Source organism: Papaver somniferum, chromosome 1 (assembly GCF_003573695.1).
Source record: "Papaver somniferum cultivar HN1 chromosome 1, ASM357369v1, whole genome shotgun sequence".
NCBI classification, from domain to species: domain Eukaryota; kingdom Viridiplantae; phylum Streptophyta; class Magnoliopsida; order Ranunculales; family Papaveraceae; genus Papaver; species Papaver somniferum.
In genome coordinates, this window is record NC_039358.1 from 52,402,818 (window position 1) to 52,474,906 (window position 72,089).

General features: G+C 35.6%; 4 protein-coding genes and 1 long non-coding RNA gene across 5 annotated transcripts; 1 reads left to right on the forward strand and 4 right to left on the reverse strand.

Moving 5' to 3' along the window:
• Window positions 1-12,182: 12,182 nt before the first annotated feature.
• On the reverse strand, window positions 12,183-14,001 carry LOC113309938. The gene is made up of 3 exons (XM_026558484.1): window positions 13,847-14,001; window positions 12,685-12,934; window positions 12,183-12,563 (listed from the first exon to the last, which is right to left on the reverse strand). The coding sequence occupies exons 1-3, from the start codon at window positions 13,999-14,001 to the stop codon at window positions 12,183-12,185; spliced, it is 786 nt and encodes a 261-aa protein (XP_026414269.1).
• An 8,798-nt stretch (window positions 14,002-22,799) lies between these two features.
• LOC113328964 (transcription factor RAX3-like) lies at window positions 22,800-24,724 on the reverse strand. The gene is made up of 3 exons (XM_026575964.1): window positions 24,437-24,724; window positions 24,120-24,249; window positions 22,800-24,030 (listed from the first exon to the last, which is right to left on the reverse strand). Exons 1-3 carry the CDS (start codon window positions 24,570-24,572, stop codon window positions 23,004-23,006), a joined length of 1,293 nt encoding a protein of 430 aa, XP_026431749.1. The 5' UTR covers window positions 24,573-24,724; the 3' UTR covers window positions 22,800-23,003.
• A 2,675-nt stretch (window positions 24,725-27,399) lies between these two features.
• Window positions 27,400-32,028, reverse strand: LOC113286720 (branched-chain-amino-acid aminotransferase 2, chloroplastic-like). The gene is made up of 10 exons (XM_026535321.1): window positions 31,338-32,028; window positions 30,954-31,030; window positions 29,424-29,610; window positions 29,155-29,331; window positions 28,797-28,928; window positions 28,609-28,707; window positions 28,381-28,497; window positions 28,017-28,112; window positions 27,794-27,906; window positions 27,400-27,711 (listed from the first exon to the last, which is right to left on the reverse strand). The coding sequence occupies exons 1-10, from the start codon at window positions 31,392-31,394 to the stop codon at window positions 27,597-27,599; spliced, it is 1,170 nt and encodes a 389-aa protein (XP_026391106.1). The 5' UTR covers window positions 31,395-32,028; the 3' UTR covers window positions 27,400-27,596.
• Window positions 32,029-32,582: 554 nt separating this feature from the next.
• On the reverse strand, window positions 32,583-35,328 carry LOC113310013. The gene is made up of 2 exons (XM_026558576.1): window positions 34,822-35,328; window positions 32,583-34,709 (listed from the first exon to the last, which is right to left on the reverse strand). Exons 1-2 carry the CDS (start codon window positions 35,326-35,328, stop codon window positions 32,583-32,585), a joined length of 2,634 nt encoding a protein of 877 aa, XP_026414361.1.
• A 19,204-nt stretch (window positions 35,329-54,532) lies between these two features.
• LOC113328980 lies at window positions 54,533-56,505 on the forward strand. Its single transcript, XR_003349675.1, has 2 exons — window positions 54,533-55,337; window positions 55,854-56,505. It is a non-coding gene; the product is annotated as an uncharacterized LOC113328980 (long non-coding RNA).
• The last annotated feature ends 15,584 nt before the right edge of the window (window positions 56,506-72,089 follow it).

Consider the following 72,089-nt stretch of genomic DNA (forward strand, 5'->3'; position numbering starts at 1 on the left):
ACCTAGTCCAGATTTGAACACCACACTGTATTAAGCCGTTACAGACTCTATCCTACTACAAGTTAACTTTAGACTGGAATGTAGTTGAGCCCTAACCAATCTCACACTGATTAAGGTACAGTCGCGTTCCTTACGTCTCTGATCCCAGCATGGTTCTACTCACTTGAATCCCTTAGCTGAACTCATCCACAACTAAGAGTTGTTAAGACCCAAAGTCGAAGACTTCATAAACAAATCTGTCTCCCACATAAAAGTCTATTCTGATAGATAAGTTTGTCTCCCACAGAAATACCTATGAAGTTTTTGTTCCGTCTTTTGATAAATCAAGGTGAACAGGAAACAATTGATAATCCGGTCTTATATTCCCGAAAAACAACCTAGAAATATGAATCACCTCAATAACTTAACTATATGGTAGTAGAACAAGTTATTGTGGAATCACAAAGAATGAGATAAAGGGATTTGTGGTTACTTTTTATATCTTACCTATCGGAGATAAATCTCGAGCAAATCTTAGATAAGATAGTACTCAATACGATAGAACAAGTAAGATCAGAACACACAACTACAGAGAAAAAAGTTGGGTCTGGCTTCAGAATCCCTGAAGTCTTTAAGTCGTTAACATATAATGGTTTTAGGAAAAACCTAGGTTAAAGAAGAATCGACTCTAGTCACAACTAGTATCACACATGAGGTGCAGGGATTAGGTTTCCCAGTTGTTAGAGTTCTCCCTTTATAACATTCAAATCAAGGTTTGATAACTTTGATACAAAGCAATCAATATTCACCGTTAGATAAAAAACATATTTAAGATTCAAACTAAGTTTGCACCGTTAGGTGGTCTACAAAAAAATGAAATACACCTTCATTTACATATGGTTAACCGTACCTAAACGTGTATATTGAGTTGGCTCAATAACTGTAAACCAAAGTTAGCCATATGAACTCTTTTGTATTAACCATGTTCATCTTAACACTTCTAGATCAATTGATAATCAAATGAATCTAATTGTGTTACTTATAGAGTTGTTCAATTGTTTATATTCTCATAAAAGTATACAAGACAAAATTAAAGCAAAATCAGATTGATTTAAAAGAATCAGTTCATGAACATTTTAGCCACGGTTTGCAAAGATTGCATTCCTTAATTTATAAATGTATTTGTTCATGAGTGTGAAATCATACTTAATTAAACGATTTTAGAACTTAACCTCATAAGTTTGCAAATGGTTACGCAAACTTAAGTCCCGGACTTGATCCTTTCCGACAGTTCGCAAACGGGTACGCATATTTTCGTTCCGGACTTGATCTTTTCCGAAAGTTCGTAAACGGGTACGCATAGTGTCGTTCCGGACTAATTCAGGTGAAACAGTTTGCAAACGGGTACGCAAACTTAGTTCCCGGACTTTTATAGTTAAAACCGTTCGCATACGTGTATGCATACTTGGTTCCCAGACCTGAATCATTCTTACAAAAGTTTGCATACTGGTATGCATAATGTTTTATATCCATACAATGGTTAATTGTTCAAAAATCCCATTTCAATGATTGAAACATTCTTAGAAGACGACAATAGTTGTCTCACACAAACTATTAGCTTATAATTAAGCTATTTCCCAGTGATCGAATGATCAATACGAAACATTCTGAGTCTACATCAAACGACTGTCTCACACAAATTATGTAAGATGTTACAAGGCGATTTTCACATGATCATCTTTTGACTTTCGTCAAGAATAATGATGAACGTAGTTAAAGCAAAAAACTTTCAAACACATATTTCGAGAAATATATAAGCGAGTTAAACTCAGCTCGAAATATCGAATATGTATAATGTAAAAGTCTATATAGCTATACAACTTAGTCTCAATAGGAGATAGAATATAGTAGACTTCTGAGTGATGGATGAGTTCAAGTATCCACATACCTTTTGTTGATGAAGTTCCTCCAAGATCCCCTTAGTAGATCTTCGTCTTCAGTCGATGAATATCGTGAAGTCTAAAGCTCAACTACACATTCTATCATAATCCGAGACATAACTGTAAGTAGACTAGAAATCAAGACTTATAGTTTTTACGAACAAGCTTGGGATATCATCGCTTGCGGGTTTGACCGAGCAGTGCTCTGACACATTCTTTATACCATTCCAATGACGTTGCTTCGGCGTTGAGCTATATTTAGCTAACAAGTTCAGGAAGGATGAAATATTTAGTCGAGTGCATTATGATAAGTAAAAATGTGTATATTGTACTTAGATATCGTAATTTCATCTCCCAATACATCTTTGTCATCTTTCTTTAGACGACATGATCAATTACTTACATTTGAACCTCAACTAATCATAAGAATGCTAGTAGGATACATGTCCTTGTTAAATTTCCTGACAACTTTGGACATATGCAAACTTGTGAAATAATATACCACAAGCTCAGCAGGGTCGTCTCTGGCATTTCGACGACCTTGTGCCAAAGAGCACAGAAAGCCCTTTTATGCAAAAATAATTTTTTTCACACATATATTTATATGTTTTCCAAATAAAATCTACCATATAATATTAAAATGAAGTAATTTATGTCGCGCAACTTAAGAGAAACATTAGTAAGTCAGAAATTGAAGAACGAATACACACAAATTTTAACAACTATTTAAGAAGGAAAATTTGACGACTAAGCTACGTCGATAAATAGATTGAAACAGATAGACACCAACCAATTAATCTTTCATTTTAGAACTTTTAATGTTGTTTTTCCTGCTCTAGATAGTTCTGGACATACCTGCATTAAAGCAAGAAAAAAGCTCAGTCGACAAGGAAACTAAAACAAAAAAAGATGCTCCAATCGATAATTGTAGGTTAGTGAAGTCCAATGTTGTCGGATAGAGTATTTAAATTACTTAGCATCCAAAACTTTGAGTTCCTAATGAAAGCGTCAGGTATATATTGTACTACGAGAGCCTGTGGTTACTGACAGTGACACATATATAATGAAATTAAGAAATATTTATAAAGGAATTCCATTAATTTACAGTAGCTATGGAATTCTATTAAGGCAGGAGCGTTAACTTTGGAGTATAACTATTAAGAAAGAGAAAATTAGGCGCAGACCCAAAAAAAAAATATTATTATTGTCAAGTCCATGATTAATTTTAGGTTCCGTGACATCCAAAATTATATAAAATTTTGAAAATCGTCTGCATAACGGGTTATGCATCCTAATTTTTCAAGGGTATAATTGGCAAGAAAAGTAGAATATAACATATCTAAAAAACCATGCATTGGAATTTTACAAATTTTATATTGTTGGAAAGCTTTTTAAGAGAGTTACACAACGAGTACAAATAACTATATCAAATTTTTGTTTTTCACGAAAAAAATCGGAGGTGATCATCATTTTAGGCGAAATTTTTGAAAACTTGATACATAACCATTATGCAACCACCAAAAAAGATGCATAACACATTATGCAGACACAACAAAAAGATGCATAACACGTTATGCGACCATATTTTTGTTCATGCATCTATTATTTTGGTTATGCAACCACTAAAACGATATATACGCCTAAAAAATAACATCACAAAAACAAAACAAGCATAACGAATTATGCAATAATTTTCTCGACGACATAACAATTTATGCATCCATGATTTTGGTTAATTTCAGTGTTTACAGAAAAAGTTGATGCATAATGCTTTATGCATCCATTTTCACGACTGCATAACATGTTATGCAGATATTATTGTAGGTGCATGACAAGTTATGCAGTCTTTCTTTTGTTGTTGGTTTCAATACTAACAAAAAAGTTGTTGCATAACGTGTTATGCAACCATTTTCTGTACTGCATAACAAGTTATGCAATAACTTTTGTAGATGCATAACAGGTTATGCAACCATTTTCATAGCTGCATAACAAATTATTCAACCATTATGACCAACATTAATATATACGTAGCTTCCCAACCAACAACACCAACTCCTCGAACTCAATTTATCCAACCATTATCCTCTATCCGTAGCTTCCTAATCCACTACCACCAAAGAAAATGCAGTAATCATGCTACATTATCATTGAATAAAATTAATATCCATCAAATGTCATCAGTAAAATCATGGGATCCCACACCAACACTTAAGCCTTCAATTTTGCACTGGCTTTGCCCCTACTATAAAGGATTCCGCTCCTGTTTCCATTAATTTGGTTCTTCTTAGCCTATAGATACATAAGCATGCCATTTTAGTGAAATTGTATAACAAAAGAGGGTATAGGTTAGATAATTGATGACACTCAAACCATTTCTGGAATCCATCCTACTAAATTAACATGTCCTATGTCCACAGAAAACGAAGCACAAATACTCAAGTAAGCTGTTAACTCAGCTCAACAACCTATTAGCAACAGATGAAGTTCATAATCATCAGGAGCTGGGTGAAGTTCATAAACCATAGACCCCTACTACAGTTAGTCATGCCATATTGAAACAATCTATTAGTGACATTTTCTTCCATAAAATCAAATCAGCAGTGAATAGCAAGGTCCGGGATTAAAGAAGACTGGTGAATATACACATCTTAACACTGTATTCCAAACACATTTACACAACCTGCTAATTAATATGACTGGACTGCTTCGCATAAAGGCCGCTATGTTGTTACGAGTTCCCAAACCGGAAACACTCAAAAAACGATGCAAGAATTACAAGAAAAAATGGCCACATAAACTAATTACTCGGTCATCAAAGTTCTATAACGTTTCCATATTGATTCTGTTAACTCATACCTTTGATTTGGTTTCTCTGGCTGAATCAATAGCAGACACAACAACTCCTCATTCTCCTTACATCATCCCCAAACTCGAGCAAGTCTTTTCCAAACACAGATCTGACTCCAACACTCATAATTGATCAAAAACTCTCACTTTCTTCTTTAATTTCTTGTGAATCGATGGAAGCAACCCTGATAACCAACAAATCTTCCTGCGACAATGCTATGTCCTTTTCTTCTTCACTAATTTCAAAACCTAACTCTGAATCATCACAACATCATCGTTTCTTCCTAATTGTACACATCACAGAACCCTTTGCATCCATCACAGACTACCAACATCAGTTCCCGACCTGTAATACTCAAATTCAAACTAAACCCATGTCACACAACCATATGAACTCTTAAATTTCTTCTTAATCTTCTCTGATTTCACTCGATAATCCATGATAGCGACTTCAATTTCCCAGATCTCCCTTAGCCTCAGTCAAAAGCGCCTCCATTTTTCACCTCTCTCGTTTCTTCACCTCCATTTCTGATCAAATAAAAACCTTCTTCCTTGAATTAAGGTCGACAGAGAGACAAGAAGAAAAACATTAGAAAATGAGAGAAAGAAGAAGAGAAAAATAAAATATTAGAAAATATGGGTTTGTGAAGAATTTAGGCGACGATAATGGGTGCGCGCGTGAAATTTCATGCCCGTGGGTTTCACAGTGACCAAAATATAAAAAATGGGTGTGGTAGTAGTTTTCACATCAAGAATAATCTTGGGATCGTCTGATCCATCATGTATAATATGTGACTTAGTCAACTAAAACATAACAGGCCACCAAAAAATCCCGCCCACAAAGAATTCCTGCCCTGTTCCGTAGCCCAAGAAGCTTACCTTCAGAACCGGGCCTGAAGCTTGGTGTTCGATCAACCTTTTCCCAGAGTTTCATCTCAAGTTCAAATTTCAAGCATCTTGGAAAATCTCTTATTTCATTAAGAGTACATACCATGTCCATACCATCGACATAGGTAGTTACAATTCCAAACCAATAACTTTTTTTCTCTGAATATGCAGCGTACAATACCTTACTTGTTTATCCTTTCCCAGTCAAATAGTCACTTAGACGGGCATACCAAATCCGTCTGATTGTTTCAATACATAAGTGAACTTTCCATAATTGCAAACGCACACCTTGGTTTAAAGTCATTTGATTTAGGAGACAAAAGGCTATCATACACTTTTGTGAATATGTTTATCTCTTAATACTTACAGAGGTAAGTAATAACTACATAAAATGCTACATTTGAAGTCCTTCTATAACTACCAAGCTAATTGAGTATCAGAACAGTATAATGTTCATTACAAGAGAGTAAACAATTTCAAGGATTTATGAGAACCTCGCACTACAAATCGAGTATTTATACTTTAATACTTCAATCTTCTCGACGCGCTTTGTGACAAATAATCATGTATGTCCCACAGGATTTACACTTGGTTGGTCAGTACCACCACACCAAATACCTATATATATTTGTCATATAGCAACAGTTCTATTCGCATTGTGCGGGCAAAATATGCTCTTTGTTGATATTAAACATTAAGGAGTACCCTTATTGAGGATTTTTTACCTTGAAGGTATATTTGCAGCTGGTATGTGTGATCTTGTCATTTTAGCAATGTCAGTGCACGTTCTAAAAATCGATAATTCTTTTTCACTTCACAATTATTTTTGTAGAGCACAAGAATCAATGAGGCATAGTGCGAATATATCACGACAATTCTTGTCATTCGCTTAGAAAATCCTTTTGCTTATTTCACCTTAACGAGGAAGACTGTCTCATCAAAGTGATGATCCGAAAACATAACGGCTCAGAGATCACCTGCCAAAATGCGGATAACTGTTGGGAATTCATATCCAACATAACTACTTAGTCGTTTTGGCGACCCACTATAGAACAATTTGGAGTCGTAATATATATTAGCACATACATAACATAACCAAAATGCATGAGAATACAAATGTTAGGCTTATATCCGGTTACCAACTGGTACCCATAAATGGTTGACTAATTGGTGGTTCTAAAATGAATAAGTGAAAATGCCTATAATATTGTATATCCCCAGAAAAATTTATAGGAAGGTTGTTACGCATAAACTATGCCTTAGACACTATCTATAATCTTTGATGGTAGCCTTTGCAAAACCATGTTATATAGGATGCTCTACACTGATCTAAAGATGCAATAATTATCAATTTATTTTAATGTAAACTCACTGGCATTAACAAAGGTGGAGAGCCCTTAAATTATGTAATATGTGGTAGTAGTTTTTCAAAAACACATCATTTCATGTGAACAATATGTCAACAATTCAAATCATCCACTATATCCATAAATCACTTGAATGGTCCAAATTCTAATATGGATATGTCCACGGATGTCATCTTGTTTCCTTTGAAAGAATGGGTTGTTTACCATTTGCATCTTAGACGGTCTCAATCATGTTTGCTAAAGAAAAACTTTGTAAAATGAATGACATGATTTATTACTTTAAAAGCAAAATGGGAGAGAAGGTGCTGCTTTAAGTACTTTAGAAAGCGTTTATTGTAGGAGATGCCGTCACTTTACATTCTTCCAGTCTTTGTAATTCCCAACATTTATTCACTAAAATAAAGGGATGTCCATTTGATTTCTTTCAAAACAGAACATCATTTCATAACTAAAGTGTTTTTATGGTTATGTAAAAACCTAAATGAGTCAATCACCAACATTACATTGTCGATGGTGATATGGATTCAATTATCCAGTTATTGTTATGTTTTGTAATATAGATTTACTTAATTACGGTTCACTAGGCTAATTGGCTCATTATTTTCGCTAAAATGTTATTCCTTTCACATTTATTTGAGGTAATTTGTGGTTGCATACCCATTCTCACAGTGAGTTTTCGTACGATAACCATTTGCACATATTTCATAGGAACTTAACAAAAATTGATTAACTCTTGGTTCTTACGGAGCTCATGTAACTTTTAATCTTTTACTACCAATTAGGCAACACAGATTGAGCATTTCTTCGCCCGACTATTACTTGTGATGATCCAATCATCGCATGGTACTATATAATATATATCCTTAAGAGCTTCACATAATCAGTGATGTGGCCTTATTACGCAACAAAATAATACTTATCTCATTTACTTTAGAGTGTTACAGTTCATGAAGATGATATACTTTTCATTACAATGCACGAATGAACCTTATGTCTCAAATTCTTTAGAGTGTATCTCAAGTGATTTACAATATATTTCAATCTCATGGAAATGATATATTTTTTTTCATTTCATAAGAGTAGACAACAGGTATAATTCTTCGGGAAAAAAAATCTTCATTTGAGATTAAAGTAATGTCTAATAAACTATCACTCAATCGATAGTTTAGGATCAACTCATACAAAATTCAGTTGAATAAAGATAACAAAAAAAGAAAAATGGGGTGAATATATTGATTTGGGAAAAATTCTAGTATCCGTTAAAGTTAACGACTAGGGGCATTACGTACTAAGCATATAATGAGTTTGTTTTCCTCTGAAACTCCATATATCTCTTATATTTGACTACTAATAGATGATATTCGCATTACAATGCTTGCGTGATTCTATGTAAATGACTACACTAAGGTTTCCAACTTTCTAGTACATCTCAGTCCCATGCGATAATATCGTTGCTACAAGAGCTAAAATTACATTTATTCCCCTATACTAGAAAATATTTATATCTTCCACTATAATTTATGTGTTTTCTTTCTCAAGTTCCAGTATACCAATGTGGGTATGGTTCAACATGTTAAACCTCTGTTCTTTGGGGTTCTTTCCATATTTAACATTCTCATAGTTAAATTAAGTTAAGTAATTTAATTACCTCAACATGTATATATGACATTTTTATTTAAGAGTATCTCACATGGCTCTCAACCAATACTTTAGATCGAATATCTTACTTCAAGTTATAGCGGTTCTTTAGTATAATTGGCGAAGTGGAAGATTTAATAATGGAACAACTTTTCTTACTCATGTCACCTTTTGAGAATTTCTCTCCACAAAAGCTGAGGTGCTAATTTGTAATATATATTTTTTGAAATTATCGACTCTCTTGTAGTCTAACAAATGGAATCCATCACATTGAACATTCAAGTTAGGTAAAAAATATCATGAATGTTTCAAATAACTTCATTCGGAGCATTACAAATCTGAAGTCAATTTGTCTTCTTATAAACGTAGAATCTATGCCTTCAAATTTGAATGGTGCATCGTCATAAGTACAAGGTTTCATGATGGAACCATATATAGTGGTTATATACACAAATGACTTTCACACCAGAGATCTTTTAATGGTGTTCAAGTACTTCTAAGTCCAAAAAAATCAAATTCGAGTCGATTTGATTTAGTCAAAGTTTGGTCAATGCTCGGTCCATTGGATTGACTAGGTCATGGCCAACAAAAATGCACATATATGGTTCATTATATATGGAGCATTCATGCCTAATAATAGTAAATGTGAAACTATTATCAGACCCAAAATATCCTGGCTAAATTGGGACATATGCCACTTATTTGGGGCCTCATACTAGATGATAAAATAGGGTCATTAGGAGAAAATTCATAGAAACCCCTTATCCAATATTTATATTAATGTCCAATATATCCTTATTAAATTAGTGCTAATTCGGATTATTAAATAATGTTTAATCAAGTTAATCCTGAAATTAACTTTCATTAATCGATAATCAAAACTTGTAAAAAAAAAATTAGTTTTTACTCGATCCAGAATCGGTTTATGTTAGTGCATTTGTAAACAGATTCTGGGTTGAGTTTTATGCTTAGGAATACGTAAACCCAGAATCGGAGTTTTATCAATACCCACATAAACCGATTCCAAAAATCAGACATTTTTAATGCACATGTAAACCGATTATGCCTTACTTTCAGAAACAAAATATTCATTACATAGTTTAGGAAATTAACCCACTACATATATATAGGAATAAGTATTGGAATTCTAGAATTTGACACATCAAATGCTCATCAATGAACCTCCGAGCACGTCGGTACAACGTCGTATATTCTTTGTGGTGAATGAACTTTCTTTCCCCATTACGAATTTTCCATAGCCCGTTGAAATATTCCAGCTGAAATTCAATGAATTCTTATATGTTAGTATGTGAACTAGTATGTGAAGTAGTGTAGTTGACATAGGTATAAAAATAATCGCATTACTCACTTTTTCCCTAAGAGGAGCTCGTGGATGATAGTGGTACACCATATTTCTAACTATTACGTACTCTCGCATTGCCCCTTTAATGTATTGGAATCGAAATGCCAAGTCTCTCCATTTGCGGTTGTTGGGATTCGCGGTACGCCCGTAAAAGAACTCTTTAACTCTCTTCCAAAATGTCGAATATATTTCATTCGGACGTTCACAGAACGTATTAGCAAAGGATTTAATGAGACACAAATCTTCAAACGGTTCCCATTCCATTTTCCAGGCTAAGTGTGTGATATGGGAGTGGCAGAAAGAGGTTGTCCTTATATAGATAACGACTCAATGCTATTTTTTTCAAATTCAAATCAAACAATCGGATTTTATGTATGTCCACATAAACCGATTGTGTCCTTACAAAATCATATAAATTGTGCCTCTCAACAATCGGGTTGTTCTAAAAGTTACAGAACTTTTCTTCTTAGCAATCGGGCTACATATTGGTTGATGAAAACCGATTCTTGGCTTCAAAAGTTACGGGAGTTTTCTTCACCACAATCGGGTTTTATAAAGGTCAATGTAAACCGATTCTGAAACTGAACCTCTGGGAAATTGTCAGAATCGGATTACATATAGTTATATGTAAACCGATTCTGACAGAAAAATGGTAGAATCCTCCTTTTTTTCCCACACACATTGAGTCATTCATAAACTAGAAACCAGATTAAGTCATTCATAGACTAGGAGTGTAACCAAACATAATTCGACAATAAGTTTAAGACAAGACATAAGTTTTGACTCCATAATTATCCATACTTAAAGACATAAACATGAATATAACCATTCATTCATGAACATCCCCACCACGACCACAACCACGTCCACCGCGTCCTCGTTTCCTAGGTTGGGCGCTGCTCGATGCACTTTCAGACATATTTTTGGTAGGGGATCTCTTTCTCTTATTCTTTGGATCATCTCCCTCCTCCTCCTCCTCCTCCTCATCCTCCTCATCATCATCCTCTTCTTGCTCCCCAAACTTTGCGCCAGCTTCTACATCTTCGAGACCGTTCAATTCATCAATTAGCTTTTCATTGGCCTTCACATTTTTCCCTTCCATGATTTCTAGCTTTTCCCGGGTTATCAAGTATTCGACTCGTCTTCTCTGTTTCAATTTCAAATAACAAACATTCAATATATAATGCAAAAATCATTAACAAAATCGTAATTGAGTAACAATACACACCAAGTATTGAAGAGCCGTATCTTTGTCTTATATCATGGGCCTCTCATCTACTCGTATCACTCGAGTATGCGAAACATCGAGGTACCACGGCATGTAACCCGAAATTGCCTCGTCATCTGTTCGAGATGGACCAACCAAAGGATATTTGTGAAACGCTCTGTTATCCTAATAATCACATGATGGGAAAGGCCGGTGAACAATGACAATATCACTGTCATGTGCTTTGGTTTTTGTCTCATTGAATTTGAAATCCTTGTGCGCCTTTGGGATTTTTTGTATGTAACTGCATTGTCTTGCGACTCTCGATGGGTTGTACATTACATATTCTCTTGGGTGAAACAAAGGCCCATGATATTCACCTTGCTATGGGCACCCAACCTTCTTTACTTTTCCTTTAGCCAAATCCTCCTTGTAAGGATCGAATACAACATCCTTTGTCGTCAAGTTGTCTAACTGGCGTCTCAAATTCAAATAATCCATTCTTTGTTTCTTCGACTTACTTATGTAGGTGTACTTGTTTCCATACTGCTGTCCGTCCCAATCCTTGTTCTCAAAATCCCTTTTAGCAAATATTGGGAAGTGCAAATATATCCACGCCTGCAGAAAAGCCATATTCCCTCCGATTTGGTTCATTTGAGCCCTAGAAGCCTTTCTCATCAACTGCGTCAAAGAGTGTGCAAGGATGGTAGTGCCCCAAGAGTAGTCATGTATCTTGTCAAATGGTTGCAACAGCTGGATAAAGTTGGCGTTAACACGGGCACCGGAAACGTCGGGGAAGATAACAGCTCCAAGGATATAGAGGACATACACATTGGCCGTGATGATGATACGTTGCGGCGTCACCGCTTTTCCCTCATGACGAAGCTTCTTTGTTCCCATAAAGTTGCTCCTCAGCCTCGAGAGATGGAATATCCTCTACTTTGCCTTGCCTACTAGCATCTCCTTCTTGGTATTATCCTCATCCCATTGGAATACTTCCTTGGTCCACGCATAAATCTTGTCCCAATCAAGCTCTTGCCGTAATCTTTGTGCTTCACGGCTTTACCTTCTATGCTTAGCTCGGTAATGAACTTCGCATCATTTGAAGTTATCGTCATTTTTCCAGACGGAAGATGTAAAGTATCCGTTTCCCCGTAGTATCTCTCAGCAAAGGCGGAACAAAGAGGTCTATCGTAAGTAAGGTGGCTCAAATTGTTGACCACAGAAAGCAACCCCGTAGAATTGACTAGATCAACCACTTCCGGAACTTCTCCCCTGCTTAATTCATCAGCTATAAGTGGCCACTGCCTCATCTTACTCACTGACATTCCAGGCTTCATAAGACGAACGACATGCTTGTGATCTTATAAAACCAAACAACCACGATGGACAATAATCAAAACACTACACGGATAATAATGTTTACATTACATGGCACAAGGTTTAGGTACTTACTATGGTATTGTAGACGACGCCGGCCCAACTGCCTTTGTAATCCCATAACACATTTCCTCCATCAGCTGGTATCCCTGAAGGTGGATCATCAGGGCCGCGAGCAAGCATCTTCAGATCGTCGGGCATGTGGTCACCTTTCTTCTTCTTTGGAACTTCTTTCTTCTGACCTTTTCCTTTAGGGTATCCTTCTTGTTCTTGAAAGAGTTCTCTTATCTCTTTGTCACCTTCCTCGTCACCTTCTTCTTCATCACTTTCACTCTCATCACTTTCTTCTTCAGCATCTTTCTTGCCACGGGCATCTTCATCACTTTCACTGTCATCACTTTCTTCTTCAACACCTTTCTTGCCACAGGAATCTTCATCAATTTCACTCTCATCACTTTCTTATTCAACACCTTTCTTGCCACGGGAAACTTCATCACTTTCACTCCCGTCACTTTCTTCTTCACCACCTTCCTTGCCACGTTATTGTTCAGTAGGTGTATCAGAATCAATTTCTTCATGTGTTTGTTGCTCCGCTCGAGGTGGTGGATCATTGATGTTGATCCCTTTGGATTTACTCCCTGTGCCCCTTCGGTGGGAAGCATTCAAATTTTGACCATCTTTTCAACGAGGTCCCAAAGGCTTAGGAGTAGCATGGTCATGTTTCTTCTTATATTTCTTTTCGGCTTGATTTTTTTGCCTATAGAATACGGATTTAAGCAACAACAAACAATGGAATATAACACATTTTTAAAGTCAGGATATATAATCGGTTTACTCGATATACATATGAAATCCGATTCCAAACATATAAAATTAACAATCGGATTTTTGCAAGTGCTAATGTGAACCGATTCATGAAATCGGTTTACTCGATATACATATAAAGTCCGTTTCTAAAATTATCAATCGATTTTTGTTAAGACATATGTAATCTGATTCCAACAAAATAAGATCCAGGAAGATTGGTTACAACAATCGGACTATTTATACACTAACGTTCCCCGATTCCTTTTATATGCAGAACAATCGCACTATAAGTTTATGAACATAATCCGTTTCTAATAAGAATAATCTGATTCTGTAAACACTGAAATTTTTGGATTTCAAAATTCTCGATTTCTAACCTAGAGCATGTTACTAAAACCTAGTTTAGAGGATTGGGTTGATAGAAAAGTACCTGATTCGACCCATTTCTTCCTCATGTGCGATACGAGAGGCTTCAGATTGTTCTTGCACTTCCCCCGTTCTATTTCGAATCGCTTCAACAAGCCCGGGATCGTCGTCACTAGAATGATTCATGTTAGTAGCATACTTAGTTCTTGGTTTCGACATTTTATGGAAGAAATAAAACGATTAATCGTTTTTGAATCGTCGATCATCGACGATTTTTGGTTTCAAAAAAATTGAAAAAGAGGGAGTGGAGGAGATGAATCGGTTTTTATGTTAGAAATAAAGACTGATTTTTGTTAGTTAGGTTTATTAAGGATTGATGGGGATAATTTAGTAATATTAATATTTTTTGAGGGTAATTTTGGTAGTTTACATAAATATTAGACACCCCTTATCATTGTGAATTGGATAGATGAAGTAATCTATAGGCCCCAAATAAGTGGCATAGGTCCCAATTTAGCCCGACAAAATATATTGTTAACCCTAACAATTAATTTTTTTGTTTTCAACTGTTGTGATCGATAAACAATTGTATCACAGTCCGAAGACTCCGAACATGATGGCATTTGTATAGTAAATTCATACTTAAGTTATTCTAAACATGTAAAAAATTTAAAGATAATCTTGGTTAGAAAGTACTGATTAAATTTCACCAAGACTTATTTTTTGCTGTCTCATACTCTCATGGGTATTTATACAAGGATAGGTAAGGGGAAATATTGCTCCCTCATTTCTTGGGCATCATGCATGTATGTATAGTAGCCATCAGCTTTACCACTCGGCAGTCGGAACATCATAGGTCAGTGACTCAGTGGGTTGCGACTTAGCATAATTAGCCGACTTCTACCATAATTTGCCGACTCTATTTTTTCTTTTTCTTTTTCTTTTTCTTTTTCTTTTTTAGACATATAATTTACGGACTTCCACCCTGTTGGAGAAATACTGGAATGATGTAATCTCTTTAAGCTACTTAAACACGGATTAACTTTTGTTGCACTACGAATTTGGATGTTGTATTTCCTGAAATCTTTTCTAATTGGAATCTTGACAGCTAAAACCTGGCCTTTCGTCGCCAAGAAGATCATCTTGTGTGAGAGCAAGAAATTCTGACAACTCATGGATTTATTTAAGAACCGGCGGCAAAATATATAATCCGTTTTCCCACTTGACTCCCATACAAAATTAGATAGCGTAAAGGGCTTAAGAACATACACTGTTTTGGGGAATACAATTTTATCGCATGTTCAATTATATGCCACAAATTCATCCCTTAATTCTTTGAATTTGAATAGCCAAATAAAAGTACTTTTACTTATTAGATTGACATCTTTTTCTTGGCAGCAGAATAGTGTCTATTAACAAACCATATCACTTTAGAAAAGACATATACATTTATATATTTTTAGTCACATTATCTTTGGTTTATTGGTTGCTCTTTCTCCATATAAGCCTTGAGAACACAAATTCCAACAAAAAATCAAAAGAGGCCCTTCACAAAGAAAACAAACCATGATTTTAAGATTTTTTTTTGCAGTGACTGTCATTATCAGGACTTTATATATATTAATCAACTCATAACTTTTGGATAAGTTAAATCTGGTTATTGCATTATAAAATTTAAAAGTAATCTTAAGACCTTCATCGTTAAGCTCTTGTCGTGTGTTGATAATCAAGGCGCCTCCCTCAATTACTGATTTAAGTTTTCTTCTGCTAGTGTCGTCATTGTTGAGTTGACAGAGTGTATGCGCCCACTGCCCCCATATAAAACTATCTTTATTTGAATGTATTTTTGGTTGTTTTCTTCATGGAGTTTTCTGTTCATGCTCTTCTCAATGTTCTTCATCACTATACAGATATTAGATGTATGCTAATTTTTCTGTTTAAGCTTTTCCATCAATACACCATCCCTCATGAATGATGTCATTTTAGAGGTGGCTGGCTAATTTTTACTTGGTGAAGAAGAATTATGTATGAACAAAGTCAAGAAGAAAAACAAGAATCACGTATGCATGCCGATGTAGATTAGCGCAGAGCTATTTTGATGACGCTAGGGATCTCGAAGGACATTCGTCTGCATCATAGATTTTGCGCGTATTTGGAAATGTGTTAGAAACTCTCTAACCAGCTAGAACTCGACATTATTTACCTAAGTAGGCCGGTAAAGTCAATTACAGTATTTCTTTAAAATCTAAAACGTCGGTAGTAATGAAAAAAACAATGTTTGTTGTTGGTAGAACCAAAACCGAGATACCTAACCAGAAGAAGAAGAAGACCTTTTATCGTCTCGATTTACTAAGGCTTCTTCTTCCATTCTTTCTGGAAACCATAATCTTAATTAGCAAACTGTTAAGGTCTTGATTAAATTAGGAGTTGGTTTTAAATTTTGGTAATGGATGATAGTAATAGTCTATCAAATAATTGAGTTTGACAATTAAAGTGTATTTGTCAACGAGCGGATAACCAAATATATATTCCATCTAACAAATCACGATTAACTACAAAACAAATCCCACCAAAGTGATACAAAGTCAGCACTTATTAAAGTGATCTGTGAATTTAGCTTATAAATTTGATGATTTGAAATGTACATAACCAAAGTTTTAACAACTATGTCTACTTGTGATGATAATGCAATATGATTAAATATCCTTCAAGCAGCTAATAAATATCCTTGATCGATAACTGGGACTTGCCCGCCATTTACTCGGTGTCGATGTGGTTGGTACTGGTGTGGCGCCCATTCGTAACCCGTGCATCCTTGAAATGGTTAATCTGCTGGGATAAATGCGAGTGACTAACTCAACCAATGTTAGTTACTTACTTACTTTAGCACTTGGTTTTGCAAAGTTTCCGACAAATTCTCCTGTTTGTGCCTCGTAAAAAGATTGAGTTTGTAGTTGTACCCACGTAAAAGATGCATTCGTACAATATCTCTAGTAGCATCAGTTAGCTAGTACTTACCCTCAAAAATGTAGCACAGAAACATTCAAACTTCTTGTATACTACTCTGTAACTTCCTACCCTTTTTTGATAAACTCAACCTGAGATGCCAAAATTGCTAGAGCCCTATAAGGTGACTCCAAAATGTAGAAACAAAATTTTCCTTATTTTACCAATTCAAAAATGGGGAGTGTTTCAAGGAATATTTCTGACTGTACTGGGATAGACCCATGTGTCCTATGTCACACCCTTCTTTCTTTCACCCCCATTGTACTATGAAATAGTTGAACATGGGTTAGTCCTCGGGTGATTTATGGGGGTTGAGTGTATTTTAAATTTTGGGGATTTTGAGAGAGTTTGAGAGAGTGTAGGGAGTTTGAGAGAGTTTGTGTTTTTGAGTTAGGGGAGTGTAGGGAGTTTGAGAGAGTTTATTAGAGGGAGTTTGAGAGAGTTCACTCCTAACTCAGTCTCTTTTAAGAAACAATAAACCCTCATTTGCAAATAAAAATGATCTTTAATCAAAAGAAAAAAAATAAATATTTCTGTATCAATAGTATGTTATTGTTGTGCAACGAGATATTTTTTTCCCCTTCATTTTAACGGTCTCCATACAATTCTAACTCCCTTTGTTCACGAGCATTTTTCCACATATCATCCGCTATACTCTTTCTCCATGCATTAGCTTCTTGACGTTGTTGTTCTTGAGTTTGTTGTGTCAAACTTCGTCGTCATTTACAAGCGTTGATGGATGGCTATCTTCCTCTTCCTCGACTGGAAACTCATCTGAACGACATTCTTTTCGCAAGATGTTGTGTAAGCCTGCACAAGTTGTCACTATCTCCGCTTGCACTTGATACGGAAATGGAGGTTGAGACTTAAAGATCAAGAAACGAGACTTCAAAACACCAAACAATCTTTCAACTACATTCCTCAAAGAAGCATGACGCATGTTAAATAATTCTTCAGCCTTTTTCGCATGATTACCCGTACCAGAAAATTCTTTCAAATGATAACATTGGCCACAAAATGGTGTTAAACAATATCGCCTGTTTGCAAACCCACCATCCCCCAAGTAATATTTACCTGAATAAAACACAAAAAGAAAACTTAATCAAGTAGAACCCAAATATAACTTAACCAAAAAATCAAAACTTCACATTAGATAAAAGTAAAATTACCTTGTGGTATTTTCAGTCCATCTCTTTTTGTCATTGCGTCGTTAAGTATTTTCGAATCATGAGCAGACCCTTCTCATCCACTGAGCACGTATATGAACTCCAAGTCGAAGTTGCAAACTGCTAACACATTTTGAGATGTAATTCCATGTCGATTCCGATAAACGGCTGCATCTCTTTTTTTTACCATTGCCGGGATATGTGTATCATCCATAGCTCAAATGCAATCCTTAAAGTAAGGATAAAATCGTGTACTCTCACGAATTTTAAATGGATTTGCACTTGTTGGCTTAGCCATCATCTTCGGAGCTATATCATTTAAAGCTCGCAACATCTTGTTGAAGTATTTACTAACTGTCCACCGAGAGCGACCAAATATGTCACGTATTGTGCAATATCGTGAACTTTGGCCAACAACGCGTAAAAATGTACTAAGCATTTCTTCAATGGGAACACATCTTGTATCACTTAATGCTGTAATTTCTCTAAAGATACAACATAGTTTTACAAAAATATCAGGGTACATCCTATAACTTCGACGAAAGTCTTCTGGGTCTTCGCGAAAAACTCTCCTTATATAGTTATACCCAAATAAAGTAACCGGGCGTCTCATTGGTATTTCAATGACTTTGTATGTATTATAATTGCTTAATTATATCCATCAACCATGAATGCACCGCTGAAAGTATATTCAAAAATATGGATAGTTCAAACTCATCATTGCTACTTACCTCTTCATCACCACTGCTTTCTTCTTCTGTATCGAAGGCTTGATCTTCACTATCAGTAGATAAATCCAAATCAGACATGTTCACCTAAAAGTATGATAAAAGTATTATTTTTTTTTATTAGAATCATCATTATCTCAAAAGCATAAAAGTATATATGTGTATAAAAATAAGCATATAGAATATAAAGTTCATAGATTCAATCATAATAACCATAAAGATGTCAATCCATAACAATTAGTAGCTGAATCCATAACCATAAAGTCTCAACTAGGGGAAAAATAACCATAAAGTCTCAACTAGGGGAAAAATAAAATAAATATTAATAGTTACGAAGCAAAACGACCCAATTTTGTAACTCTAAAATCCCATTACACCTAACAGAAACTTGTAAAGATGTCAGGTTTATGCTTTTAACTTTGAACCAATCCACAACTTTCTCTCTTCAGGAGTAAAACGTATGAATAAGTTCTTCTTGTGATTTTTGTCGAGCATTTCAATCACTTTCAGCTTATCTTCCAAAGAAATTTTAGTCATGCCATAAACAAGATCCCATACTTGGTTATCTTTCTTATCCTTATGAATTCTGCGCATTTCTTTTTCAATTTTGCGGTATTCTTTCTCTTTCGCAATAAGAGCATGCATTGAATCAATAGAAGAAGCAATCGATGAACTGTTGGCAATCAATTTCTCTAAATAATCAGACTGCTCAGTAGGATTAGTTGATGTAGAAGAGTCACCAATGTCACACCTTGGTCTTTTCCTTGGTGCCGTTTTTCTGACAGGAATTTTCTTTGTGTTCATATCTTGAGTTTCATCTTTATCTTGTTCATCATTTTCCTCTGAACCATATCCCACATATGATATGTTAAAAGCACTATCATATTGCTCTCGTTGAGTATAATCAACATCTAAGTAATCATCTTGTTCATCTTCCTCATCACAGGTTCTAGCACTTGTACCCTCATGGGTAAGATCAACTGTAACTTTTCCAGAAGCACATTTATTCCCAAAAACAATAAGCAAGTCACCATAGTCTTTACCATTATCTTACCTTAAGTTAGTTTTCTTTGGATGTCTCTGTTAACAAAAAAAAGGATAAAGCGTGAATTAGAACTATGCATAAAATAGAAGAAAAAAAATTCAAATTCAGATGTCGGTAAGTAACACACACATACCTCAAAGTAATTGTTCCACATCTCGTCGGTTCTAGTAATCATCTTGTTAGCATCATCCCAACCGAATCCAGAAGTACAAGACTTAAACAAATCCTGGTATTGACCAAATCGAGTCTTGAACCATCTATGTTTCCCTTTTATAGTTCTCATAAGATTTGTCACAACCATATGCTTGGTTAAGTTTTGGAAGTATCTCATCTTCCACTAGTCTCTTAGTAAAACATCCATTAGTGTCTTTCTTCTTCTCAAGTGCAGCTTCTACTAATAGTTCCAATAATTTCTCAGTCTCTCGTGTTGTCCATTGTTTGTAATTCGTATTCACATCCGTATCCGGTTATTCTTATTCTTCCTAACATTCTTTTTCTTCTTGTTGTTTTCAGCAGGTTGGCTGGATTTGTCCATTTTATGGTGCGACATGTTAGCTACATTAGTACTTAGACTAATACTAGAACTTAACAAAGAAAGAAAGGATATTCAGTAAAAATAAACAACATAAATCTCAAATTCCTACTAATCATTTTATAAAAATAAATAAACCATTTAGTTCACTCTTTCGAGAACAATGGATGGTTCTTCATTGGATCTAAAGATGAACCAGCTAAGATTACTGACAAAAATCTAAACACATCCAAAGCTACAAAAAGTCTGTCTTCTTCCTTCCGGTCACAATACAAAACGTTGGTGATTGGAGATACTATACCAGCTAGCTCGTCTTTTACATTTTACAAACATGGATGCAATGTTTGTGAACTCTTTTGGTAATTTAGATTACTAAATAAAAAAAATATCTTTCGGTAAAGCTATGATACATCTAGTAACGACTACTCATCAATACAGTAGGTATCGACATACAACAAAAAGTGTAAACGATTCACTCAATTTTAGTTTAAGGTTGCATTAGCCATCCATGTATACTAATTTTAAGTTTCAGAGAAACAAGAAAGTTTTAATTTAAAATTACATTAGCCATCCATGTACATTACTTCTAAGTTTTAGAGAAAAATGGAAAGACGTCTACAAAAAATGTAAAATGTGTATAGTATGTGAAGGGATGGAATGTGACTGTCAGCAAACGCCTAACTTGTTAGCATTAGTAAAAGATATGCCTTTAACACTCATTAGTAAAAGATAAATGTGTATAGTATGTGAAGGGATAAAATTTGGCTGTCAGCAAACGCCTAACTTGTTAGCATTAGTAAAAGATATGCCTTTAACACTCATTAGTAAAAGATATGTCATTATCTTGTTTCTCATTCATTTATTTGACCCGTAGATGCAGTGATTAATTTTGTTAATGTAGACATGGATACAATATGAATGTCAGTAACTAATATCTATTCATCCTATGTAGCTAATTCATGTATCTACTCTTCTTGCTTGAGCCTAGTTCTTCTTCTTCTTTCCCATTTCTCAAGTCAAAACCCACAGTTAAATTCCTTAATGTAAACAACTGACATTTAACATAAGCATGCGAATAATACTTGTCTTACATGCTGCGTCTACACAACTAGTAGATATTCATCTTACTAACTGAGATTAGTTCCTGTGAATTATCCTTAATTGATTAATAGGTAATTCATTCATCCCAGACAGACATTTGTATGGCTTACTCAGCTAATATCACCAATGATAAAGAAATTATGTTACAAGATAATATATATATTTTTTCTGAGATCAAAAGTACAGATTATTTTGCAAAAGTAAAGCATTCAGGTTGTGGTATCGTTGTGTTTCCCCCACTCAAGGTTGTAAGGCAAAGACCAGCATTCAGTATAGAGATGAATATCAAAACAAAAAAAAGAGTTAAACCCTAAACAGAGAAAATAAAAACGAAAGAAAACAATCAAAATAGGGTTTTTGCTTTTAAAACTGATATCAAAACAATCAAAATAGTAACAATCAAACAAAACAATGAGATTAGAGAAGAAAAAATAGATGAAAAAGCATACCTGAAGCTGAAGGGTTTCCTCCTTCTCCAATATTTTTCTCTGACCAAACTCCCTCCCAAATCTCTACTCTTATGAGAGATTTGTGCACAGGCAAAAATGCACTATCAACTCTCCAGAACTCCCCAAAACAATCAACTCCCTAGCATTCTAGGATTTTACCATTAACAGGGAGTTCAAGAGTTTTTTTCAAACTCCCCCACGACTAACAGGTGTTTTGTAGGGAGTTTGGGAGACTCTTCTAAAATCTCCCATGACTAACGGGGATTTTGAGATACTCCCTTGACTCCCTCACGACTAACGGGTAAAACCCAACTACACCTAACTCCCCACAAATCACTCGAGGACTAACCCCTGGAAAAGTCTCATTTCAAAATCAAAATCAAATCAGTATGATTATTATGATATTCTCCCATCAATCAACACAACTATGCACATGATCACCAAGTACAGGAGATAAATAGCTGCTGTGTTTCTTTTTTTCTTTATATAGGTAGCAGTAGCATTAAGATGATGCAAAGTTCAAACCATCACACCTACCACAGCGTACAGATAAGAAAACAAAGTTACATTGACGCTTCAACAAGAGCATTCCAATTTATAACAGATCATAATCGAAGTAACAGTTCTTGGGAAAAATTTTACGTGGTTCATGCTCAATCTGTACACGTTATAGATCTATGCTACACATATGCCAAGTAAAACCCTATATTTTTCTTTTGGACTTTCTTTTTGAGACAGCGTTAATCTAGATTACCAATGTCATTGACCAGTAAATTCAGAACAATTTAATCCAAGCCTTGAGAAGCTGCAATGTTACCACAGAATTTCACAAGATTTTCCACTGTTTGTTTAGAATATTTGCATATTGTATGGTCTTCACGTTGAAAGCTTATAGCCAGTCTGAGAGATTCATAAAAGATTAACCATATAATTAGTGCAAAACTTAACAGTACAACTGACTATGATGAAGACTATGATGAAGAATTAGAGTAAGAAAGAAAACAAACAAATCACTTGGTGAGTTTATTAATTAATAATTAGGGTTTCCTTGAAAATCCAAACCGATCATGCATCACCTTCACCAATGCAACACATTATAACAAACTCTCATGCATATACAAGCAGCACAAATATCTAACTAATATATCATGGATTCATATAATCCCAAATTACCAATATTGCTTAATTATTTCGTCAATTTAGCCCATATTCCTGTAAAACCCTTTGTTGTTGCGGTGGTGGTTGTTGTTGTGAACTTCCAAAGCCGGTAGTGGTGACTGTAGGGATAGTGTTAGCGTACATAAACGGTCTCATATGACGATCAACATGTACCCAGCTAGTACCATTTCCTCCTGATGATGATGCTTTAGTGATATCAATATGTGTTCCAGGAGTACTACTACTGCTTTCATTTTCCATGGCCATTGATGAAGATCCATAAAGTAACTCAGTTGATGAAGAACCTGCTTGATCATAATGATCAATAACTGATGATGATTCCATCTTAGCGTTTCTACATAACGCCGGCATCGAATGGTCGTCATCACCAAGATGTTCATGATCAATTGGAAAACAGCTGTTTAATCCATCATCACTTACTAACATCTCATGCATGTTCATCCCATCATCATCCACAATATCACAACTATTGTTCAGAAATAATTCATCAGCACACGACGAATCGTTATTAGTGTTGATAGAGGAATAATTCATGGATGAAGAAAACCAATCCATGGATGAATTATGTGGATCATGACCACCATAAACTTGCTGGGTAGAAGGAACATCTTGAGTAGGAGTATAAAAACTAATATTCTTAAGCTTGTTATTGTCAAGTCCCTGTTGAAGATGATGATCTTGAATGTCTGAAAATCTCCCCCCAAGTTTGATAAGTAATTTTCTAATTGAAGTGTGATCGTTAAGAGCTGAGTCTAATTGTGGTGCCGAAGTTGGCACTGGCTGCGGAAAGTAGAGATTCTGAGGATGATTTTGATGAGTAGTTCCGTTCATCTTATTGTTGTTATCAGCAGTGGTATTCATCATGAAATGAACATCGTTTCCAGCTTTCTTCATCATTTCTTGTTTAAGATGAGCATTAACTCTACGCGATTGATGTTCCTTTCTCTGTTTACCTAATAGCTTCTTCTTTAACCTAGTATTCCAGTAGTTCTTAATATCATTGTCAGTTCTTCCTGGTAGTTGTGCTGCTATTATAGACCACCTACATATATACAAGCCCCATCATATTAATTAATTGGTACTAATCGTATGTAAATCAAAAGTTCATAAAATATGTAAATTTATACATACCTGCTTCCAATACTTATATAAAGATTGCAAATGATATTATCTTCTTCTTCTGAGAATCCCCCATGTTTGATGTTCGGACGAAGATAATTCAACCAGCGAAGACGGCAACTCTTACCACATCTCTTTAGCCCTAAAACAGATAAACAAACAAACAGACAAACATGCAAAAAAGTGTTATTATCATCATCTTAAAAAAAAAAAAAAAAAGTATTTCATCCCTTGAAACTTGAAGATGTACGAGTACATACGCATGAAGATCGATATGAACAATATAAATTGTGTAGCAGGAAGCGGGGTTTATATGTATATGTACATACCAATCTTTTGCGGCAACGCGATCCAGTTGCCTCCGGTACCATTTTCATCAATATAGGATTTGAGTTTTGAATCTTCTTCAGGGGACCATGGACCTCTCTTAACGTTAGCTTTGTCACAACAAGGAGCTCTTCCCATGGCTGCTGTTAATGTGTAGGTAGGGTATGAAGTAGAGGAGCTTCTCCTAGCTGCTGTTAGAGATTGTGATATGAAAGGTTATCTAACTGATGTTGATGATCTCTCCTCCTTTGTATATAGGCTGCTATATAACTTCTCTCTTTCTAGATCTTTTTTGGTAATGGTGGTGTGTCTATTTGAGAGAAATAATAAGACAGAGTCAAAATATAAAAAGGCAAAAAGATGGAAATTGAGGGACATGGTTTCCTGGAACAGTGATGGCATTTAACTGGATGGGGCTCATTAATTAAAGATGACCTTTTTGAAGTTTTCTTCATCTTTCTTCTGCGAAAATGTATTTAAAAACTAAGAAGAAGGGAATTATTAGAAGTGACAGAACAGAAATCTTAGTGTTTTTCTTCTTGGTCTTTCCTACTCTAGAATCTCTGTCTCCTCATTGTTTTCTTAAATAATCTAAAGTTATGTTCATTGATTTTTCTCCTTCTCAACCTTATCTGTATTCAACAACGAGCCGTGCTAGCACGCGCACAAGTCACAATGAGCATGCATTTTTAGCATTTTTTATATTTTGTATCCATTATGTACATCTCTATAATAGTAAATCCGACTCCCATAATCGTCGACTAGATATGATGTCACTGTAGTACAGTGGTAAAGTCACTGGATGATGATATTAGTGACTTTGAGTTCGAAACTCTTGAGCGCCAATTTCTTTACTGATCAAAAAAATAAATAAATCTGACTGCTAGGGGATGATATTAGCTACACGTGTGTATTGATTGTGCACTCATGTGGATGATAGCGCTAGTCATCGACCGAACGGGCCTTTGTAGCTTATCTGCAGAGGGATGCGACTTGCGAGGCATTGATGTCCCAAAATCTCATCCCAGACCGTGCCATTGTGTTTGGTAATGCGTACAAATAAAGTAAACTTACGCTTTTAGCAGTGGAGCCATTTAAACCCACTTCATAATTTGTAGGCTTGTTGAATTCGTTGTTATGCCGCTAAATTGGCCACTAACAAGTTAATTACCTGTAATAATTAATAGGTGGCAGCAGCAGGACCATTGCAAAGAGCTAGCTAATGACATGCCTTTTATGTGCGAATGTTCCAAAGGAGCAGGTGAATATTATCTTCTCTTTGATCCTCTGTATATACGAGTTATACAAATTAACGATGATTGATCATAATATCCGAGAAACGCTGAACCTGTCCAAAAACTTGTTTTTAGTCTTCTTAGGTCCTAAGGGAAATCTTCACAGTTGAAAGTTACTCTTGGATATTTGGAGGAGGAGAAGAGAGGTAAAAACAGCAGGACCTTGTTTTTAGTCTTCTTTTTTGTATTGCTTTCATGGCAATCTAATCTGGCCAAAAAAGAAATTGCTTTCATTGAGAGTAAAACTCCAGACCTCCCACTTACTAAGTGGGTGCTCTAACCAACTGAGCTATGAAAGGTTGTTGAGATCATTTGACAAATTGCTTTTCAAGTCTTATTGATTTTGTCAATTCAGTTCAAAAGAAAAGTTCTCACAAGTTTTTGATAGAAAACCCAGCTGAACCTAATGTTCAAATATGATTTCTCTTTCAACCAGGCCGACCCTTACACTCAAAACAGTGTTTTCTTTAACCCTGTCAAATCACGTCCGATCGGATATTTTTCCCTTAGAAACCCAGCCGAACCAAATCGGAGTATGACATATATATGTTTACTGTACCCAAAAGCAAAGCAAAACAAAAGAATGAGACTGACAGAATATGAGGTTAAGGTACATACATTGTACATCACCCAAAGGCCCACTCTGCTTGCTTCATGCATGGATCATGATTTAAGGGCATCGATCACTAAAACGACTATGTCCACCGTCTCTTTTCTTGGTTTTCAAAAAAAAACAACAAAAATCTTGGTTTTCAAACTTAGCATATCTTGTTGTTGACCTGCTGAGCAAACAAATTGATCCTAAATAAAACCTGTTGGTAAACTAAACGACAGTTAATATCAAACGGTCAACCCCAGTCAATGTCCCAGGACCCAGCCAGCACCCCTTTTAGGACGGCATTTTACATTAGCGTACCTTAATGGAATTTGCATCCCTTTACATTAGCGTACCTTAATTTGTAACCCTTTAATAATCATCTATTTAGTTAATTCATGTTCTTATTACATATGACACGCCTTCTCCTTAAACTGGCGCTGTCTGTCGCTTCCACTACTTTGAAAGTAATCTCACGTCTCTCTCATTCTTAATGGGCGCATCTCTCAGAAAGACTACATTTCAAACTTACCCAAAAAGAAAACTTACAACTGACCCAGTCCGAGTCCTATATATAAACGTGATATGAGAATATTCTCAATTTAGTAGTAGAATTCTGTCGAAGTTCAGGAAAATTTCTTCAGATACAGAGTCAAGAATCAAGATCTTCTTAATTTGATTTCGACGACTTTAGATGTTGACTATTTAAACAGTTACAAAGGCTACATTCATATATTTCCAGAGCATTCATGACGTAATCCTTGATGAGCTAGAGATCCGCTTATAGATAAAATTTCACGTACGTATGTGTTTTCAACCCCCTCGAAATTCAGATGAATGTTGGTAAATGCAAGTTTTCTAGAGTTGTTGGATGGTTGGCTCTGATGATGAAGGTGACTTAGTTTAAAATCAACACTCTGCAGTTTTATGCTGTTTTGTACTCTACCGAAGGGAACTGTCAGTGCCACAGAATTTTTGACATAACGAACGACTAAATCTCATTCACAAGCTAAAAAGTAAAAACAGCTTTCCAAATGCAGTTTCAAGAATGTCTAGTATATTGTAGAACATAACATTGTAAACCAATATGCATGCATTGAAATATCACAGTATTAATATTCTTATTGTCTGTTTCACACTTGTATGTGAAGTATATGGCTGAACACCAAGGATGTGACCAAGAACAGAACAACCTATACAGCATTTAGGTGTCTAGTGTAATGACTAGCTACACCAAAATGCTGAGGCTAAAGGAAATGAAAAAACAAGAACTTAATCTAACTCAACAGTCCAACCCATTTTGTCTTCTATACGACCTGATTGAATGCCTGTAAGGATTGAGTGCAGTTTCACAGATGTAGTTCCGGCTCCTGTTTTGAATTCATATCTGAATGAAACAAGGAAAATGTAAATATATTTTTACAAGTTGACGAATACTTTTAGCAATTCAGAAAACTGCACAGTTGTACCTTTTACTTCGAAATGTGATACTACCAACAGGAGCAACAACAACTGCAGTTCCAGTGCAGAACACTTCATCAGCGTCAATCAACTCTTCTACTTCAATGGCGCGCTCTTCAACCTAATTAAGTTGAAAAAATCTGTTTAGAGACTTCTTCCTCCTTTACATATGAGAGGGAAAAAAAACAACAAGCAGAATACATCTATCAGACAACTGTTTGATTAGATTACCTGATAACCTTGAGCAATAGCAATGTCAATGATGCTTTTCCTGGTAATTCCAGGTAGAATAGTGCCTTTTGTAGGTGGAGTAGAAATCCTATTCCCCTGAAGGAAATTGCAAATAAAATCATTACCTCATGGCCAAACAACTTGTGTACTATCTGACATTAATAAGACCAAGGAAGCAGGATTTAATAACGAGTGGCAATCCACTTGGATGAAGATAAGAGACAATGCTAATCGATTTTCTGGGTGTCAATTTACATAAGCATCAGAATTTTTGGGATGTCATTGAGGAATTGCATTTATCATATTTGGATAGTAGTCATAGATAGTTGAGCTGAAATCTTGAAAATCAGATCAGTTGTTTTACCTTCACAATGAATATATTACATGAAGAGAGCTCCTCAATATATTTCTTCTGTACCGAATCAAGGTATATAACATCTGAGAATCCCATACTCTTTGCATGAGCTAGTGCTTTAAGTACCTATATGTAGATGACAAAAGTTATCAAACAATATCAGAAATGAAGCAGAGACAGTGAACTGGCTGGCAGCATGTAAGAATTTTGCAGAAGTTCAATCATGTAATTGCTTACAGGTGCATAATTAGTGATAGTTTTGACTCCTCCAGTTCCCCCAGGATTAGCTCTATGCATCGTTTCTTCAATAACCAAATTCAAGGGTGCCATTCCTTCCTAATACAGGAGCAAGAAAACAAGTTAAAAACCATAACCTCTTTTAAGATCAATATGAAAACCATAATTTATCGAACACAAAAACTTACCTTGAAGTAGTTACCCACTGGTGAAGCATAAGTGATGAATGTACATTCTCGTGCTGGCGATATTCCTAGAACAGGTCCAGTTCCTAGGAGAAGTGGTCTAATGTACAGAGACCCTTTCCCTGGTGGAGGAACCTGTATCCAATTTGAAAATCTCATTAAAACAACAAGGCATCAACATAAAACTTCTTTTTTCTAACTTGTCCGTGCCACCAAGTCGTATGTTTTTTTTATGCAAATATAAATCGGCCAGTTGAGTAAATAATAAATCAAATTGTCTGAAATCTCACTATGGCACAAGTCAGATTAGGTACTTTGTCAGGAACAGAAAAATACAAATGCAAGGGGAAGTAGTGATTACCCAACGTTTGTTGGCATGAACTGTTTGCTTGACAGCATCGATGAATTGGTCTACGGAGGGTGATGGCATACACATTCTCTCTGCACCCATTTGCAGACGCATTGCATTCTGTTCTGGACGGAATAGTAGGATGTTCCCATCTCTTTTCCTGTAAGCCTTCAATCCCTCAAATAGTCCCTGATATTTTGGATAGTGAACCACTGTAATTTATTTATTTCTGAAAAGGGTGAAAGCTAAAAAAATTAACATTATTGTAGTATTAACAGTACCTGGCCGTAATTCAAGACACCAGAACAAGGGCTCATTTCAATGTTTCCATAAGGGTTGAGTTCACCACGAGTGAAAATCTCCCCTTCTTTTGAGCATTTCATAATGTACATGTAATCAGTTTGCACCAGTCCAAATCCAAGTTCATCCCATTTTATATCAGCATATTCTTCTCCGTCATCATCGAACCTAGTCATTGTAAATTCAATTTCTCAAAAGATCAATTTTCAATTTGATATAGAAGTTATACTTTGGAATCTAAGATGCAAAACCCAATCCAAATAGACAGCAATAATGGTAGTAAAAAATAAGTCCGACAGATGAAAGAACAGCACAAATGCAACCAATAGTTAACCTATTGAGTCTCAACTCTCAAGTGGTAGAACATAATTCAGATCTCTCTAAAATGATTATGGTCAAACAGACCAACTAACTTTAGAACAAGGATAGTGCCCAGTACTGTGTGGTTAAATTCAATAGCTTACGGAATCTGCCACTTTATTCATTTCATGAAACACCTGCTCAAACTCTTATTCTTTTACTTTTAGTTTTTACATTTTCTACAGTTGGACAATCACTCAGTTACTAGTAAGAACAAAGATCAGAACACCTCTTTTTCAGTAGCGGAAACCGCCCCTAAACATAGGCAGACTGATAAAAGCACTCACACAGAAGGCAGACCTCCAACCATTCACGTAGTTCACGCTTCACAACAACCTAAAAATACAGCCAATATAAAAATTTACCTACACACTTTTTAGGTGTCTTCGGAGGCTTTACGTAGTGCTAGTACTAAATACAATCCACCACAAGACAAGATTTGTCTGGTTCTCTTCCTACTAAACCCCAATAATAAAGCTATTAGTCCTTTATAGACTCATGTAACTATCTTGAAAGCGAATCAACAACTGCAACTTGGGTTAGACTACAAATTTGGGAGAAACATGTATAATTCACAAGTGCACAACTGCACCAGCTATTACCATTAGCAAATTAAAACTGAAAAACACTTGTCACCATCCAGCCATATTGTAGTCTGACTGGCATTTTTTGATTTGCTTTCGGGGTAAATGCATTTACAGGAAATAATACTTTTTCCATTAAAGTTTAGTTCAAAAGAGTCTATCAAATTCAAAGGCGAACAGAGAACACATGGAAAACAAGAAGCAGTTGAGTCGATAACTCGACCGGCCCATAGTACTAATTGAATGGGACTGGTGCTGGCACTAGGACACGGACTAAGACAATCCTGAGTCATATTAGTAATTGGGAGTTGGGCCGGTGGGGAAGTAGAAATCCCCAAATAAATACAAATAGTATTAAAATGGGTTTCAAGACCTTTGACCTTGGTCAAACCTCAGATTAATGGCCAAAAACAAGTCCCAACGAAAATGTTCTATCCTGAATATAAATAAACAATTACCATAGATCAGGAATTATACAGAGCAACTGCACGAAAATGTTTTCACCCATTATTATCAAAGAGGAAGTGGTAAATTGATCATCTAAGGTAAAATTAACAGTGAAATTACCTGTAAGTAGGAGAAGATTCTGGCAGTGACTGTAATGTGGATGCAGTTTGAGATGTAAAATATGATTTATTTACCAACTGAAACAAAAAAAAAAATCAAACTTGATTAGTTGACAGTAAATTTTAATTTATTTATTTTATCTCAGTGGTTTGGTTTCATTTCCTGAAATAAGTCCTACTTGTCATAAAATGAAAAACCCATTTTAGAAATACAGAGTAAATGATCAACCTATAAATCTAAACCCTGATCTTGAAATGCTTAAAGAGGAAAGAAATTTTGTGAATTTAGGGTTTTAGATTAAATCTGATCAACAAATAAAATGGATGAATGATGGTTGCATGTCTATGCAAAACAGAGAAAACAAATTCTGAAAGAGAAACAAACCTGGGTAAAAGAAGAAAGCTGGATTCTGTTCTTGAGATTAATTCTTTGAAGCATCATTTTTAATCTTCACTTTTATTCTATGAGAAAAATAAATGGAAAATATTTAAGAAATTTAGAAACAGAGTCTCTGCACTGAAGAGAACTTTAAGAAATAAAATCTATATGAAAACAAAACTGGGTTTTGAGGAAGGAAATAAGAAGGGAGAGGAGATGATGATATTTATCAGAGTTCAGAGAGAATCAGAGATATACAGAGAGACAGAGTACGGAATGAGAAGCATATTTAAAATGGATTGGAGGGATGATTAATTAGTTTTCCAGAAAAGGGAAGAAATTTAAGAAAAAGAAAATCTAACATTAAATTCCTTGAATCACAGAGATGGATATACTAGTAATGAAGAGAGAGTGTTGGATATTGATGATGAAGGCTTTTGCCAGAGAAAAATAAAGAAAAGAAGAAAAATATGGGATATTGATGAAGGAGGCTAAAAGAGTGTGAGAGATATAGGAGTCGATCCATCCAGAGTTCATGTAAATCGAAACACGAAGACACACGTCAGAAGTGATAACGGTCGAGAGAAAAACAAGACGTGGGAGACTTCCATACATGCTGTGCAGCAGCCTCCATGGGCTTCTATGTATTTGTGCCTATCTTTGATCAGGTACCCTAGACTTCTTTCCTTGTTTTGTTTTGTTACTCTATGAGTGAGCGTGACTAGTGAATTGGCAACTTACCTTAAACACATTCTTGTTGGCAGACTTGGAGGCTCCCGGCACTGTGGATTGATGTTCCAAGACATATCTTTGTCATTTTTTTTAATGTATACAAGGAAAACCGGGCACTCATGGTATTGGTCTATTCTATTGGGAGTGACTGATAATTATGGGGCTGATTAATAGAGGAATTTCAGCAAAATTTGGCTTAGTTTCGTGGTGTTCCAACTTCTAAGTTAAAATTGTCTTGATTAATGGCGCGTTTTTAACAGAAAAATATTCACATTTAGAGATGGAGCCAGGATCTCCAAGATATTAATGAAATTTTTTTTAATAAAGTAAAATATGAAATTAAATAACATTAAACGTTTAATTTATTTTGAAAGTTTTTCTTTTTGTACATTTACTTTGTTCTTTAGGATCCATTCTTTTAGAAAATCTAAATGTATATGTCTACAGGGTATGGTTCGACTAACAAAATCAGATATTCATATTTATTTATTTTTTGATAATAAAAGAGGATTTTATAAATTAGATTAAACTAGGGCACTGCCCATTACATAAAGCTTGAAAGAAATTATCCTTGTCACCGTGTGACATATTTAAAGTAGTGAAGTTTGAAACTGTAGAGCTCTTAATACCTTTAGCATGAGTATCTATTATCCATATATTATCTCTACTAAGAAAACATGAAACACAATTCCTAAAACAGCCATACATGGCTTGCCAGACTCTCATAATTTTCTTTCCTCTCCGTCCTAAATTGATATTGAAATCCTTAAATGACTGAATCACAGAAACGCAGTCGCCAACAAATATGATATCAGAAATAGCTTTTACCATCAAAGCCCATCCAATTGCATCCTTGAGAGCAATACACTCTGCCTCCTCAGGTCCAGTAGTCAAACCAAACGATGCTCTTGCATGTTGACATTCCCCATTATCATCCATGAGGATCGAGGCAGTTCCATATCTACCTGTCAAGTGATCAAAAGATGCATCAATTAGTATAATTTTCTTGTTCTTTCTAAATAGACTCTGCAAATCAGTACGATTATCCACAACAGACATCTTGTCAATTGAAATGCCTTTTTTTTCAATGCAAGAAAGCTGGAAGGAAATATCTTTTACAAGCATAGTTTTATTCGGTCTAAGTTTCTTAAATATAACATCACATCTATGTTTCCAAACAGACCACATAACATATGTTGCTTTTCCTACCAAAATTTTATTATAATTATGAAAAAGATAATCAATCCATCCATGCATAGTAGTATAGTTAGATCCTGCAAATAAAGGAGTTAAACCAAGCCCAAACCATATAGCAGTAACAAAAGGACAGTTTATAAAAAGATGGATTGCATCTTCATTCTGACCGCAAGTGCACAAACAACAAGAGGGAGAAGCTTTCTTGGTATGTCTTGCTAGTCTACTATTAAAAGGCAAAGCATCAGAATAAAGTTTCCAAAGGAATAACTGTACTCGAGGTTGACATTTTAATTTCCAGATTTTTTTCCAAATTGGGTTATGATCACCTAAATCCTTAGTCAATACCCTGTATACAGATTTAACACTAGGTACACCATCCTTAGTATGTAACCATTTAAGCTCATCAACTTCTGCATTAGGCACAGGTAAAGTAAGAATCCTATGAACAATATATGGTGCAAAATAGGTATTTAGAATATCAACATTCCAATGCCCATTATCTGTAATTAAATCATTAATCTTCATAGGTGTTTCTTCTTCTATAACAGTTGGATGTATAGGGAATTCTGCATTTGGAATCCATCTTTCAGACCAAATGTCTAAGTTAGAATGCAAAGACAGATCCAAAATACAATTTTCTCTTAAAATTTCCATACCTGTTCTAATACTAGACCAGATCCAAGAAATGGTAGTTCTCCTAGATTTTAAAAGAGGGTTAGTGTTTTTAAAATATTTAGACTTTAACACCTTGACCCACAGAGCATTAGGATTAGAAATAACTCTCCAAGTAAGTCTAGTAAGCATAGAAACATTGAATTTTTTTGGATTTCTAAGTCCCAAACCCCCCTGGGACTTAGGAATACAAATAGATTTCCAATCTTTGGAATAAACCCGATTTTTTTGATCAGATTTGTTCCACCAGAAATCTCTTTGTAACCTGTCCATTTTAGCTAAAGTTTTGTCAGGAAATTCAGTGAAACTCATTTGAAAAGTTGGAAAAGCAGAAGTAACAGAACTGATTAAAATGGTACTTCCCGCTTGAGATAGAAGCTTTGATTTCCATCCTCTAAGTCTAGCATAGGTTTTTTCAAGTAGAGGATCAAAGTTCAAGGTTTTAGCTCTATGAAAAAACAATGGAGTACCTAAGTACCTGTCATCCTTAGAGATTCTTTTAACTTTCAACACATTTGCAATTAATTTACAATGCTTATGATGAAATTTGGGAGGGAAATATATACCAGACTTCTGAAAGTTTATGGCTTGACCACTAGAAGAACAGAAAATATTAAAAACTTCAAGCAAATGTCTTACCTGAGTGATGCTAGCCTTACCAAAAACAAAGAAATCATCTGCGAACAACAGATGAGTGATTGGTGGAGAAGAATGAGCTGCTTTAAGACCTTCAATCTTACCATCAGCTTCAAATTTAGCAAGGAGTCTAGAAAGACCCTTGATAAAAGAGGATAAATAGATATCGGGACAGTGGGTCCCCTTGTCTAATCCCTCTTGTTGGTTTTAAAACAGGCCCAGGAGAGCCATTGTTCAAAACAGAAAAACTCACAGTAGATATACATTCAAAAATTAAATCACAAAAAGAGTTATCAAAACCAAAACTTTTTAGCATGAAAACTACAACGTCCCACTCTAGTCTATCAAAATCTTTTGATAAGTCTAGCTTAAGAGCAAAAGAACCATGCTTAAGTCTTCTGGTTTTCATAGAATGTAGAAGCTCATGAGCTACTATTATGTTATCTGTAATTTTCCTTTTCGAAATGAAAGCAGATTGGTTTTGACTAATCAGCCTATCCAACATTGGTTTAAGCCTATTGGTTAAGATTTTTGATATGATTTTATAAGTGGCATTGCTTAAACTAATAAGCCTAAATTCTGTTGGATATGTTGGCTTAGGAACTTTTGGTATTAGAGATATATATGTATGATTTATGCCTGCAGGGAGTTTTTTAGATAAGAAAAAACCCTGAACAAGAGCAATAACATCATTACCAAGTTTGTTCCAATGTTGTTTAATGAAACCAGGGGGAAAACCATCAGGTCCTGGTGCCCCCATGGATTCATCTTGGCTACAGTATTGTATATTTCCTCAGTAGAAGGTAATGCTAACATAGATTCATTATCATTAACAGTAATGCATTGAGGAATTAAACCATTAAAAATTTCATGAATATTATGATTTTGAGAAGTGTACGTACCAGCAAAATGATTTTTGAGCAACTGATCTAATTGCTCCTTTTCAGAAATCCACAAACCATGAGAATCTATCAGGGTACTGATGGTGTTTTTCGTTTTTCTATGAGTAGCCAAGGAATGAAAAAAATTTGTGTTTCTGTCATGATCCTTCATCCACTTATCTCTAGAAAGTTGCTGCCAATATATGTGTTTGATTCTATACCAATCTTCAAGCTCACATTTCAAAATATTAATCCTTTCGATGACTCTATTGCTAGGAAATTTTGAATTTTCAATATCAATTTTCCTAGTAATTTCTTTTATTTTTTTAAAAAATATTACCAAAAACATTTTCTTTCCGGTCACAAAGGTTAACTCTAATCATATCAAGTTTATTGATCAGAGATTTCTCCCCTTGTTGTAGAATCATGTCAGCATTAGCACATGAGGCATTTATGACTTCAGTATAAGTGGCATGTTCATACCAGCACCTGAAATATCTGTAAGGTTTGTCACTCTTTATGCTTATGGGACAAGAGTCAAGCAAAAGAGGAGCATGGTCAGAGCCTACTCTGGTAAGATGCATAACTTTGGAGTTAGGAAAATTAAGAATCCAACCAGAATTAGCAAGGACTCTATCGGCCATATTGTTATCGTCTGAAAGATGGATTCCAAATACAGAATTCCCTATACATCCAACTGTTATAGAAGAAGAAACACCTATGAAGATTAATGATTTAATTACAGATAATTGGCATTGGAAAATCAGATATTCATGCTACTCCATCCGTTTTTGAAAAAAAATTACAATCAATTTTTCAGTTTTATCTATTTTTAGGTTAAAATAAAAATTTTAATATAACTCAAATTGTATATATAACGAGCAAAGAGACATACAGTGCCTCGTACCTTGTAATTATTGATGAAGCTACCTTTATACAGTCTAGTGAAAGCACGACAATTAATGATTTAGTGTGACGGGCCTACTTGCATAGATTCCTTAACTATGGGATCCTTAATCCAGGTCGACTGAAACCGAACATGGAAAAGCTATACTAAGTGAGGTCTATTCAACTTTGCAAAACCATATCTGTTTCTTCCTTCTCCAGTTGAAACTTGAAACAAGTGCTGGTATTTCAATAAAGCAAGACAATTACCTTTCTCAATGAAAGTGGGAAGATAGAAAAAGACTTGCATTTGATCTCATGTGCCCATCTGGGCTCACCTGATAAAGTTATTCATGCATATGTGCATCTTCAGAGTTCTGGTTGGCAGGTACTATCGACAGGAAACTAGCATTTACTCACTTAAAATCTAACCGTGGGAGAGTTCTGGTTGGTAGGCACATATTGCCACCCCTATCCATCTAATTAGCAATTTAGGTGGCAACTTTTTCTTATTTTCTCCCTTGTATTTGCCGTTCTCTACAAAGTTTTTTTTTCTATCAAGTTCACATGTTTCTTTGGTCACATTGGCCACTTGTAGCCCCCTCATGGCCTCGTTCATCACTGGACAATTACTTCTTACAGGACTGCTGACGAGCAACTCTGCGTCACAAGTGGATGTATGCAGAAGGGGACGTCAATGGAGGAAGGAGAGCAAAGAATTTCCAATGGCTTACTATGGTATGGAGTACTTGCAGAATTCACCCAACAATTTATTTATATTCCTTGGGGATTTTGTAAACCGTAATGAATACGGAATCTTTGTCACAGGCAGAAACACAGTACTTGTCCTGTCAGCAATTGTGCATGTAGTCCGAAAATGTAGTAGGCCCAACAAGCACTCATGGCTTGTGTCAGTCTCAGAGGCGTACTGCTTGTATATGTCAAGGTTCTGATCGAAACTCTGAGATGATGGACAAGTATGAAGAAGATTGAAGGTTCATCAAACTTTAGACTTTAATTGAGAGGTTCGATTGGCATATCGGCAACCAACCATGGCATTTAAGTGCAACTAAAGAATTGCAACTATAATAAGTAGATGTCACAAGTCACCCGAGTTTGCTCAGCTTCAGACAGTGGAAGGTAGCATTTTCCTCTCTAGCTACTTAGTCTACAGACTCTACACCATCTAGATATTAAGGTTGTTTGGTACCAGGGAATTGATTCTGTAGAATATTAGTTGTCACTACAAAAAGGATATTCTTCAGAGCAAGTTAGAAAATTAAATAAAAAAGATACCATATTATTGGAAAACTAACCCAATGCCCGGGCCCAGGAGAGCAACAAGTTCCCACAAAAAAGCCCATTAACATGTCCAAGTACAACTTGAAGCTAGTGTTAGAAATTTTGGGTTAAACAAGAGGATGAAAACAGAAACAGAAAATGGTGTACCCCTGACTTCAAGGCTCTTTCGATTCTTTTAGATAATAATTCGACCTTTCCCAATAAATTTGGCGAGTACAAACGGTCTCTCGAATTATGCCTTCAGGATTCAATGAAGCCCTAACACCGTAATCGAATTCAAGGATTGTACTTCCTTGACCCGACCAAGAATCACATTGTATAAGGTTCTGATGATGCTTTTTAGAGAAGAAGAAAACAGATTATTTTTTGATGTGTTAGAATGGGAGAACATCTTCGCTACTTATAGTGATTGATGAGTGCCAAATATTGTATATATTTATCCCTTTTTGTTGGCATTTTAACTCATCTTTTGTGCATGAATTCTACACTTTATCCCATATTCTGTATTTTCATTGTTTTCAAGAATAAATATTTTTATTAATTAATTTTGTATTTTTAGGTAATAAATAAAGTTCGGATGAGTCGCGGAGCGAAAAGAGCAGAAAAGTAGTGAAAAGCCGGGAGAAATCACGCAAGGAAGCCGCGAAGAATGGTGCGCACAACCTCATTTTCTACACACAAAAGCGCCTCCGTTCTCAGCCGTCAGATCAGTTCCCAGAAGCATCCGATGGTCGCTCCTTCATAGAGCATCAAAATCTGAAGTCTCTGCCAAGCACCACAGCGCTGAAATTCCAAGCCTTCAGATTAGATGGTAGTTGAATCCAACGGTCGCTCCCTTGCTGTTCATCAACGTTGGATATCTCCGCCTTACACTACAACACCTAACCCCATCTAGAGCCGTTAACTTCGTTGTATCAAAAAATCTGACGGTCGCTACAAGCTTCACTTCACATCACCATCCGATCCACCTACCAGCTTCGCATCTCGCGGCCCATCTCACGAAACATCATCTCTTGATGAACCCGCCTCACACCCTAGCGACCGAACCCATCCACCTAACCAAACACGCCCCCTACCCCAAACTCAGTCGAGCCACTCTCCCCCATTCCTCTGTGCAACTTCACCACCGTCTTCAACAGAACCATGTCCACCACCTTCTCCACCTCTGTCACCACCTGCTCCGCCACCCACTCTCTGTCACCACGTCAAACAATGATAACCCATCATTGTTCCCATCTCCCTAGTCCATCTAATTCACTTATTCCACACATTCTCTGCCCGAAACCCTAAAGTGTGAAATAGGTAAATTGGGTTGAGCTAGAGTGAAATTGAAGGCATGGAGAGGTAGAGAAGGACAAGTAGAGTAATGGGTTGCGTTCAATTTGATGTTGCTACATCAAATCAGGTAAGAATTCACCAACCCTAGCTCTGTCAGTTTGGGAATTTTTTTTGTAGAACCCTAATGTGTTGTGGGTATATATAAGACTGTGGGTATGTTGTAATAGTTATGCTTGGAGTAGCCAAAACATCCAGAACTTTCAAGTTCTGTTAAATGTTAAAATTGTTAATTTTTAGTTCACTTGCTCAATTACAGTTCACTTGTTATGCTTAATGTTTTTAGTTCAATTTGCTGCTTGTTTAATGTTCATGTTCTGTTAATTCCTGTTTAGTGTGATGTTTCTGTTAATGTTTTTAGTTTCATCTCCTGTTAACATGTGTCCTGTTTAGATGTTGTTCAATGTTAGTTCAGTTAGTTGTGATCATGTTTGTTGTTGCTCCTGTCACTGTCAGTTACATAATGGAATGCTAGGCTAGATACATTTGAAGCTTTGTGCTAATTGTGTAATGGAAGAAATCGGTGCTTAAAGCAAGCTGATTTTCTTGCCATTCCCTGTGTATGCTTAGGATGCAGTGTTGATTGTGCATTGGGAGAAACTAGTGCTTATAGCAAGCTAGTTCTCTTCCATTCTTTTAGTATACCTCCTGTTTGCCTGTATTCTGCCTAGCCTTGCTTCATTTCAGTTTCTTCACCACATCCCTGCCCTTGGCCTTAGGCCTTGGTTCATTCTTGTTTTGTTTTGCTTTTGTTCACTGTTTTGCTGCTATTTGCTTTGTTGTCACTTGCCTTGCAGTTGTCTGCAGCTGCTGTTGCAACTCTGTTGCTGCTGCTGTTGTGCACTGCCTTTTTCTGCTACACTGCTGCCTCTGCTGTTGTTGCTTTTCTCTTGCTTTCCACTGCTTGTGCAGCTGCAGTGCTGCTGCTTTTCTTCCCTTGCAGCTGCTGCTGCTGCCTTCCTGCAGTTCCTGCTGCATCACTATCTGCCCTGAAGCTGCTGCTGCTGCTGATGCTGATGCCAAGCTGCTGCTGCCCTGCCACTTCTTCTGCTGCCAAGCCAAGTCCAGTTCCTCCCCAAAGGCCTAGTTCAATAGCTAAGCCCAATACATTTCATCCCAAAGGCCCATCAAACTAAACCCAATTCAGTCAACTGTGGGCTTAACCAAAGCCCAGTTGTTTAAGACCAAAGCCCAAATTCATTAAGGCCCAATCCAATTCAGGCTTAATCTAAAGCCTAAGTTTAAGGCCAAAGCCCATTTACACTTCAAAGATAACTGAGCCCAAGCTCAGTTCTTTTTATTGTTAAACAAACCCACTAAGCCCAATTCATTCAAAGGGCATTCAAACCCATTAGTACTCAAAGCCCAATTTAAGCCAAAAGGCTTCAAAGCCCAACAGCAATTTAGGAACCCAATTAGCTATAAACACTTCAAAACACACCCGATCTCTGTGGATCGACCCGTACTTGCACGAGCTACAACCGACGACCGTGTACTTGCGGTATTACTGTAGGCCCCCGTTTTCATTGCGCTTAATTTATACACCCTTTCAAGGCCTGCCAAGTTTTTGGCGCCGTTGCCGGGGATTGGTGCTGTGTTTTATCTGTGTTTTTCTTTAGCTATTTTTGTATTTCATTTCATAGCATTTGCATCTGCATCTGCTTCATTTCATTTGCTGTTGGACCTGCTGATTCTGAACCTGTTTTTCCTCTGCTGGGACGCCACCAAGGAAAAGAACCAAAACCCAACTGGGTTTTTGCAACAATATCAGAGCAGCTGGGCTGTGCTAAAAAGGTAAGCCTAAACCCATTCCATTGAGAGAACCCAACCTGTGGGCTTCCAAATTTCTTTAATTGTGGGCTTGTAATAATTAACCCAATTTTTTGGGCTTTTTATTTCTCTATTTTGGGTTTGTAATTAATTATTTTTGGGCTTGTTGTTTAATTTGTGGGCTTGTATTTATTTTGTGTGGGCTTGTTTAAATTCTTCCATTGGACTTGTATTTTGGACTCTGGGTTTAAACCCAGCTGAGCTTATAACTGATTGTGGACTTGTAAGTGGACCTCGAAACCAAAGTTTTAAAACAAACGTCGGGCCTTAACCAACTGGGCCAAATTAAACTTTCAAAATTAAAACTTGGATTTTCGTAGGCCGCAGCCTTCCTTCCATTTCATTAGAGGCTTGCACAGTGGGCTTGCTCCCATTTCAATAACCAAATTTTATTTTTCTTAATTTAAAAAAAAAAAAAAAAAAAAAAATCTAAAATTTTACTTGCTCCCATTTTAAACCAAATTTTTATATATCCCACCAAAACCAAATTTTTCCCAAAAATCCAAACCCATCAAAAACCAAAATTTTCCCATTTAAAACCAAATAGTGGGCTTTGTGTCATTTCAAAATGGACCAACCTCGTGCTCTCCATGAATACATGTATCCATCAGTAAAAATTCCATTATCATGTATTGTATTACCTCAAACCAATAACCCTTTTAAAATAAATGCAAGCATGATACAAATACTTCCTATATTTCGAGGGTTCGATTCTGAGAACCCCTATACTCATGTAAGAGAGTTTGAGCAAATTTGTCGGACTATGCAACCTGATCACATGTCCGAAGACTCTCTGAGATTGCATTTGTTTACATTTTCTTTAAAAGAAAGGGCCAAAACATGGTTTTACGGTTTGAGACCACAATCAATCACCACTTGGGAACACCTCACTAATCAATTTTTCCAAAAATTCTTTCCACATCATAGGACCATCGCTATTCGTCAAAGTATCAATTGTTTTGTCCAATTGGATGAGGAAACTGTTTTTCACTATTTTGAACGTTTTAATGATTTGTTGAATGAATGTCCGCACCATGGAATTGAGAAGTGGAGACTTGTCGTCATCCTCTATGAGGGACTAGACTTTAAATCTCGAACCATGGTTGAGTCTATGTGTAATGGTGAATTTATTGATAAATCTGTGGATGATGCATGGAATTTTTTAGCCGAGATTGCAGAGAGAACCCATCAATGGGAATCCGTTAGGGAAACAGGAACAACACCACATGATATGAGTCACCCTCATGAATTAGAGTTTTATTCTTGTAATAGCTCCGACCTTAGGATTGAAAATTATCCTAGATTGCAAAATCCCTATCATGATGATGATGATGATTATGATGTTATGTTAGAAGAACATGTCTATACTGAAAATGTTATGGAACCTTTGGGTTCAAATACATTAGGCTTCTCTGCCCCGACCTTAATGCATGATATTTCTTCTAGTATTCCATGTGATGTTTCCCCTGATGTGTCGATACATAAGAATAAATCTGTTGATGATGTTGATAATTCTGGTTGTGATCTTGCCAATTTGACTGATGATTGTGAGCATGATGTGACATGTGCAGATGAGTTAGAAGATTTTGATTTGATTGATAATGATATGCCTATTCTTCTACCTAAGTCACAATCTGATGGCCTTCCACCCAACCTAGATTTGGTTTGTGCCAATATTGTAAAACCATTTTTTCTGAAAATTCCTAATCTAGGATTGGAACTGTGTGCTTCCCAAGTCCTCTTGGACTATTTTGCTTCAAAATATAACACTTTTAAAGAGCCACAGTTGGAAATTGCATGTTTGCCCATCCCGAAAACAGTCCATTATGAGTTAGACCTTTTGAATCCTGAACCCTTAAAATTAAAAGATTTTGTGCTTAAAAGTAAACCTGTTGAACAATTTAGGTTTAGGGGTGATTCATTCGGTTTTTCACTCTCATTCCCATTTAAGTCCAATTTTAGTGTTTTGAAACTTCCTTTGTGTCTACACTTCGTCTTTTGGGTTGATCCTCAACTCTTTAGATTGTTAGTGTATGGTGAATTTTTGTATATAATCCAGTAGTTAAAAATTTCTTAAAAACCCTTTTGTTCCTTTTGTATATACTTTGCTAATCCAATATGATCTCGGCTGAAATATGTTGGATTTTTGCCTTAAATAACGGAGTTTTAATTCTGCTTTCGCCGAAATCGGGTATTCTCTCTCCTTTTACTCTACTCAGCATGTCCCTTTCCATATGTTGTTTTATAATTCTTTCCATATTTTGAAACATTGAGGACAATGTTTAGTTTAGGTTTGGGGGTATAGAGTAGAATACCATGATAATTTGCCATAATTGAAAACGAACTCCTTCTTCTTTTTGAAAAAATTGAAAAAATCCAAAAAAAATTGAAAAAATCAAAATTCAAAAAAATTAGAAAAATTAAAAAATTAAAAAATGGAGCTCATTTACCTTGAAATGTTGACTCTTGTGCAAATATGTATTTTTATTAGGAGTCTTAGTCTAGATATTTAGGCACCCTGATTCTAGCACAATTCACATCGTGATAAGAAATTTGCACGCGCACGATCTACCAATACATGTATGGCCTCGATCTTCAAGGTGTTTGATAGGAAGTTACGATTGCCAATCACTTTAGAATACTGAACGAAACTTGACTAGCTTGTTCTTTGGTTGGTTGGGATAGAAGGTGGAGGTTACATTAAGAAAGACAACCATCGAATTTAACTGGGTGCATCAAAAAGGGCTACCTCTTGCAAAGTGTCATGTAATTTTGTTTCTTTTGTTATGTATCAAAAGTGTTCTTGTTTAAAAAAAAAAAAAAAAAAAAAAAAAAAAAAAAAAAAAAAAAAAAAAAATATCAGAAAAAATAAAAAAAAAAAAAAATCAAGTATTTATCAATTCCATCATCTCTTGTTCCAAAAATAAAAGAGAATAGTCAATGTAAATAAGAGTCATGTAAATAGTCATTTTGTTGTTGTAATAAGCAAGGAGGGTGTATGCCATTGATGTACAACGCGAGTAATTGTGAAATACCTCCAACTCATTCACAATTCTCGTAAAGTCCGGACAGCTAGCTAGATTTCGACCTCAGTTCTTAGCCTGAGAAACTATCTCTTGGTGATTAGTAGTCATGACTTCAGATCTTTCTTTACACATGTGTAGATACACTTTACACTCTTATCACATGTCTTTTTTTGTTATCAGTGCTAGAATTGTGCCTTCGATAGCTAGATTGACATCTCCATTTTGATGTGAGCTTTAACTGTTTTGCACATGTCACGTTTGATGGAATCTGAGCTTATATTTTGTCCTTAGGTTTTGTAGGCACACCTCTGGTAAACCTTCACGAGACTTCAACTCGTCCACTAGGGACACTTAGTGGTTTAAAAGGCTTAGTGCATACGCTAAATGCATTCGAGAGACCAGCGACATTGGTATAGTTAGGATTTCCTTAGTTTTGTTTTACTTGAGGACAAGTAAAATTCAGGTTTGGGGGTATTTGATGAGTGCCAAATATTGTATATATTTATCCCTTTTTGTTGGCATTTTAACTCATCTTTTGTGCATGAATTCTACACTTTATCCCATATTCTGTATTTTCATTGTTTTCAAGAATAAATATTTTTATTAATTAATTTTGTATTTTTAGGTAATAAATAAAGTTCGGATGAGTCGCGGAGCGAAAAGAGCAGAAAAGTAGTGAAAAGCCGGGAGAAATCACGCAAGGAAGCCGCGAAGAATGGTGCGCACAACCTCATTTTCTACACACAAAAGCGCCTCCGTTCTCAGCCGTCAGATCAGTTCCCAGAAGCATCCGATGGTCGCTCCTTCATAGAGCATCAAAATCTGAAGTCTCTGCCAAGCACCACAACGCTGAAATTCCAAGCCTTCAGATTAGATGGTAGTTGAATCCAACGGTCGCTCCCTTGCTGTTCATCAACGTTGGATATCTCCGCCTTACACTACAACACCTAACCCCATCTAGAGCCGTTAACTTCGTTGTATCAAAAAATCTGACGGTCGCTACAAGCTTCACTTCACATCACCATCCGATCCACCTACCAGCTTCGCATCTCGCGGCCCATCTCACGAAACATCATCTCTTGATGAACCCGCCTCACACCCTAGCGACCGAACCCATCCACCTAACCAAACACGCCCCCTACCCCAAACTCAGTCGAGCCACTCTCCCCCATTCCTCTCTGCAACTTCACCACCGTCTTCAACAGAACCATGTCCACCACCTTCTCCACCTCTGTCACCACCTGCTCCGCCACCCACTCTCTGTCACCACGTCAAACAATGATAACCCATCATTGTTCCCATCTCCCTAGTCCATCTAATTCACTTATTCCACACATTCTCTGCCCGAAACCCTAAAGTGTGAAATAGGTAAATTGGGTTGAGCTAGAGTGAAATTGAAGGCATGGAGAGGTAGAGAAGGACAAGTAGAGTAATGGGTTGCGTTCAATTTGATGTTGCTACATCAAATTAGGTAAGAATTCACCAACCCTAGCTCTGTCAGTTTGGGAATTTTTTTTGTAGAACCCTAATGTGTTGTGGGTATATATAAGACTGTGGGTATGTTGTAATAGTTATGCTTGGAGTAGCCAACATCCAGAACTTTCAAGTTCTGTTAAATGTTAAAATTGTTAATTTTTAGTTCACTTGCTCAATTACAGTTCACTTGTTATGCTTAATGTTTTTAGTTCAATTTGCTGCTTGTTTAATGTTCATGTTCTGTTAATTCCTGTTTAGTGTGATGTTTCTGTTAATGTTTTTAGTTTCATCTCCTGTTAACATGTGTCCTGTTTAGATGTTGTTCAATGTTAGTTCAGTTAGTTGTGATCATGTTTGTTGTTGCTCCTGTCACTGTCAGTTACATAATGGAATGCTAGGCTAGATACATTTGAAGCTTTGTGCTAATTGTGTAATGGAAGAAATCGGTGCTTAAAGCAAGCTGATTTTCTTGCCATTCCCTGTGTATGCTTAGGATGCAGTGTTGATTGTGCATTGGGAGAAACTAGTGCTTATAGCAAGCTAGTTCTCTTCCATTCTTTTAGTATACCTCATGTTTGCCTGTATTCTGCCTAGCCTTGCTTCATTTCAGTTTCTTCACCACATCCCTGCCCTTGGCCTTAGGCCTTGGTTCATTCTTGTTTTGTTTTGCTTTTGTTCACTGTTTTGCTGCTATTTGCTTTGTTGTCACTTGCCTTGCAGTTGTCTGCAGCTGCTGTTGCAACTCTGTTGCTGCTGCTGTTGTGCACTGCCTTTTTCTGCTACACTGCTGCCTCTGCTGTTGTTGCTTTTCTCTTGCTTTCCACTGCTTGTGCAGCTGCAGTGCTGCTGCTTTTCTTCCCTTGCAGCTGCTGCTGCTGCCTTCCTGCAGTTCCTGCTGCATCACTATCTGCCCTGAAGCTGCTGCTGCTGCTGATGCTGATGCCAAGCTGCTGCTGCCCTGCCACTTCTTCTGCTGCCAAGCCAAGTCCAGTTCCTCCCCAAAGGCCTAGTTCAATAGCTAAGCCCAATACATTTCATCCCAAAGGCCCATCAAACTAAACCCAATTCAGTCAACTGTGGGCTTAACCAAAGCCCAGTTGTTTAAGACCAAAGCCCAAATTCATTAAGGCCCAATCCCATTCAGGCTTAATCTAAAGCCTAAGTTTAAGGCCAAAGCCCATTTACACTTCAAAGATAACTGAGCCCAAGCTCAGTTCTTTTTATTGTTAAACAAACCCACTAAGCCCAATTCATTCAAAGGGCATTCAAACCCATTAGTACTCAAAGCCCAATTTAAGCCAAAAGGCTTCAAAGCCCAACAGCAATTTAGGAACCCAATTAGCTATAAACACTTCAAAACACACCCGATCTCTGTGGATCGACCCGTACTTGCACGAGCTACAACCGACGACCGTGCACTTGCGGTATTACTGTAGGCCCCCGTTTTCATTGCGCTTAATTTATACACCCTTTCAAGGCCTGCCAGTGATATTCATGCATGTTGGTAGTGTCGTTTCATCACCAACAGACGCTTCCAAAAGCCATTAATGGTGGCTTATAGGAAGAGACGCGTCTGTTCAATTTTGAATGGAAACTTCTAGGTTTTGAATGGAAACTTCTAGACCCCCACGACCTGACCGGTCAGGTCGATCACCGTATAACTCTGCGTAGCGGCAAACCTTGAAAATATCCAACATTCTCCCCCTATTTTAAAAAATGAGAAAAACAAAAAAACACAAAGTAAAAAAAAAAATTAATTCAGAGTGGCTGCATCACTAAAGTGACTGCCTACGTACCCGAGTGGGATCAAGCCAACGTAGTTCACGCTTAGTTTGGAAAATAAGCATCATCGTTGAAACCAATACATAAATGATAGGTATCTTTTGGATTTGAACCTTCACTTAGTGTAAGAAATTCAAAGCCTTATCGAGGTTCAGTGGTGAAACTAGTCTTGAACCAAGTACCCCTAATGATAAAACCGTAATTTCAACACATATTGATTTCTGAGAATAGTGTGTTCTGTAGCTCGCACATTAATGGCCATGTGCTTAAATCCTGGATTCATGAGTCTTCTTTAGAGAACGGTCTTCTTCTCTTAGGAAACGGCCTAATTTCCATACTCATATAGGTAAGTCTCGAAGGTATTTCTGCGAGACACCTTGTGATAAAAGTTAGACTTATTAAGGATTTTCATCCATCCTGTTTTCCTGCAGAAAACCAGCACTAATTAGAAATGGGAAGTTTTGTCTTTCTTACAAACAATAGATAAGTATATTAATCTAGTTATCGCTTGGTAATGGCGAAGGATTCCTTAATCTTCTCTTTTCTTTATTGTCTTTCTATTTATATCACAACCAAACCCCCCTTTTGTTATTTACTTTATCTTGTTGATCAAATAACATATCAATTACACAGCTCTATGTGGGAACGATCTCTTACTACCGCTATATTACCAGTTAATTAGTGGGAAATATATTTATTAATTTGTTGAGCCTACGACAGTACAAACAAATTTTGGCGCCGCTTCCGGGGAGATGTCGCTAATTGATTTGTTATTTGTTTAGCTTGTTTTTATTTTAGTTGTTATTTTATCTTTCTTGTGAGTCGTCATGTTTCCTCATGGAAATAACATGTATGGAGCACAAGATTACGAATACAACAATGGTAATCAATATGGTTTTCAATCTCATTCATATGAAAACTACCAACCATCTTATGGGTATAATCAAAAACAATCTTTTGGTTATGATTATTATCCCACAGAACCTTATGGATATTTTTCATACATGTCAACAACTATATGAAGGGCATGTAAGTGAATAATCACAAGGATGGGAGGATAGTTATGTTTCTAATCGTTTATCTCCTAAACTTGAACAGAAGTTTGACCAGTTTATGCTTCAGTTTAAGGCCAGTTTTTCAACATGGGAGTCACTTAAAGAGCAACGTCTACAAAGTATTGATCAACATCAACAAAGTGTTGATCAATCACTCCAAGAACTTCAAGAGGGCATTAACAACTTAAGGAGAGACATGAATCAACTTAAGGAGAAAATGAAGAAAGATGAGCAACTTTTTGAAAGCCTTTGTAACAGTGATGAAGTTATTCCAACTCCGGATCTTTATAATGATTATTCGCCTATCCAAAAGGAGTAGCTTTGGTATGACCGAACCATTGTTATGAACGGTGTGACATACTCAAATGCATATCAACGTTACAATGAACATCCATATTACAATGTTTTTAGGCCGGTTGATTTGCAAGAAGTAGACCCGACTTTCTCTTTGTCGGAGACTCATACGGAAGACCATAGTATTTGTACCAATGAACTAGAATTTTTGGGGGAGGATTCCAATTTCAGGTTGTTGAAGAGATGGAGATTGAGAATGAAACCAAATTGATTGATGTCGTGGAAGACCCAATTGAGCTAGATAATAATAGTTCGGTAGAGGACGACGATATACTTGAGGTAAATAATTCATCGGAGATAATTAATGAGGATCCGGTACAAGGTTTGTCTAATCCTTTGCATAATTCTGTATCTATTGATCCTTTCCATCCAATTGAAGTAGATTATAAAAGAGTTGTTAACTCAACTTTTAAGAAAATACCTCACTTAGGATTGGAGTTGTGTGCTTCTAAAGTTTTAACAGATTATTTTGCTTCTAAGTATCCACCACTTGATGTGTTTGATTCGAGTATTGTGCAGGTTCACCAAGCTGAGGAACCTTTTGAAGTTCCTGAAATATATGTTCTTTATCCACTTCCAAGTGTAGAAAGGACTAAGTGTGGGGGAAACTTCAATAAAGTGATAGCTTCAATATTTATATTTTGTGCTAATATTTTTGTGAAGCTATTATTTGAATTGCGTATTGTTATTTGGAAGGATTACCAAATTTTCAGATTGTTGGTGTACGGACGATAACAATAACGTCGGGCTTTGACGACGTTAAACCAAGCGCTAAATGGGAGGCAACCCATCGGTTTTGTATATCTATCACTTCTGTTTTTATTTTATTTTTAGTTTTTCATATCATATCTTGCATTTCCATCTTAGATTTTACAAAGTCCTATATCTATAAAGAAATTTTGACGAATTCTCGTCAGAAAATTCTGACTGCGCGCTTGTTACGAAAATAGCTCTCGAGACTTCATACGGAGTCCGATTTGAGTGGTTGACCCAAAATTTTAAATAGGACAGACATACCTTTATTTTAAAAAAAGAAAATCTGAATTTGGAGTCTGTTAAGTTGGAGCGATAGGACTGGAAATTTGAGTTTAGGTATTTTTCCAGAACTTTTTCAAATTGCATGTCAGTCAGTCCGGAGGCCTTAAAAGTCAGACCGTTTATCGAAACACTGTGAAAGTTTGACTCCTTATAGAAAAGACGTAGGAAAACAACTTTTATTTAGGATGTTTTTCCTAATTTCCTACCCATTTGTACAGTTTTTAAGTTTTTCAGGGCTATTATATCAGAAATCAGAATTTTCGGTTTTGAACATTGAGGACAATGTTGAGTTTAAGTGTGGGGGAGTAGTTAAGCATGTTTGGTTTGCATACAAAATAAAAAAATAATACTCTTTGATTTCTCGCATTCTTGGGACTTCATCTTTTGGAGTTAATTATGAGCTATTTAGGATGACACTCTAAACCTTTTTAGGTTGAAACAGTTCTTACGGTTATAAATTAAGTTCCATTTATTTAAATCCTTAAATATATATATACGTTCATAATTGAATGCGAAACTAATCTATGGTAGTCATTTGAAAGATTTATCCTCGCAATTAATCATTACTGAATCACTTTCTTTTTATCTTTGCAGTGTTATATTTCTCTAAAGTGATTTGGTGGGATCCTGATACTACCGTGGATGTTGTAGCAAGGTAATCATTGGTTGAGTATTTGAAAGCCCCATAGACAATTGTCTAACACTCATAAAGAGTGAGCCGGAAAAAAAAAAGGAAAAAGAAAAATAAATAAATAAGGCTCATCTTCATTTATCGACACTAATAAATGATAGGTCCGGAATTGCGGATTAATCATAGTCGATGAAAAAAAATCATATCATCATTATATAGCAAGTCAAAAAGACTGTTGATGAGGTTCTTGACACTTTGATAGCAGTATGTGTGAAACGTTGTCCCTGTCTCCGTCGCCTAAGCAAGCAGGAGTGCAGGATCCAAGGCAACTATCACATACTTGCTGAAAAAGAACATGCGCTTAGAATATCTAATCATGTGGTCGAGTTAAATGGGTGCTTCTCTCAACTAGTGCACTATAAATATATATCCTTTGACGACATTCATACAAGTATTTTGGGTAACATCTTTGACTTAAGTCAACATTTGCACACTTCACTTTCTATTTTCATTTTCTTATCTATCCATGTGATTTCAGTATGCGAGTATTGTGATAAACACTGCAACAAGTACGATGACTATCTTAGTAGAGTTTTACAATCAGGTTGAATGATACACGTAAGTAATTACTTATGTGTGATGATTGGAATGTATGTGGGATGTTTGTAACTAGAGAACATATGCGAGCTAATTACTTGACTTTTTGCTTTGTGTCTATCCTTAGTGGTTCTTCCAAGGCGAGAAATTGGAGTAGGTTTTGTGGGTATACCTCTTGTAAGCCCTCACGATACTATAACTCGTCCACTAGGGACACCTAGGGGTTTAAAGGCTTGTTATTCATGCTAAGAGTAATTGTATCCTCACGACATGGAGTTGTTATATTTAGGATTAGTTTTATTTAGTTTTCTCGAGGACTATCAAAAGCTAAGTGTGGGGGAATTTGACAAGTGCATAATTCATATGATTTTAGTGTTCATTCTATACTTGCTTTAGTTATTATTCTTGCATATATTCGTATTATTACTCTTGTTTTCTCTTGTTTGCCTCTAATAGGTGGATCATCCACAAAGGAGCTATAAAGTGCTGAAAAGAGTTAGGAAGAGAAGTATTCCAAGTATCCAAGTGGCCAAGTCCAAGACAAGTAGAAGAAGTGCGACGAAAAGGAGCAAAACGCACATAATCAAGACACAGGCCAAAGACAGATCTTAACTCATTCAAATTAAGGATTTCTCAACACCATCTTGAATATAATTGAAAGATAAAAATAATGCAAAAATAATGAGGTCATTCCGAGTTCGGATGAAGGAGTTGTGGCCAAAACAGTTTCCATTGAATACCAAAGACAGTGAAGTCCGCGAACTGGGTTTGCGGACGGAGTTCACAGACTTATTTCCGAAAATATCTTCTGGAATTTGAAGTTTGCAGACTGGGTACGCGAACTTATCAAATGGGAAACGTGTATTCACATCTTTGAAGGCCTAAGGGCAAGTTTGGAGTCGTTATGTCGTATTTTCGGGCCGGGTTCCTAAACCTAACTAAATACTTGGAGACCAAGCAATGTAAACCTGTAAAGGTATTAGGTTATGTAAAACTCAATCTATCATCGAATCTCATATCACAAGTTCTACATCAAAAACCTAGGGTTTACCCCTTTAGGGGGAAACCACCATTATTCATCTTCTTTGTAATATGAGTAGCTAAATCCTTTGTTGATTAAGGATGAATTCAATATTCTAAGCGTGAAGCTTTATTAATAATACAAACATATTGAGAGTTTTTATCATCATCGTTTGTCTTTACTATATCTAGGGTTTATGAGTGATTATTAGATTGGTTTGGGTGCGCAACCAGATTAGTGTATTGATTGTTCTATTGCTAGTGGAAGTTATGAGATAAGTAATCGTCGATTAACTCTCTACAAAAGTAGAAATCGCGAGACCTTACAGAGAGATTCTGTGGAGCAATCGTGTGTGAAGACAACACCAGCAAGTAAACCTTGATCTAAGAGTTTAACTACTGGGATCAACCTAAATTCACAAAGTTTAAGGCGTTCGATTGGATTACACCTTGAGTGATATACTACTTGGTGGTTCGTTGAATAGAATCTGGTAGGAGAGAACTTCTGTATCCAGTGATTGAAGGATTTTTGGGGATAACACTGATCTAGTTGTTATTCTGCGCTTGGTGATGAATGATTCTTACAAACAATAGATAAGTATATTAATCCAGTTATAGCTTGGTAATGGCGAAGGTTTCCTTAATCATCTCTTTTCTTTATTGTCTTTTTATTTATCTCACAACCAAATCCCCCTTTGTTATTTACTTTATTTTGCTGATAAAATAACATATCAATTACACAGCTCTTTGTGGGAAAGATCTCTTACTACCACTATATTACCAGTTAATTAGTGGGAAATATATTTATTAATTTGTTGAGCCTACGACAGCCCAAACAACATCTAAGTTTGATTGTATATTAGAACAAATTTTTTTTAATTTATGAATTTAGGACAGGATTCGAGAAAGACAAAAGTGATTGTAAGATATCAAACAATAATATTTCCCAAGGGAAGAATTAACAATTGGTGTGTTGTTATTTCCCAATAGCCATCAGTTAGCACTTACTAACAACACACCAATTGTTAATTCAAACCACCAATGGGAAATGAACATTTTACTGACATATTGTACAACAAAGCACATATTTTGCACCAATGGGAGTGTTGTTTTTTGCGTGATGCAGTTTCATCTTGGTTCATTGCGAGCTCTCTTCAAATGTTGGTGCGCAAAGTAATTTCTACTCATGTATTTTTTTTGTATCCAGCTCATAAATTTTGTTCCCTAATCCTGCTGATCTAATTATTTTTTTTTCTGAGAAGAGTGAAGTGGTCATTTATTTCTATGTTTTTCTCACCACTGTGAAGCTTTTCAAGCATTGTTTCAAATTCATTACGGCACCTCTGTCAGCTTGGTCTAAAGGTATGCATGTATACTACAAATATCCCTTTATTCTTCCTGTCTTTTTACATAATTTGATTTATGAAGGTTAGTACATCAAGTTAATTATGTTTCATAACTTTTCCAAACCTATATCAAGCGGTTAATACAATTTATTGGTTATGTTTAAGGTTGCAGGTTTTACTTCCTCATGGATGCTGACAGTCTGATATAAGGTGATGCCAGGTTTGCCGATGGATTAATGCAAGAATGTAAAATCATTCAAGTTAACTATCTAATGACAGACATAAGCCAATGCATATGTATTCAAGCCAATCACCGGTGATCAATAGAGTATAGGATTACAATCTGATCACAGGTTATGGGCTTTAGGACATGTGGATATGCATGAATCTTCCATTTTTTTAGTGAATTGTTAAAATCTAGGCATCACGGATAAATTGAGATAATGTAGAAAAATTGGAAAAGAGAATGGTTCCTTGGCATACTCACAGGAGTGAACTACTTCGTAGATACTCACCTAAGTATATGGGTAGTCTCCTAATAAACTTTGATTGGTGTGGCTTAACAAGAGTAGAAAATGTTAATGTTAATTTACCAATTTTCTAATTGATCTTTCGTTTACGAATTTGAAATTGTTTTCTAATGTTATATATTTCTCCTTTCTTTGTGATTGGAAGAATATTCACATATTTGTAGGATATTTTGGTGAATTTTTTTTATTACTGAACAGTCTACCACTATCATCAAGTTTTTTTCTTACACCACATGACTTCAATTTTTTTTGAAAGCTGAAAGTGTGTTCAGTTAATCAACATATCCATGGGTAAAAATGCATCGCGACGGGTAGAGACAAAGCTATCTGACACTAAATCAAAAAAACATCGGGATGGGGCGAGGCGAAGCCGAGCTACACCAAATCGAGACGGGGCGAGGCGGAGCCACATCACATCAGATCAAAAATATGGTTAAAAGTAAAAGATGCCCGATGCGTAAATGAATGACCGTGCACCAAACCTGGAAGAGAAGATGTTTACATGGGAGTTGAGTTTTATAATGAGGATTATGTTGCTGCTAATGCTGAAAGGATATGATTGAAAGAAGAGTTGAGTTAAGGTCAATGGTTGAGTTGTCTTTGCAGGCATATTTTATTGCAGTCGAAACAGGGAAGAAATCAAGGGATAAAAATCTAGTTTATATTATAAGAGACAATGGTGTTTTTCTATTTGGACGGTCCAGATTCAACCATCTTGGGATTTACAGTTTAGGGACATAAAAGGACAGTTCAGATTCAACAATCTTAAGATTTAAGTTTTGGGAGTATAAAGCACGGTCCCGGTCCCCCCATATATAATGGTTCTCTCGGTCACATTCATTCAATGTCAGTCGTTTCTCTTCCCAATGAAAAGCCTTTGTGAGCGAAATTTTTTAAGGGCGTCTGTGAAACTCTAGCTATTCTCATCAATTCTATTTCGCTCGGTCGCGATTGAAACCTATCGGATGGTTTTCTGTGGGAATTTTTTTTCTTTCTTATTGATCGATTACATGTAATCATCGATCAATGGATTTTTAAATGATCAATGGTAGAGTGATTCCTTCTTTTAGCAATGGAAGGACCCATTGAATTTGCAAAGCTAAATAAACAGCCTAACCCAAAATCTTTTACACCAGATTTCTTTCAACTGATTTTCGAAGAGATCGATTTTTACTTTATATGTAAATCCAATTTTAATCAAAACGTTTTGGGCTCTCTAGGTTCGGTATTGCATTATATGAGTTTTCTGATATCTCTTCTTAGGTGTGGTGTTTCAAGTATACTTGCCTAATCCATGCACATTGAAAGGACACCTTATGACGCATTCTAGATATTTGATGAAATTACAAACAGAACTCTGATATATAGTTATATATTTCATACCGTTGGAAACAATATCAGGAGAGAAAGAATTCCGTTAATGAAAGCCATTATAAGTGGGCCAGTCCAACTGGCTGGGTTCATGTAGGGATGGATCCGGCTTTCGCTTATGAAAAAAAATTAGATGAAAGGTAAATCTGTGTTTATCTTCTCTCCATTTTTTTGTTAAAATATTCTACTCTGATTAAAAAATGAAATGGTTGGTTAATTGTTTTGTGGAACATATAGGGATGTTTTCTATCACAGGTATATGTGTTCATACAGGTTCCGACAACAAATTCTTCATCGGAATTTTGTGAAGGTAAACAATTTTACATTAAAATGTTTTAAAATAAATCTTTGTTGCTATTTAAGTGTATCAAATGTGGCTAGGGTAGCTATTTCCAATTTGATCATAAACAGATGCTTAGGGTTCCCTATTTCCAATTTGATTGTTGTGCATGATGTATATCACATCATTCGCACAAGTAGTATGTCAGTTGAATAGAAAATGCAATGTAGGTGTTAATTAGGATACTGTGTCTCTTATTTTAGTGTTCAAAACCACCTTTTCAGACACTACCAGAGATTTAATATCTGTCATCATGTACTCAAAGGAGATTGAACATTGTCAGCTAAATTCACTTAAAAGTTACTTTTAACTTATACATCCATCTGTCTATGCAACTGAACTTTGCTTAAACATGGAAGCTGAGTCTATAAGATATAGTTGTCATTTGCGACAGTGTCGAATTATCCCATCTTAAATTGTGACAATTTAGCCATACTAATTTATTTTGTAAGCGAGTCTCTTTTTATGTTCAATGCTTTTGAACAGTGGGTCTACTATACAAGCAAATGAGTTTGATTATGAAGACCGGTTCCTACAGGAGAAATTATTAGGGCAGTGCAGGGTACTATATAAAAAGTAAAATTTTACAGGCAAATATTTCAGCAATACGAAAGTGCAAATGGCAAGCTGAACGCGACTGTTTATATTAGTGACTCAGTGAGTGATTTGCTATGCCTGCTTGAAGCTGATACTGGGTCAAAGATAAGAAGTAAGCATGGTGTCAATTTCACTCCTCTCCCTGGGAGCGTGAATAAGCGGCAAGAATTTGTCAAAAACAACTAATCATCTGGTTGGGAGGGTGTATCTGGAGTTTGTTGGTTGGATAGATACGTACCAAACCAAAGAGCTCATAATGTTTCCTATAATTTGCCAAAAACAACTTTGGTCCGACTGTTGAGATTGTTCGTCTTAACTATGTTGGGTTACGTAATATTCAACTCTGGCCACTTATTGCAAGTTTACTGGGGTTATGTAATTGGTGCCGGCTTAACAACTTTCAATATTGTGATGCTATTTTGTTAACCCTTTGCGTCATTAGTAGCTTTTCAACCCATTCTTGAGTGTCTTTACTTTTCTTATTAGATCCACATTGAACGAAAATCTTTATTTTAGAAGAATCTAAATTTGTTGTTGTTAATGTTTTATCTTCACTTCGGATTTTTATAGCTCATTTCTCCTCTAATCAATCAATTGAATGTTTTTGGCAGTACTTCTATTATTGCTCCTCTAATCAATTAATCAAATGTTTCTACCAGTACTTACATTGTTGTTGCAGAAAACATCATATTGTGTTTATGTTTTGGTTACTCCATCAGGTTTTCACCCGTCTACTGATCCTGGGAACGTTTAGGAGTTAGGGATATTCATGTGAAGTTAAGGGTTGGATTTGTTTGTAAATCATGAAATCTAATGATTATATACTACTGTAACAGATCTCCACGCCTCTGAGAGCCTACAATGACATACAAAAAATCTAAGCTATTAGTCGAGTTATGTGAAGTATTTGGATTCGCCAACTTGAGCTCACTTAGCAAGTGTGAACGAAAACGAACTATATTGTTGGTAATTAGTTCCTCTTCCGTCTTCGCACAACATAAAACTGTAATATTTGTACTCTAGGCCCATACCATGACTTAAACCTTAATTGATGCAACACTAAAAAGCGTTATCAGATCTTTACTTGGATTTAAGGGTGTAAGTAATACCCGAAAATACTCAGCCTGTCTGTACCCGCCCGAGCCCGTCTGTACCCGAAGTAGCCCAAAGCCTGTTATGGCCCTCATGGGCCACCCGGCCTGGCCTGGATTAATTTATTGGGCGGTCCCGGACTTTGCAATTAATTATGATGCCCGGCCTGATACCCGGCCTGGTACCCGGCCTGAAAGCCTTCTATGTGCCATTAATCATTTAATATCCTCTTAAAAAGACTTAAACGTTACAATTTTATAATTGTCAATTTTGTGTCAAGAAAAATAAAGTATATAGTTGTTTTTACTTATAATTAACCTTTTCAAAACATTAATGGTAATATATTTTCTTATTATAGAAAGTTTACTGTACTCTAATTAATTAATTATTATAGGCTAAAATTTAAAATTTGTCATTGTAATTTAAATATAAAATAATACTATCACTTACGGTATGCAATGTTAGAAAGGAAAGGATATCGTATTAAAAGTAAATAAATTTAATATCGTTCATTTGAAAATTTAAACTGAAAAAAAAAATTGTGGCATGTCCGGCCCGATCTGGCCTGCCCGTATAAAAAGCGGGCTTTGGGCGGTCTTTGGGTAGCAAATTATCTACTTTTTCCCGGCCTGCCCGGCCTGAAATTGTTTACGGGCTCATAAATATTAAGTCTGACCTGCCCAGCCTGTCTTAGTTTTTGGGCCGGGCGGCCCGGCCTGCCCGAATTTACACCCCTACTTGGATTGCCTAGGTTTCTATACTGTGATCCAATAAATGAAAACATGAGATCGAATGCATAGACATTAGACTGGCGCCGAATATGTTAATAGCAACCCAAAACAGCACCGCAATAGCAAGAACAACCCAAGCCCGTGCCATTACGGCACGGATCATATCCTAGTACTGAAGAAGAAAAAAAGTTATTTATAAAAGTGTTAAGGATACAACAAGATCACAAATCTCTGAAATAGTGATTGCATATACATAATATCCTCCCAATTCAACAAAACTTAGAGAAAAAGAATAGTTCTCGAATGTTTTGTTACTAAGCTAGAAATAATCTGTACTATAACTACACTCGTTAACATTTATCTAATAACATAATGAAATTTGAACCCAACCAACATCACTTATAACATAGTGATCTATAATGTTTAATAAAAGGAGAAAAGAGGTAAGGTGATATTTATCTGATTTGATTATTACTTCTAGTAACAATACAGTTGGTCTCTAATGTATCCTCAAAATCTAGTTAGACGGTATCTCGCACATTTTGTATTAGTTCTTAATAATTTCTTTTAAGATTGATATATATGTTACATGTGTATGCCATACATCCATTTTCCTTAAATTAAAATGAGAAATTAGAGTGAGAAAAGGTTGGTAGTTGTCGTACGTTAAAACAAATAAACATTTTGATGTTATTTCAGGCTAAAACTTATGCAGACTTTATTCCACTCTCCTAAGATTATTGACTTTCTCGACAACTTCCCTCAAATTTTTATGGATCCATACTACGTCTTTAGTTTTCACTCGACATGTCAGTGAAACTGTTCAAATTCTTAGATGATGCAGATCGACTAAATAAATTTTGAATTCATACTTTGATTTTCCATCTCATGTCTATTGGAAATTTTGGAGAGGGCGATTCAGTGATTCATACTTTAAATTATATAAACAAATATAATTGCGGAAAACAAAAGTAAATCACACAGCAAGATTTTGTTAACGGGGAAAACTGCAAATGCAAGAAAATCCCGGGACCTAGTCCAGCATTGAATACTCTCATAATTAAGACGCTATACAAAATCTACACCAACTTCGTATAGTTGAGACCAAGCAACTACCCCTAGTTCACTTAGTTTCCTAAGTATCTCTGTGCTTCCGACTTTGATGAGTACATGCACTGGTACAATTCCTTTGGATCGTATTCCAAACAGTAAAGGAACAACAAATCTGTTTGGTAACAACTCTATTGGTTCTTTCAATATAAAGATATCTCAAGTCATATGGAAAGACTCTTTCGTTTAATCTAATAAACTTCTTTGCCTGGTTAGATCAATTCGATCTAATACCTACAAAAGTAGTTAAGTTTAGACAATCAATCAATATAGATTCCAACAAGAAACTATAAAGTGCTGCCAATCTCACGCAACTAATCAATAGGATAATTCTGATTCTAGTTGGATCCCAGCCGATCAAGGTTTGTGCACACACAAAGATACGAAAGCCAATAAGAAATCTTCTTTGTCTTCAAAACTTCTTTAATTTCAATAATAACCTGCACAACACCACTTGAATCTCTTGTGATCATTCACACACAGAAAGGTGTCTGTTAACAATGGATTATCACAAGATGTCTTTAGATCTAACAACAGTTGTAAAGATCCCGTCGATACTTCGATCTAGTTTGAGTGAATTTTATATCAGAAGAGAAGATTCCCAAGAATAAACAAACTAGGTGCAATCAAAGTTTAAACAATCATTAGTCAATCAAATAAATCAAAAACTAATAACATTGCAATTATCTAGTTTCCCACCAACAGTACTCCTAGATCTTCTTGATCCCACAGAAGTCTTTAAACGAGCGGTCGTAAGAGATTTCACCTAATAAGATACTTTCCTCTCCGAATAGACAGCTCCACCAGAAACAACAAGAAATGAAGTTTGCCTGGCTCTTAAGATAGTTTACTAGAAATGCAAACTTAGGTATTTATAGACCAAGTATGTCTGGACATCAAGGAATTTCCAAAACCGAAAATATTCTCAAGATATGCAATGAATGGCAAGATCCGGTTTTCCTAATTCCAATAAATGCTCCAAAATTTTCGAAGTATCTCAATAGAAAATCTCCAATTAGTAAATGCACATTACTAATTTTTATTCTCTAGAGAGATGCATTTAATTGCTGGTAATTAAAGCATATAAAACCAAAAACCTTAATTAAAAGATTCTTAATTTTTTTCGACGCAGGATCTCCTAGAGAACTAAGGAATATCTTTGAACAATAAATGATAAGATAAAATTTACGTGTTCAAAGTATGTTGACATCTCTTCACTGTAAATCCTTATTCATATTTACATGGATTTACATTCTTGGAATCAGTTATACCAAACAAGTTTAGAATTGGTTGACATGTATTCCAAGATAACTATGTTATTGATCAAATATCAAATCACATACATGGGTTCAATCGGTTCTACCAATCACTAAGATCGGTTATACCTCAATATGGAAGTACTTGTGATCGGTCACACAAGTTACCAGAACCGGTTACATCAGTTACCTTCCATATTCCCATGGTATTGCTTGTGACCGGTCACACCAGTTACAAGGGCTGGTTACCAATTACTAGGATCGGTCACACCAATTACCAAGTTCGATCATACCATCACATGGTGATTACTTAAGATTGGTTAAACCAATTAATAAAAACTAGTCATACCAAATCATAAGTCAGGCATTGTGAATAGTTATACCGAGATACATAACCAAGGTTAAGATCGGTTCTACCATCTCACACGTATTGGTCATCCAAAGATTTGCAATGAATAGCCGAACCAGTAAGCCTAATGATTTCCCTTTCGATTCAATTGGTTACTGTTCACCTTGATTCAAAACAAGTTCATGAATATACTTCCTTTGAAAAAATGTAATACATTGTTTCCTAGGATGAATCTTCACCATAACCCATTCACATAATCATAACAGTATATACAAGATTACGTCGATGTCATATCTACGAAGTTCAAAAGATAAGCGTTATACTTCGTAGTATAATTCCCTAATACTATGATCATATAAATATGACCATGTCACATCACTAGAGCATTATAGAATATGTACAATATATACAACTTCACATTTATGTTTTCAATATAGCACGACTTGAAAGATACGTTAGGAATGAAACAGTTCAAGTCAATATTACTAACCTCAAGAGGAAGGATGATGTCGTCGTTGTGGTTCGTTACTTCTTCACATTCTTCAGGTCTTCAACATTCCTATACTTTTTAGTCTAACCTAAACGAAGATGGCTCTAGTATATAATCAAGCGACTTTAGATGAGTTTTGACACATTAAAATATGACAACCAAAATTGACATACCAACGCTTGGTGAGTTCAACCGAGCTATTCTCTAACACAATCAATCAACGTATTTTCATAATAAAAATAGGTTACAACTCTTAGACTTCAATCAATGTGTTATCAAGTTTAATTGTCAAAACTATATGTCTTGATTTCTAGTCTACTTATAGATAAGTTTCGGATTAGGATAGAAAGTGTAGTTGAGCATTAGACTTCACCACGTTCATCGATTGAAGACGAAGAACTACTAAGGGGAGCTTGTGGAACTTCATCGACAAAAGGTATGTGGAGACTTGAACTCATCTATCACTCAAAGTCTATCTACTCTATCTCCTATTTGAGACAAAATACATATAGCCATATAGACTTTGATTATATACATTTGCTATTTCGATTTGAGTTTAACTCGCTTACATATTTCTCGAAATATGTGTTGGTAAACTTTCGCTTTAACCAAGTTCATCTTATATTCTTGACGAAAGTCAAAAGATGATCATGTGAAAATCACCTGGTAACATCTTAAATGATTTGTGTGAGACAGTCATTTGATATAGACTCGGTATGTTTCGTATTGATCATTCGATCACTTGAAAATTGCTTTAAAGCTAATAGTTGGTGTGAGACAGCTATGAATGTTTCGATGATTGAAATTAGAGTTTAGAACACTTAACCATAATTGGATTATGTGCACAGTATGCGTACTTGCATATATGTTGATCCAATACCAGAATGTAGTATGCATACCAGTATGCGTACTGGCGAGGTCAGGTAAAGTCCGGGAGCTAAAGTATGCTTACCAGTACGCGTACTGGCGAAGTCAGTTGAACTTCGGGTACTATGGTATGCGTACCAGTACGTGTACTGGATTCAACTGAAACTTGGAAGTGTACGACAGTATGCGTACCCGTTTGCATACTGGCGAACGAGTCCAAGTCCGGCTACCTAAGTATGCGTACCCGTTTGCATACTTGAGTGGGTTATGTTCTAAAATCAGTTTGTCCATGAACTAATATATTTATATATTAAGGAATGCAATCTTTTGCAAACCGTGGCTATAATGTTCATGAATTTATTCGAGTGAATCAAAATCGATTTTGCTTCAATTTAGTCTTGGGTACTTCTATGAGAATATAAACAATTGAACAACTCTAGAACTAGTTTCATTTGAGTCATTTGAACTAGTTATGGTTAAGATGAATAAGGTTGATATGAAATTGTTCATATGGATAACTTTGGTTTACTATTGTTGAGCCAACAAAGGTGTACACGTTTAGGTAAGGTTACCCATACCTAAATGAAGTCACTTTTTATTTGTGTGTAGAAAGCTAAGTTCGATCTAACGGTTGAAATATATTAGCTTGAGTCTAATCAGGTTTTCATCTAACGATGAATATTGAATGCTTTGTTACTAAGGTAACGTTGATAGCAAACTCTGATTTGAAGACTATATAAAGGAGAAATCTAGCAACTGGGAAACCTAATCCTTACACCTCCTGTGTGATACTAGTTGCGACTAGAGTCAATTCTCCTTTATCCTTAGGTTTTTCTAAAACCTTGTAGGTTAACGACTTGAAGACTTCATTGGTATTGTGAAGCCAGACCCAACTATTTTCTCTATAGTTGCTTGTTCTGATCTTGTTGTTTTTTTATCGTGATTGAGTACTATCTTCTCTAAGATTTGCTCTAGATTTAATCTCCGATAGGAAAGATAAAAAGTAGTCACAAACATCTTCGTCTCATCGTTTGTGATTCCACAATATCTTGTTTCGCTACCATACGATTAAGATTATCGTGAGGTGGTTGATATTTTAGAGACGAAACAAAGCTCATAGGTTTATCTGTGGGAGACATATTTATCTATTCAATAGACTTTTCTGTGTGAGACATATTGGTTTCTCAAGTCTCCGACTTAAGGTCGTAGCAACTCTTAGTTGAGGGTGAGATCAGCTAAGAGAATCAAGTGCGTAGAGTCCTGCTGGGATTCAGAGACGTAAGGAGCGCAACTGTACCTTGATCAGTGTGAGATTGGTTAGGGCTCAACTACATTCCAGTCCGAAGTTAACTTGGAGTAGGCTAGTGTCCGTAGCGTCTTAATACAGTGTGGTGTTCAAATATGGACTAGGTCCCGGGGTTTTTCAGTATTTGCGGTTTCCTCGTTAACAAAACTTCTGGTGTTTGTGTTATTTCTTTTTCATATTATATTTTTTTACATAATTGAAATATCACAGGTTGTGCGTAAGTTCAATCAATTGAGAATCCAATATTTGGTTGTTGATTAAATTGATTGACACTTGGATATTGGTTTTTGACACCGCCCAAGTTGTTTCTTATATTAATCAGGCTCACGGATTTCTATCTGTTTGATTTGCTGATTACATTAAGAAACATAGATATAACTCCTTGATATACTTTTCTTAAGATTGAGTTTGATTGTCTAGTTGATTCTCTTTGAAATATATTAGAGTTAGTCCATACAGATTGCTAAGAAAAATATTAGGTGTGGTTGTTAGACCCCACGTTTTTTCATTATAGATGGATCATGATGCTATTAATCAATTTAGTAATATGAGTGAAATAAACGAGTTGTTTGTTGGATGGATTTTATTACCTTTTAAATCCAGTTAAACCCCGTTCAACATTTTTTAAGAATTCTTTTTCTTATTTCTTTTTTGAACTTGGGTTCAAATGGATCTTTTTTTTTTAAAACCACTATAAGTTCAAATATATTATTTTCAAACCGGTGAGCATTTGTAAGAAAAATAAGGATAATTGGGTATATAAAGGATCACTTGAGATAATTTTGGTATTGCAGTGAGCTTTAAAAAAAGTATGTTGTACTGTGGAAATAAAACAACTAATGTATAGTAAAAATGTGATGTGTAAAGTGATGTGAGACTAACAAACAACAAAATCTGTTTGGTCAGTTGTAGATACCTAAATTTGGGTGAAGAGGTGGAACTGATATTTTGGATTTTTAGTGTAAGTTGCGATAGGTTGAACAAAAATATTCCTCTCCTAAACCAAGGGGAATGGCCTTACAAGGGATGCTTCAGTCACATGAGAGAAAAGGATTAGAGATCTTCTTAGGGAGTGAAGCTGATAATAAAGAAAGATTAAAGTAATTCTAGGTTGCAGAAAAATGTTTTGATAGATGTGTTTTTCTTGATTTCTAAATGGCCTATTTATAGCAGAAGTCTCTAATCTAAATTCGATGAGATAAGGATTGCTTAACGTGAGGAGCACCCCTTACATGACTATAGGAACAACTAAAGACAAGAGACATTAAGTTGTATCCTTTACTTCCTACAATATATCGACCTCGACTGACTGTTCTCGTTGTGTATTTTCCACACGTGACATAGACCTCTAGACCATAATCCTTATTGTTATCCTCTTATTGTGTGACTGAGTCAGCTGTTATGTTGAAGTATTACTAGGCCATGACTAGGATGAGTCATGTGAAAACCGAGAAATATCCGAGTATGCGTTTGAAAAACACGAGAGTAGCCGAGGCTTAACCTCATCCTCATGTGGTCTGTCTGTAGTATCCATTACCGTTCTCGTGGGTTTCTCTGATAAATGTGCGGATCTCCGAGAGATTTGACCAAGTTTCGTATAAGTCTGTATAACTCATACTAAAGTTGTTGGCTGTGAGCATACTAAAGAAACTGAAGAGGGAGATTGTACCTTTGGTAATGCTTGATCCTTAGTCTCGTGTCTTGTACTAGCTGGGGCGTGCACATGGAGTTCAAATCTCACAAAGTTGACCGGGACATGTACAGAAGATTGAGTGTGAGGCTTGCATGCCAGATAGTGTCTCTTGCATAATATTGTAACACAATTTTGCTTAGCTAGGGTATCTCGCAGGGATGTGCTAGGATCTAGTTAATAGTGTTCATGTATGAAACAGACATGACTAATGTATCGTGTACAAAGGTTATTAGGAATCAGGTACGAGTCTAGGAGGCGGGCATGTATCACATATGAATGCGACTAGGAATCAGTCATAAATCCTAAGGCGGGCATTGACCAGTGTAATATTTGTGGATGGTACTAGGAATCAGTCATAAGGCCAAGGTGAGACTCAAGTGTCTCTCATGCTCATCGAATCAACTGCGGATATGTCATGAAGACTATGAGTAGACATGACCAGTATATCTCGTGGGGATGTTATATTAAGATTCATGCTGAGGACGAAGTCCTGAGAGACCAAAAGCTTAATCTAGTTTATAAGAAGGCGAACGGATCCTTGATCGTATGCGGCTGAGTAGAGGCTTGCTCATGAAGATGGGAGTTGAGCCTTGCTCATAAATGGCTGCTCGGAGACTCTATTATATATAAAATACTAATCAAAATGTCGCTCATAAAAAGTCGATTGGGATCTCGCTTACCAATACAAAACCTCGGTCAGACAAAGATGAGGAAGGTTTTGGCTTCGAAGGTTGGGCTTTGGTGTTGGACTTTGACGTTGGGATTTGGCGCCGAACTTAGCTTCGCTATATTTGCTAAGCTTTGGTTGTATGGGCTAAGACTAAGCCTTATCCAGGTGTCGAGGTCCTGGATTTCGTTGTCTTGTCTATGTTATAATTCTTGAACTGACTTTAAAATGATCACCCTCTGTCCATAATTGACTATATAAACTAGCGTTGATAATGACGAAATAGACATATTTCATAAAAAACAAAAATTCAAATTTTAGGTAATACTAACAAAATATAAACCTATTATCATTATTTCTAAATAATATATACTAGTTTTAAAAAAAATCATTGTAATTATTTTGTATCCAATTTTCTCCTTCCAAAAGATATAAGAGCCGGTGAATTGAAAAAAAAATAGTTTTATTTTATTATGGAACATACGTATCAATATGCATGGATCGACAGAGATGGTTTCTACCCGGTCGGATATTTATTCTAATATCTGGAGTACGGAATTTATAGATTGGGAAAAATCCGCCCATCCATGGGATAGTGTATTTGGTTGGATGTGGATGGAAAAAATCCAATGAATTCCAGCCACTGCCCGTCCTTACAACTTGCTACTGAATTTATTTGGGCCCAAAATCAATTTTTATGGATCTACAGTCTAACCTCGATATACGGATGCTCGATAAATGAATAATCTCGTCAAATAAATAATTTTATTCGGTCTCGATTTGGGCTAAAGGGATAAATGAATAACCTTGTTGAATACATTAATGAATAAAAACAAATTGAGTCCTTAAAGGCCCTAAGAAAATATAAATGATTAGTTACTAAATTTCAAACAAAAAATATACTCCCTCCGTCCAACTTTACTTTCCTAAATTGTGTTCTTTTTAACAAATTTGTACCAAAAAATTGGTATATTTCCTATTAAAATTTTCTAATTATCAAGAAAGAAAAAAAAACTAGGATATGAAAACTAGTATATTGATCAAACAATTTGAAAGATCGATGTTGAATGTGGAAGTAATTTGAATTTCTTTCAAGTGTTTGCAAAATCCAAATTAAGTAAGTAAACTTGGACGGTGGGAGTATGTAAATAAAGCAAAATACTTTATCCAATCAATGATGTTCATATAAGAAGTCATTTATTTTCAAAAACTGCATTTTAAGTTGAGTTTTTTCCTCTGATGCTCATGAACATTAATCCTATCATACCTACTCCTTGGGGATCCGACATTAATCCTCTCATACCGACATTCCCTCTCATACCTACTCCTTGGGGATCCGACATTAATCCTCTCATACCTACTCCTTGGGGATCCGACATTAATCCTCTCATACCTGACCTAAAGAAAAATGCATCACGTCCTTAATTTTTTGTGATGCATGCACAAAGTATGAAATACTTTGCTCATGTTGTAGCCAGACATTTTTCTTGATGATTACTGCTTGACTTACCTCTTTTGTCGACACATTTGGTATGCCGCTACAACATCTAGTACATTATCATTCTCATTGTTAATTATTGACTCGACAATTTATTTTTTCATAGGCGATTCCATAATTGCGCCAGTCTCGTTAGTATAGTTCAAAAGACATCCAACATCCTTCACATTTCTATAGTAAAAGTTAGAAATGACTTCGGATAATTCTTGATTTTTTTTTAATTGTCCAACTTCTGATTCGGAACACCAAAATCACTAATTATGTAAAAAACTAAAAATACTCTCTAAATAAATAAGTATTCATTTGTCGATAAATACATAACCTCGCGAAACACATATTTTTTCTCCGGTACCAATGACATTTATTTATCGAGGTTAGACTGTAATTTTGACTCGAGATTATAAATGTTTGTACTAGTATAAGGAGGAGTAATTCTGAAAGAGATCTTCCCAAATTGCCTCATGCGAGAAGGTCTACTTGGGGTTCAGAGCAATATAGTCAATCTCAGATTTTAGTGTTGCCTCGACAGTGACTGAGACAATGGTTTTATTTTGGGAAAATCTCGGTGAAATCTGTGAGTCTTTATTATCAAATTTATTCACGCACTGTGTATGCCAACCATTTTGCATACGTTACACATGTTAAGCGTGTATAAATATAACGAAACAACACCTATTTTTATGGAAAAAATGTATTGAGTTTTTAAAGGTTGAAGTTGATTCTTGTTACGAATTTCCATATGTTAAAATTGTCTTCCGGAATTTCCGTCGCATTTCAGTGGAATCTCAGTTATCTCATTGAGCTTCTATGTTAAATCTCATCCTGGTAATTGACCGAGAGAATCTCGACAAAAATATCGGCCGAGATTAGCTACAGCCCGAAGTTGCTTGGTTTTTCTTAACTTAGTTCTAATTTGATTCATTTGTTGTAATTTTGATACTAATAAAAAAAAATATACAAAATACCGAAACATATAATGAAGAAATATTTTCCTACTATCAAGCTTTCTGGGGAATACTTTATACGACACATAAGCCGGAGGGAAGAAAGTGGAAGGAACTTTTAGCTTATGATTTTGTTTTTGTGTGTATCCTCTCTACTTTTAGGTTTCAGGTGGCCAAATGGCGCTGGCTTTAGCATCTGGGGAGACTCCCAAATAAGTTATAATCACATGTCTGCAACGTACCCCAGTTGCTTAATCAAGGTGATCAGATACTGAACTCAATGAGCTATTCCAATTATTGGACGAACGGAGGAACAAGTTAATTAAATGTGCATTCAAATATGTAGCTCAGTTGGGAGATACATATGTTGTACTCGTGGTGGTCGTTGCTGGCATGATTTACATTATCACCACTAACAATGTGACTTTTGTTTTTGATCGCGAGAAAATTAAACACACATCTTATAATGTGTTGATCAACATCTTTTTTCTACTTCGTTTTAAGATCTCCAAAGTTATAGGATTTTTCTTTGATCGTGGTGAGTTATATTGGTGGCTTGGGAGTAATATTTGGATGGTAGAATAAACCACATTTATTTGATCGGAGAAATCTACTCATTTTTGTGATGAATGCTCGAGAACAAATTTTCTCAAGAAAGGGGAGACTGATGTAGGACATCTACCTTGGTTTACAAGTTATTGTTGTTTCCTTAGTTATCATTTTCTTTATTGAGAATCCTATCATTTTAGGTATCTGGTAGAAGCCTATATAAACATGCATAAGGATTATCTTTATATACAATCTTTTATTAAACGTATTATTTACCAATCTTATTATTCGTTTAAACACAAATTCTCTTTTATCTTTTCTTTTCTCTTATTTAATATCGTCTATTTTCGCTTCTCTTTCTTGTTTTCCCATCCTTAGCAATCTCTGTATTGCATTCTTCCCTTATCGTTCTACGTTACTCCACATGACTGAACAAATTTTCTCAACAATGCTAGAAAAAGACTCTTTTTATTGAAACCTCAATCACCATTATGCATGAGATAAAAGCAAAAAAATAACTATATACGTGTGGAATAATTAAGGAAGGAAGTCATACCTTGAATAACTCCCCAAAACCTCATTGATGAGAAGGTTCAACAGAGCATATCGGTGATTTAAAAATTGAAAACCATTAAAGCGTGATTCATCCTCAAATTGGACACGTTTAAATTCTGAAACTAGTCTAACCTTCTCAAGTTTGAAATTCTCCTTTTGTTTAAGCGAGACGTTTTCCTCCTAAAACATATTCAGAGATAAATAGTCAAAAGATGAAAGGTTGTGTATTGTTTATAAAGGAGAAACATAACAAAAACTCAAACGTTCAAGGTTCGCAACTTGACTTATATAATTCCTTTCACCAATCTTAAGCCGGTTTTTTGAGGCATTCCTCTTGAACATAACAGAGTGTTCATCAAGTTTGGTTTTCCATTATTTCAAAATTTTCTTGAAGGACAAAACAATAACAGAACGACAATTAAAATATGCTGATGAGAACACTAAACTGACAACAAAATAATAAATGTATACATGAAGGTGAAAGAAAAGTCGATCATAGGTTTTCAATTTTTTGACCCTCAGCCCATATTTCGTCTATCCTTATGCCAAAACTACAGTCAGATGGCACAAATCAACAAAATTTAATGGACCCACTGTAAAATTTTATAATGCCCTTCTGTAAATCTAAACGCTATTGTCATTAAAGATGTATATAAAATAGTGTTATTCTCTTTTATGTCATTTACAAAAAAAAAAAAAAAAAGAGGCTCTATTATACACTGCATGTATTAAAAAAATTATATTCCGTTAACTTATATACAATTTTAAGGTACGTGTGTACTTTTTTTTTTTGCATGTTAGTATTTACATATGAATATATTTTTATACATTATTTTTGTTTTATTTTAGATAATGATTGCAGTTATTTTTCTTCTTTGATTTTGATAATTTTTTCGTTCTTGATGTTTTTTTTTGCTATACATATTTAAATCACCACTTATTTTAAATATATTTTTTTGGTATACATATTTAAATCACCATTTGTTTTTATTTTTGGTATACATATTTAAATCACCATTCTTGATGTAACTCACATTGTAACATATTTAAATCATCATTTATTTTATTGAAATGAGTTTTTTCCAATAAATGTTTTTCATTTTGTGCATATAAATTAACAACAATATCAAATATTAACTTAATTCGTAATATCTTGCAACAATTGTGTTGTTGACCAATAAAAAAATCTTAAGCAATGATTGGTTGTTGTTTTTTTTTATTATTTTTGCCTTTTCAAAATATCGACAAAATATTTCGACCAAGTTGGAGGTTGCGACCGACGTTGGATAGCCTATCCATTGGATAATTTTCCTCTCTGCACACCCATTCAACATTCACCCTTCTGGAAGTACCATGCATCACGACCAATAGTACTAATGCCAAAAACGGGGATCCTTCCTCCCCACTTGCATCAATATAAACAACTCTTTGTTTTATATGATCCGGACCTCTCCAAGTCAATAGAGTTGGAACGTGATCATTTTTCTTGACAAACGTGTATAGTTCTCGAGATTGTAAACTATATACCAGCCATCAATAATATATTCATCAGATAAGTTAGGCAGAGTATCTGTACGCTTTCTTCTCACTGATCTTTGTGCCATGCTGCTTGAACTGACAAGTAAATTAAAAAGCACGAAATGTGAAAATATACATTTTTATCACCACATAACACGCCTGAGGCATAATACAAACATTAATTTGACATGGCTAAGAACAATTATATTATTATTAATTACCAACATAATTACCAACATAAACCATGATATAGATGGAGATGCCTAAACAGTCAAATAAACATGAGGTCGATCCTTACTGTTGACCAAAGGCGTTCTGGCCTCAAACATTGGATGTACTGTTAAAAATACTTGATGTAGCTCCAAAACCAGTTGATGCACATACATACATAAAATAAAACAAATTGTTGATAGATTGTATGTTAAACCACTTTTTCAGTTTTTTCAAAATGCTTTCTCAATAGACTCGAATCTTACAATAGTTTCACAACGAACGTCTCGTGAATTAAAACTTTGTGTTAGCAAACACGTGGAATGTCTTTTTTCCTGAAACTTTTATATGTGTCACTTCAATGTCTTAGAGTTGCAACATGAGTATCTATATATTTCAAAAAGAAAAAAAGTTACCTAGGTGAAACTTCCCCACGTAAAAATTGAACCAAGTTTTTGTGATCGGCTCTAACCAAAATTCCTTAATTTGGTGCGCATAAGTTAGCAACAACATGAAATACAAACTTAATTTACAATATCTTGCAACAATGGTGTTGTGACCAACAACAAAATCTTAAGCAAGGTTTTTTTTTCTTTCTTTTGCCTTTACAATTTTTTTTTAAACCTCTTCTTAGTTTTTTAAAATGCTTTCTCAATAGACTCAAATCTTTCAATAGTTTCATAGTGAACATCTCATGTATTAGAACTTTGTGTTAGCAAACAAGTGACCTGGCTTTTTTCCTGGACCTTTTATATGTGTTGATTCATGTCTTAAAATTGCAACATGAGTATCTGTATCTTTCAAATAAAAAGTTACTTAGGTGAAAGTTGTTATCCTCGCTCGGTCGAACTCGCAAGTTTTTCTATCTCAAGTTTGTTGTCAATGTAAGATACAAAAAACTATATCTTGATTTCTGGTTTACAAGAGTCAAGTCTCATATTAGGATTAGAGCATGACAATTGAGTAGATATCACTTAAATACCTCGAAGATTGAAACTAGAAAAAAAACGAAGACATTTGCGAGAACTTCATCAAAAAAGAGGTATGTGAAGACCGACCTATCATATTAACTCATCGTGTTTGCTTATCTATTTTATGAGATGTTTTCGTACAATTTTAATATATTTAATGTTGCGAATAAATTTGTTTAAGTTCAAGCTTGTCTTGTTTAAACTCTCGAAATATGATTCGACCAATGGATGTTCATAGATCCTTAGGAATCTTAGTCAGAACAATTTATTGTTCACAAACTTATTTATAATTTAAGTTGATTATTTGGAAACTGCCCAA

Excerpts from the sequence above, each read along its gene's own strand:
- LOC113309938 (XM_026558484.1), bottom strand. The coding sequence starts at position 14,001 with ATGTCGAAACCAAGAACTAAGTATGCTACTAACATGAATCATTCTAGT. Across the intron at positions 12,935-13,846 it reads GAAGAAATGGGTCGAATCAG|TGATGAAGAAGAAGGTGACG; the intron begins GTACTTTTCTAT and ends TGAGAGTGAAAG. Across the intron at positions 12,564-12,684 it reads GCGTCGTCTACAATACCATA|CCTGGAATGTCAGTGAGTAA; the intron begins GTAAGTACCTAA and ends CGTCTTATGAAG.
- LOC113328964 (XM_026575964.1), bottom strand. The coding sequence starts at position 24,572 with ATGGGAAGAGCTCCTTGTTGTGACAAAGCTAACGTTAAGAGAGGTCCA. Across the intron at positions 24,250-24,436 it reads CGCGTTGCCGCAAAAGATTG|GGCTAAAGAGATGTGGTAAG; the intron begins GTATGTACATAT and ends TATCTGTTTTAG. Across the intron at positions 24,031-24,119 it reads TATATAAGTATTGGAAGCAG|GTGGTCTATAATAGCAGCAC; the intron begins GTATGTATAAAT and ends GTATATATGTAG.
- LOC113286720 (XM_026535321.1), bottom strand. The coding sequence starts at position 31,394 with ATGATGCTTCAAAGAATTAATCTCAAGAACAGAATCCAGCTTTCTTCT. Across the intron at positions 29,611-30,953 it reads GAATCTTCTCCTACTTACAG|GTTCGATGATGACGGAGAAG; the intron begins GTAATTTCACTG and ends TACAATGACTAG. Across the intron at positions 28,708-28,796 it reads CAGTGGGTAACTACTTCAAG|GAAGGAATGGCACCCTTGAA; the intron begins GTAAGTTTTTGT and ends CTCCTGTATTAG.
- LOC113310013 (XM_026558576.1), bottom strand. The coding sequence starts at position 35,328 with ATGGGGGCACCAGGACCTGATGGTTTTCCCCCTGGTTTCATTAAACAA. Across the intron at positions 34,710-34,821 it reads TTTTTGAATGTATATCTACT|GGTCTTTCTAGACTCCTTGC; the intron begins GTGAGTTTTTCT and ends TCTTTTATCAAG.